The sequence below is a fragment of the Cupressus sempervirens genome, chromosome 11, assembly GCF_028749045.1.
Source record: "Cupressus sempervirens isolate cs-2001-9-10 chromosome 11, ASM2874904v1, whole genome shotgun sequence".
NCBI lineage: Eukaryota > Viridiplantae > Streptophyta > Pinopsida > Cupressales > Cupressaceae > Cupressus > Cupressus sempervirens.
Window position 1 is genome coordinate 128,341,367 of NC_143128.1, and position 72,089 is coordinate 128,413,455.

A 72,089-nucleotide genomic window follows, 5' to 3' on the forward strand; every position below is an offset into this window, starting at 1 on the left:
TAAATTGTGCCAAGCTAGCACACCTGAATAACTGTTCAAGACGTGGAATAGTGAGAGTGTACCGAAGAACCTTTTGAGGCACTTTTTTTATTATTTGATCTGACCGATATCTACTAACATGACAATCAGGGCATTCTGTTGCAAATTCATGTTGTTTATGATATATAATGTGAACATTGGGATATGCATATATTGTCTAATACTTCATTCCAATCTGATCCATAATGTTAGATAATTTTTGGTACGAACGAGGCAAAATTTTTGATGGTGGTAACAAAAACTCACTAATCAACCTACAACAACAAATATGTATTGTTAATGTAATGAATAGTAATTGTATGCTAACATTGAAGATGATAAAAATTACATACCTTAGCATAGATGACATTGCTACATTGGATATACTATTCATAACCTTTAAGTTCACCAACAATAGTATAGCTAATAGTAGAGGTTTTTGGGAGCCTTCATATAAGGGTGCATGTGCCTTATCAAGTAAAGGTATATCAAGACCATCTTCATCATTATTATTATATTTTATAGTACCATCATTGTGAGACTCTTCATCACCTACCCCAATACCATATTCTTCAATCATGTCCTCTGGCACATTATCAACTTCTTCCATGGGAGTGTTATCCTCAACTTGGATATTCACACCTCCATGTTACCCTAGTAGGAAATCCACATTCAGCATTGGACAAAAATATTGGCCCCCTCCAACATGACCATATTTTCTACAATGACTCTGGGCTGTTGTGATTAGAATTCTTCGATTCTTTAAGCCCTTACAATTTTTGCAAGGACAATAACATTTATCAGGTTTTCATTGGAACTGACCCCACAATGCAGCTATTGTCTCATTATTTTGTTCTGAAAATTTATTAAGGCCCATCAAATATCCTCTCTAGTCCTCGCTTAGGAGACTCATTCTTTGATGTAATGCTTTGACATCTTTTGTTGGGGTCTTGGGAGTGCTTGGTTCTTTGTATGCCTTGTAAGTTTCAGCTACTATCTTTTTGTTGACCAGTTTAGGGTTGCAGGTCTAGAGTGGCTTTTTTATTTAGTAGTGGTTTTTCTTTGTGGTGTACCAGATCCCTATCAAAATATGGTTGTATGGGGTTTTGAAGTTCCCTGAAAACCTATTTTTCCTTAATCAAAAACTTTTACAGACTAGGAGAAATCCCATTACAAATTAATTTAATGTACTTATGAAATAATGTCCACTAGTAGATAAACCAAACAATAGGAATTTTTACAAGTAAAAGATAGTGCTTCTTCGATAAAGCAAAGGGAAAATTCAAGAAAGCGCAATAGAAAGCAACAACACTAGTTGGTTGTACTCATAAAGAAGACATTTTTAAGCTCTTAACAATATAAATATTCTATAGGAGATTATTTTATAGTGATATCTATGTCATATTATATATCCTTCTTGATGAATGTTATCCTAAAGTAGAAAAATAAAATAAAATCTACACTAAATGTTAATTGGAGAACCTCTTGGATCTAGGGGACCACAAAATGGCATTAAAGCCATAGCATTTTTAGATAAATTGATTTCAATTGAAATAATATCTAGAAACATATGCCAAGTTCCATTGAATCCACAATGTACTAATTTAGTTATGGGATGCCTTTAAGGTATCTACCTAACTTCATGAGGGAGAACAACTTGTTTAATACAGGACTGAATTGAGGCTACTACTATATTAAAAATAATCACCTATACATGAGTGTAAGAGGCACAAACACGTATATGACTCTGAATACACATTGGATGGTCAGCATTTGGTTTGAAAGATATTTAGCTATGCAATGTCCACTCCTTGTAAGATGTATTGATTAAGTTTTTTGCCTCACTCAAACCTATAAAGGGCTAGTGGCTTAGTTGTTAAGATATGGTATTCGAATCGAATACCTTCATTTAGAAGCTACTTTTACTTTGCAGGCACTAATCTACACAAGACTAGACCAGGAGCATGCATTTATAACTTACCTCCTTTAACATTATCATCAACTAGATGGTCTAAACCATTGATGATTAAGTAAACTTAGCACTGAATTTAGTGGTCATAATGGTAACTACATACTAAGTCAATACGGAATTATCATCTAGTTAACTATAAGTCTAAAACCACAAGAATTCATTGTCAAAAAATTGAATGCACTAAAAATTGAATGAGTCGATCTTTTCTCTACTTTGACTAAAAAAAAGTCAATGATAATTTCACTCAAGCATTGTACAAGTCTTCTATTCTATGAATCTATTTTATAGTTATTCCACAAACAAGATGCCATCAACCTCTCAAACTAAAGAAAGAATGGTGCTCTAGGAAGAGTAATAGATAAGTAAGTAGTTAAGATTGCACCTATAATTAAATAAATATTTTCTTGCAATTTTTATTTATTTTCAGCCAGCTATGAGAAGTGTAATGAGAACAATCCGGTGCATAGTTCTCTCAGTATAATTATTTGAATGCCCTATGAATTAAAGAAACGATAAATAATAGTAGCAATTTTTTTAACCACCTATTCTTAGCCAGATAATAACAACAGAACACAAAGATCTCAAGTGTTGAACTTGGTATGTAAGGCTAATTAATAAAATTGCATCAAAGTTCTTCGATAAGACCTATGGATATATATAAGAGAATGTTTTGATTTTAGTATGCTATATTATGCTGAGTCGAGTCTCCAAAATGATTTGAAACTGAAATGGCCTCAATCCCCTCTAGATACATTGTACCATTTTGAGTTGATATACATTATGTGTAGGATTTGAAATTGGAAAATTATAATTTGATTAAAGAAAGATGACAGATTGATACCACAAGGTTTGTGCCCACGATTCCTGGATCAACAGTGGTCACTAGTAGCTATGCACTTGATAGAAGCTTTCAAGAACATCAACTACAATAAATATTTGAAAATATCATACAACTTGCTAGAGTGTATGAATTGTACTTAGGAATGCTAGATTTTTAATGGTTTCCTTGTAAGTCATTTAATTTTTAACGGACTCATTCTAAATCATCTAGTTCAAAGAAAATCATGACTTTGAAAAATTATTTTGTTGCATTGCAAAGTATAATTTATACAACACATAAACAAAAAAAACTTTGTGTAAAGATTGAGCGTAATAATTTACCTGGGAAAATTTTGTTGAAGCATAAGCCGTTAAGATGCTATAGTTTTTCAATGCCAAATTTGCATTCAAATATTCAAAATCCACAATAGCCTTTTAATCAGCCTATAGTTTAGAAAACTAGAGGAACTAAGTAAACAAAAAATTCACTAAACAATGGAAAAACTATCTAATTTAGATAAATTAGAACAAAGAAATGAATATTCATTGGCATAATGTAGAGCATATTGTCTGCATCTAATTTCTACACAACATCGACTTTGAAGCAAACCTACATAATTCTAAGGGTATACAAAGCTAAGAAGAGCTTCATAATATGAAGGATCTCATTAAAACCATAAACCTAACTACACTGAAATGGGAGCTTTGTAATATGTAGAAACTACCATAATAATGTATGAAAGACAAAGAAGCATAGATGAGGAATGTAAACTCTTTTACATAACACCACATTGAAACTGTCCTACCCTCCATGTTCCAAACATGTACCAATCTTGTTTAATAAGTAAAAATATTATAAAATTATTTCTGAATGCAAAGCTCTACAAACTTGTAGACAAAGTTTATAGTATACTTTGAAATTCCCCCCTTCTCTTGCATCGTGAGACTTCAAGTCTTGCTTCATTTAATGAAGACCAATAATAAACTGTCAAATTTATCCTCAGTTCTTTTGTGAGTACTTTATATCTTTAATATTTCAAGTACATATAAAGAAAACTTAGAGCTAATTTTTGATTGGAAAAGCCAAACAATTTTAGTCAGTTGTTCACTAAATACTAAATAGTTTCCTGCCATGGTGATAACTATATACTATTCATGTCATGACATCAACACTGCATAATCAAATAAGGGTTTAAAAAATAACCATCAACATACAAAAGGTAGTGTTCACCTTGCATACCCACTCATTTTTAAAGATTGCTTCACTACTAATCACAAGAATGTTGTCCAGCTTTGAAATGATAGAAGCAAAGACAACAAGTAGTTTTTCTCACCATGGAAACTTTTGAGGCAAAAATCCAGTACAACTAAAAATTTTCATTATTGCAAAACATCAACAATTTTCCTATACAATAATGAAACTCTCTTACGTCATTTTTTAGTATGTGCATATATAAATAAGACCATTGTAAGAAGTATTATGCATTGCATGAAATCTCGCAAATGATGGACATAAATGCTAAACGCAAACGTGAAAAGAAAGAAAATTCAAAATAATACCTTTGTTTCATTGTTTTTGATCAACTTGCGATACTGATCTCATCCATACTAGTAAACATAGAAACATAGAGGTCAAAATAACAAGAATACTCTCCCACCCATGCGCATGTCAATGATATACAATATGGGCATCAATAAATTGCCGATTTGTAGGTTAAACTAGTGAGAATACTCTCTTGCCCATGCGCGTGTTAAGGATATTCAATACGGGCATCAAGAAATTGCATTTTTACAATGATAATTGGTATTGACAAATTGCCTTTTTACATATTAAGCTCATGTTGGTCAAAATTTTGACCAACACGGGCATGTATTGAAAAGAAAAAAGTGTTTCCTTGCATTTTCCAACCAATTCGACTCTATTTTATTAGATGCTCAAAAATTTTGGTCTAAAAATGTGGTCAAATGTACTAGTGGGGGGATGATTTCTATGCAAATAAAACAGCACAGAGTAGATTTATTAGCTTATGGTAATATCAAGCATATGGTATTTTCAAGAATACCAACCATATAATATTCACCATACTGAAATCTTTTCTTGGTATACACATTGACATCACATAGCATACACCATGTCATATCTCAGTAACCTTAGAGACACATGACATATGCTTTATCATATTGTATGGTATTGTTCAAAGATATCTTGACTTGGAGATGTCCATCATAATGGTATCATCTCATGATATTTACCAAGTACTCAAAGAAACAACATACAAATCTAATTCAAATTGAAGCTTCTTTTTAAAGTGTAAATTAAAATTTTAGGGAGTGAAGATCAAATTCAAAGATGTCCATATTTTGATTTTTAAGCATTTGTGACTTTAACATAGTGTGCATAAGACTTTGCTTCTTTATCTTAACTTTCAATTAAGGTGGCATCTTGAAATTTTTGTTCCTACCTTTCTATCCTCTTCTCTTCTCTCCTTGTAATGACCTGATGACTTAAGAGTAGGTTTTTTCACCTTTTTGTGCTCAAGCATCTACACAATAAAACATGATTTACATCATACTTGCAATGTTTTCAAAGTTCAAGTCTATCTATTTTAGGTGCTATAAGGTTGTGTATATATGTGTTATAACACTATTTATAGGTGTTATAAGAATTTAGTAGTAGAATTTAGATAGAAAAGAGAGTATTCTCCATAGGTGTTGTAGGAAGTTTGGTAGATGTTGTAAGAACTAGAATAGGCATCATAATACTTCCTATAGGTGTTATAAAAACTAATGTAAGCATTTGGAGACTCTATAAATGTGCTCATGTACCTACAATCTTGTTAATTCTGCAACAAAACACTTCAATTTCGTAAACAAATATCAAATTTTGTAAGATTAAGGCTCCAACTCAAATCTCAGCACCATTTTGTGTACTATAAAAAGTATATTCATGAAAATTTAGCTTGGGATACTCACTTTGAAAATAATTAATGATTAGACTTCTTAAATTACACTCTCAAAAATGTTTAATGTTCCTTTAACTAAGAAAACTAAGGCTACTTTCACATTTACAAGAAATCTTAAATCTTAATTCCTATAATGAAATGTAAATCGGAAAAAAATTATGAGAAAACTAATAATAATAAAATTGTCATCATTGTATAATATTTTTTTACTATGTTTTTTTAATTTTTTATTTATTATAAAATTCTTATAATTTTAAAATTTAATTTCATTTATATTTTAAAAATTAATAACTATATTATTCACATTGCTTTATTAGAACTAAAAACATATTTGTTTCCACATTAAATATGTATACTATAATTGATATAAGTATACATAATTTTAACATGTATACTATAACTGATAAAGTATACATAATTATTAAAAAGTAGAATATATTTCTTTTAATAAAGCTATTATTTTCTTAAAATATCAAACAAAATTTGGTACTAGGGTTAATAGTCAAATTTCAGCCTGAGGTCTAGTAAAGATCCCCCAATTTTTCTTTATTGTTGGCAGTGGGAAACATCTAAATAACTGAGTAACTAAAACACTTTCTAGTCCTCTCTATCAATGTAGTGGTCTGTCTAGGCCCATAGATGGTGGGAACCAATCCTAAAATATCCTAATGCAAATTGAAGGCCATAACACCAACTTTGAGATAAATATCTGGGTCAAGAAATAATCACATCTTGTTTGTCTAGAAAGTGTTTAACATAGAAAACCATCCTAAGACTTAACCCCCCAGGTGGGTTAATTGAAGCTGTAATAAGGTACTATCTATAGATGTCAATTCTAACCTACTTGTTCAACTCCTTTGTGGAAGGGAAAAGATGAGACAGAACATTTAATGAGAACTAAAATGGGGGCAAGCAATCAATGTCTATCCTGATGGAGCTCAAAAGTGATGTGGCTTGGGCATAGCAGCAGCAAGCTCTCAAAGAGGTGTCAGATTTGGAAAATGCAATTGAGAAGCAATCTACTGGTGGTTCAACATTCCACAGCTGAAGCTGAAGTTTCAGTAGAGTATAGTATAGACTTCATGGCATGGAGGGACTCGAGGAGGCCCTATATATCGTAGGGGCACTCTGTTGATCCCTTACCCTTACCTTACCCTTACCCATCATAATAGTGGGGGTGGGGGTGGGGCAAAGAAAAGGAGATGGGGATGGATGATGTGGTGCTCCCCTCACAGTTTCGAACTGAAGGGAGACCCGGGATGGGATATATAGATAGTCAGGTGCAAGGTAAGAATATTTGTCCCAGCCATTACTGGAGTCTACAAAGCAACCAAGATGGTGGAGAAACCATATAAGGTAAAAATAGCCCACAACCTAAAGGGATGAGCTCTAAACTCAACCAAAATGATATTGTGGGTTATGGAGCGATGACATCTGATAATCTTCCAAAGGAAGAGAGCTTTAATATGCTCAATGGAGGCCCAATATGAATCCTGCAACGATGGTACCCAAACAATTGAGCCATATAGATTAGTAGGTTTGACCAAAGAGTCTAGGAGGGATAGCTTGGATGGGGTTTCCTAGAAATGGTGTTTGAAGCACTATGTCTCAATCATGGCAAGGGAACCCATCCCTTTACTGATCCTAGGATGAATAGTGGGTCTTAAAGTAAAACAAGGACTGAAGAACTTGACCCTAAGGTAATTGTACAAAGAGGTGATCTCAATCTCGTGGCTCAGAAGTAGAAATGTAAGCATGAGATCTTCAAGCAATTGAAGACCATGTCCCAAGTCTTCCTGAAGTTAACCACAAGCTATCTCGAGTCACAAAAGGAGGCTAAGTTGTCAAGATTTCTCTAGAGGCTCTTGAGTGAGGAGGTAAGAAGAATCACATTATCTACAAAAAGAAGGATGGAGAATAAAACCTAATGTAAGTAACAACCATAACATGGAAGGGATGATTCTTTGATAAATCCCTCAAGCTCATCGATGTAGATGCCATAAAGAGTGGGGGAGAGGGGGCACCCCTACTTCACCCCAATAATGCTCCAAATAGGATCAAAGAGCCTCACTAGAGTCCTGAGTCTTCCCTCGACTCACTCATAGAGTCTCATAATGGCCATCAAAAGAATCTTTGATATTCCAATGTCTCTAAACCTTTGAAAAAAGGGCTACTCTAGGTACAAAATTAAACACCTTATGAAAGTCCACAAAACAATAGTAGATTTTTGCAAAGTGATAATGAGCCTCCTTATTTACTACCCATGAGATCAAGATATGATATAGTATGATAATCTACTCTAAAACCAGATTGACCTCTAGCCCTATAGTTCATCCTATCTAGTTTCCGATGAGAGCAATTTATGTCCCAAATTATGCCATATTTTAACCTTGCTATAAACCTTCATATTCGTTTCAATTTCCATTTTCTATTCTATTTTCTCCTTCTATGTTGCATATGATCTAATATTTATGAGTAATATTTAATATAGTTATTAGATAGAATATGTGAATAAATAGATGAAATTGTATTTATCTAACAAGTTGATAATATGTTATGATTCTTCCTATCACCTTCTATGTAAGAATATTATTAGCATTCCTTATTTCCTCAACAATCTAAAGCATTATTCCAAGAATATTGATCAAGGAATATATTGAGAAAGAACTTGACCAGAATAATTAGCAACTAAAAATAGGGATATATAGTTTTACATTTTCTTTCACAAATAGATACAGATGAATCTCAAAAATTTGAGACATGGGTACTGTCCAAAACATGCCCAATTACGATCCCTCAGGGCAAAATCTTCAGAAAGTGAATGATGGAAAAGTTAGAGGCTATTTTCAAAACATGATTTTTCTAGTTTACTATTACGGGTTCAAATTTCAATTTTCAAAGTTTTTTCTATCTTTTGTTGGTGTTATGACCATATTACTAACTCAACATAGAACTCCTCCAACTTAGCTAAATTCTTACGTGGGTAGCAAAGAATCCAACCAAGTATAAAAGGTTATTTCTACCAAGGAGAAGAGATAGTATAGTCTCATGTGGAAATAAAAATCACTCATCCGTAACAAACTGTTTCAAATCCATATTGTTGCAAATAATTTTAGCTGAAGACAACATTGTTGCTGCCAAGCATTTCCTATTCTTGGCATGGGATATATTTTGTTCTAAGCCACATATTCTACCTATACCTACAACAAATCACATGGCAGCATATGGAAGTAAGCCTGGACCGTAACAAACCACTATCATTGCTTATAATAAAACCATCACCGTGGTTCAAAAAATGTGAATGAAGGAAATACATTTTGTTTGAGCAATGACAACAAATTGGCTATTCTTTGCAAACCATAGATTTTTTTTATAACTCTGTTATGTAATAGCCACTCTTTTTATAGAGTGCCTAACAAAGTAGTTATTAAATTTTTAGAGCTAGATCTATATAAACAACAGGAGATAGAATTAGGCAGACACATATAGTTTCAAAAAGCACACAACATTGTACAAAAATATTGTTATTTTAAATCATAAGTTCTATATTCATGTGCATGGTTAAGAAGATGTAAAAGAAATTTGTCTCTTCATCCCCAGGAAGCTGAGGAGGAGGGCCCACTCTAAAGTAACTTGGTGATTCTTTCTTTTATGGAGTGTGTTTAAGCTTTTTTATATTTGTATTTTGATTAGTGAAAGGATTTATGGTTGGCATCAAACAAATAGTTCATAGGGCACTTGTTCTAGTGCTTTAATCTAAGGATAGGGTGGTGGGGGATGGAAAGGAAAGTCAACTCCCACATGGCTATAGTTAAGAGATCAAACATGGAGGAAGCATGGTTACACTCAAAGAAATAATAGATGAGAGGAGTCGATGCAGGTGGAAACTGAAGAGGTCCCCATCACCCTAGGAAAAGCGAAAGTGGAAATGGCTAGGGCTATGATCCAAAGAAGCCAGGGGGGTGGGGATGTGGGTGAACGTGCGGAGTGGCCTTCCTCATAAAGGAAGGGGGGATTGATGAGAGGGGGGAGAAGTGAAGCGCTAGGCACAAAAGAGAATAGTAGGCAAGCAAGAGATAGGTGATGGTGACGCTACAGATGCAAGAGATGAAAGAAGCATCAATGATAATGTAGTCAACCACACTACAACCCCATAGTGTGGCTAATAGGTAAAAGCCTCAAATCTAGGAAAATAAAGAAGGTCGTTCAAAATAACTAGATTAGAAGACACATAGCTAAAGGAGGTGATGACCATAGATAGATAAAGGTCCATGGTGATCCTCAAAAATATGTTGGAGTCCCAAACTGACATGATCAAGTTCTATAATATAGGTCTAGTCCATGCCTTAGTCATTTATAGGGGTTTTCCATTCCCTAGTCTGTGCATTGAAGTCACCTATGATAATGTTGTTACCCAATGCACTGAATCTAGAAATGCACTCAATTAGATCAATAAGTGGATGATTGTCCTCAGTATTGTGAATGGCATAGGGTAAAGAGACTAGTGGAAAGTAACAAATCATGATGATGGTGTCTGTCATGGCATACTTGAATCCACATAAATCTGGTATGTTTGTCAGAAATAGACCATAGAAGTAGCATTGAAGAGGTTGTCTCTAATTAGGTAGGCAACAACTCCAGACCCCCACACACCACTCAAGGAGTGAACCTCATCCCTAAAGACTGAAAACCATTGATAACCATTGAGACCCAAACTTTCATGGGTCTTAGTGATAGCTAAGATATCTATTGACCCTACAACATCCTAAGAAAGACCTTGAAATGTCATTTTTTTAATAGAATTAGAATTAGTTTGATCTTTAAGATACCACAATTAACCAACATACTAAGTGATGAACCCAAACATAAGAAACCTACCTTCATAATTAAAAATAAATAAATAGAAAGTATAATAAAGAAAAAAGTTATCTTCATAATTAAAAAGAAATAAATGAAAATTTTAAGAAAACAAGTTTAGCAATTCAGAAAATTTAACTACAAAGAGTGGTTGTGCTTTTTAAAGTTATTTAAAATAACTATTTAGAATATCTAAAGTATGATTTAGATAGAATTCAAATATAAATAGAAATGATATATGGTAGTTGAAAAAAAATATAATTGATTTTAATAATTACTACCAAAAATGTTTAACATAGAAAAAAAGATTAAAAAAATTGTGAGATAGATAAAATAATAAACTTTAATTGGGGGAAATTTATAGATATGTGTTTGATTTAAATAAAGTGGAGTTCAATTCTAAGCAACCTAAATTTTAGGAAAATACATAAAAATAAAAATTAGGAAAACACTACGCACAAATTTTAACTTATGCATATGCCATTGTAGAAAAAAGTAAGAAGAGACATTACATAAATGTATTCGTGAGGTGGTTAAGGTTGTCATTAAAATTTAAAATGTTTGAAATGTAATAAACCCAACCATAATCTTAATTATAATCTCTAGGCCTTGATCATTATCATAAACCATAACCCTAATAATAATATAACATTACCTAATACTAATCTTAATCATAAACATAATTTGAATTGAAAAACCTAAACCTTAACCCCAGCGTCAAATGCCTTAATAATTATTGTAATGAAAATATTAAATAAATTAGGGTTATGATTATGTTTTTATTATGCTTAAAACTAGGGTTGGGATTTTATATAGTTATTAGCATTAAGATAGTACATTAAAGTTTAGGGTTAAAGTTACAAGTCAATTGAAGTTAGGTTCATGGTTAATATTGTTTTTATAAAATGCATGTTTTAGCCTTCACCCGAGCTCTGAATCTTTTTAACCATAAATCCTATATACTAAACCCTAATCCTAGTCCTACCATAAAATATATTCCTAGATAGGGAATCTAATAAAAAATGTAAAACTCTAATTTCATTATTTTTTATCCTTTCATAATCCAAACTATATAATTTATCATTATTCTAAGTGCAAAGTATTTTGGCCAAATATCTCATATATCATAATCAAAACTACAGCTTTTGCACAATTTCTAATTAAAATCTAACCCTAATGCAAACAAAAACTCTATTTTGACTCCTCAATTTAATTGTAATCATAATCTAAACTCTATTCCTTATTTCAAAAATATATAATCTAAGCATCATCCCTAACTATAATTTTTAACCTATACCTTAAAGTTATCTTAATAATAGATTTACTCTTGCCCCTTTCTCAAAACCTAACCATAGCATTAACTATAATTACCATTCTAAAACTAACCTTAATCATAAATCATAAATGTAATCATAATGTTAAGCATGCCTTTACTCCCTAAATGATATTAATCATACCTTTAAAATGTATCCCTAACCTTAGTACTAACCATAACCCTAATCCTTACCCTACCCCTAACCCTAACCCTATTCCTTACTCTACATGTAAACTTGACTATCATACTAATCTTTTCTCTAACCACCAACCCTAACCATGATACAAACCTTAATCCTAATCCTTATCCTATGGTTTATCCTAAACATCATACTTCTCCTATTTGTAAACATTGCACCCTAACCCTAACAATTTATCCTTACCTTAGTCCCAACGCACACCCTATTCTTGGTCATAACCCAAAGTATCTTATTAATGCTAGCTCAAACCTTAATCATAACCCTAACTTGAACAATATCTCTTGACCCTAACACTAACCTCTTAACGCTAGTGCTATTTATGCCCCTAAAGCTAATCATGATATTAATGTCAACTAAAAACTCTATAAGCTAATGTAAACCAAAACTCTAATTTCAATCTTAAATTTAATTTTAATTACTCGCAAAAAAAAAACATATACTTTTATCATATATAGAAAGACAAAAAAATCATTATTTTAATAGAACTCTATTTTTCTAAACATATTTGGAAATGAACATCATAAAATATTGTAAAAATATTAAATATTTAAAAATATAATTTATTATATAGATTAAGTATATATTTAACTATAAAAAACATGATTGCTACTAACTTTTGTGTTTGTGTGTGTGTGTGTGTGTGTGTGTACAATCGATAGATATCCCTATCCAAGACACCTCGAAATATATCTCTTGACTTATTTTATATATAATATATATAAACTAATATATGACTAGTAATATATACCTATTTTCGTCATAAAAAAAGATCAATATAGCGATCAAATGCAAGACTTGAACTAGTAATATATGTCTATTTTCATTCACAAACAAACACAAAATGTAGGCGTTACAAGTAAAGTCGATAGTCCATGCATGAGACATTCCATTTTTCAAATGGCAAAGCAAAGTGATCCATGCACCATAATTATAATATAACTATCTTTCACTATTTGAAATGCATACGTTTCAGATTCTCCCCACAAAGCTAGGAGCTCATTTCGTAGAGTTGGGAATGCATGTCGATCGTTCCCTTACGATATCTTTGTCATGGAATTTCGTTGACAGTCCTATGTTGCCGACATTACTTTTACTTCAATGGGCCCTCTCACATCTTATCTGCATGATGTTAACATTTATTTTACCAACATAGAAATGTCATGCCTAAGCCTGAGATGGTAATGGCAGCCCCAGCATGTTGCGTCAGTCATTGTTGAAATCTTATAAATTGGCCTTCACTCAACACTCATTTTCCATCCAAATTTTAGAGGTATTGTGATGTTGTTCTATCTTTGTATTTCTTGAGAAGTTTCTCAATTTCTTGGCAATGGCAAATTCAAATGCAACAGAGCATTAGGATTGTAATTTATTTGGCGTGTTTGGGAAGAAGAAAGAGGAGGAGACACATTAGCAGCATGGTGGTGTTCTAGAGGGACATGTGGCCAGTGTATCTCCTCATGAGCTGGGACACCTAGGTGAAGCTCATCCTATCCCCCTCTCCCACGACCATTTTGGCATAGGCGAGGCTCCCCCTGTGCCAATGTCTCATGGCCAAATGGAGGAGGGGAAATTCCATGGCGAAGGCGAGGAGAAGAAAGAACAAGGGGGAATAATGGGAAAGTTGCATCGCAGCAATAGCTCTTCTTCAAGCTCTGTAAGTTTCTTTTACCCATTAATGCTTTCGTTTCTAAGTTGAATAGATCATATGGAATAACAATAGGATTTGATATAATCTATTTGAATCAATTTTTTAACCCTTCTAAAGTGCTTGTATTACGCAATAGCTGAACTAATTATGGAGCCCCTGTTGTTCAGCGTATCCAAACCCTCAACTATCCTGTTATGGTCTCTTCTTTTTTATATTTTATCTGGCTTTTGGAAGTGCTATTAAAACTTGACCAATAGATCACAATCCCTTTATCTTTTTAGGTTTCCTTATAGATTTGGTTGCATTTTGTTCCACCTTTTGCCTAACTAAATATTTCAATTTTTTACATTATATTGACATTCTTCCTACCTTACTTTCCTTCATTAAATCTTATTTTAGCTTCCTCTATTTTTAGGCTAAGAACCTAGAAGCTGTTGTATGCATTTATCAAGACTTAGATTTGCTTAAATCAAGAGTTACTCTGTACACCACTTTTTTCATAATATATTTCCTTGAAGATCATGATTTTTGGTAAACCCTTCAATTTCATCATTTCTATTACTTGCATTGCTATTCATTCAAGATTACACATTCCCTTCAATCTTCCCCTCAAGTTAGTTTACTTGGGCATGATGAAATGATTACATAGATTGGTCTATGATCTAATGAAAAGGAATGTGTTTACAGTCAAGCAATGAGGAAGAAGATGAGAAGGGAGAGAAGAAGAAGAAAAAGAAGGGTAGATTGAAGGACAAGTTAAAGCTTCATGGACACAAGAAAGAGAAAGAAGAACATGATCATGAAAAGGCTCAAGAAGAAGGGGGTGAGAAGAAAGGTTTGATGGAAAAGATCAAAGAGAAGCTCCCTAGAAACCACAAAGAGCGAGAAAAAGAGCATTGAAACTATGGATTGTATGTATGTTGTGTTTTTCTATATATAATGAAGAGTGTAATGGTGTTGGGTCTAGTTTGTAATTTCAATGTTTCAATGAGGCCTCTATTTCTAATGGAGACGTGTTTAAACAATTTTTGCATAAGAAATTTAGGCCAGCAAGGGCTAAACAATATAATTTGTCTATTTTAAAATGTGAAGTTAAAAAGTTTGATTCTATCATGGTGCTTAAGGAGACAGGGAATGCATTGATAGGTTTCAAAGAAACTCAACTTATTTATGGACAGATTCCTCAATACTTGTGAATAATTTTGTATAAGTACACACACATATAAGGAATTTAGCACTTAGATTCATATGTCAAATAATAACTGAGGAATCTTACTATCAGAGATATCAATAATATCCCTTTATCAGAAGGAAAAATTGACTCTTACTATCATAGATACCAGTACTATAGAAAATCGTATATATACAAGGTTTGGATTGTGGGCAGAAATTTTTTATATTTATAATTAATTCAAAATTATTTCCAACTTATTTGACTATAGAGTCAATATTTGGGTTATTCAGGGAACTAAGGTTCCCATTTGCTTCATTCTAATTGATCACTTCCAATTTTAAGTTTTAAAATTGTTTTATTTTTAAAATATTCTTAACAATCCTTAAGTTTCATTTCCCCAAAATTAGTAGTCTTGGAATTTCTATCATGAGTATTTTTTCATAACTGTTGGATCATGATAATGCCTTTCATTTTACGCTTTATAATAAATATTGATTGTCGTTTTTTAAAACAATTTAATAGTTCTTATAAATTTTAATATTTAAAATTAGTAATATTTACATCTCGTATCTTAAAGTTTTTAAATATATATATTTTATGAAATAATATAAAATTCTACAAATCAATTGTAAATTAGGAATATATGTTAACCTAAGAAAATTTGTAAGCTTATATTTTGCATACTAATATTTCAGTTTTTATTAATCTTTAACACTCTTACAATTTGCATCTAGAAAGAAAAATGGGCCCATAATAGAAATGATTGAAAATAGAGATGATTTAAGTGTAGATGTATAAATCCGATTGATTTAGCTTCATCAGTTAAATAACTTCATCAATTTCATATAAAACAATGAGTAGTCCTTTCATCTTCATCATTTTCATAATGAAAACTCTTATCTATTTTTGCAAAAAATTGTTTTGCAACTCTAGAACATTCTTTATTACATATGTCAATACATACCCCTATCAAATTAGGATGGATGCTCCCACTCGATAAGCCTCTCAGCTTAAAAATATTAGATTTTCAAATAGATCATAATTTACATAGTTTTATTTTTATTTTTATATTTATGTTTTATATTACATTGTTCTATATAAAAGAATCTCATAATTTTCAAATGTCATCAAGATTTAAAAAATAAATAAAATTGGCTTATTAGAATCTCAGTTTGTTCGCCTTTTGATGATAATAGCAAACAATGAATCCACCAATTTAAAAAAATGGCAAATATTCAATGATAATCTAAACCCTCTCTTTGAATATAAAGAAAAGCAATGTGGTGTGGTGTGCTCCCAATAGGGCTTACTTCAGGAGAGTGAAAATTGGTGACTAGTTACTTGGTGGTTTTTCCCATATTGGGTTTCCACATTAAATCTGGTGTCTCTTGTGTTCATTTAGTTAACCTTTACATGCACATTAATAACTTTGAATGCTAAATTATCAGTAACTAGTTAACTTACCTAGTTACAATATTTCTACACTATTTACCAAGTATCTGCAGTAAGTAAGCATTATAGACATCTAAAGAATTTTTGAAATTAGTTTTGTGGTAACTGATTCACCCCTCCCCTCTCAATTACTTCATCTATATTTCCAACAATTGGTATCAGAGCTTTTGGTGCTTTTAGGAAAAGATTTCAAGGATCTAACCTAAAGATCAAAATGTCTTACAAAAGGGAAATTCCAAGACTTAACAAGAACAACTTCTTTGCATGGCAAGGACTGATGAGACTTCATCTAGCATTCATTGGTGATACAAGACTAAAGTACCTTGATGTAAAATATGCAGAACCTTTTGGTACATTATCTGTTAATGATATTGCTGAAACGAGGACTCACAACATTATGATGATAGATATAGAATTTTCTCCGAGTTATGAAGAATTTGATGACATCAAGGATTGAAAAATTGCCTTTGAAATGTGGAATAAGCTAAAAGAAATCTATGGAGGAGATGATAATGTGAGAAGAGCCAAAGCAGAAACTATGAGAGGACAATTTGACCAAATGAAAATGAGAGAGGATGAAAACATTGCCAAATATGTTGAAAGAGTTAAAGCATGTGTCAGTGCAATCAAAACATCTAGAGGAGATATCAGAGAAGAGACAGTTATGAGTAAAGTTCTCATAACATTACTACCAATCTATTCAAATAGAGTCTCTGCAATTCAAGAAAGAAGATGTGAAGAAAATCATAAGATAAATCTAGAAGCCATAGTTGGAAGATTGACTACATTTGAACTAGACAATTATGACAACTATGTTCTAGCTTCCAAAAACATTTAATCAGCATTTGAAGCCAAGCTTTCACTTAAGAAGAAAAGCAAAAAGGAAAAGGAATCGTAGTCAAAAAGTGAAGATGAATTAGACGAAAGTTCACACAGTGATCTTGAGGTGATTGAAGCTCTACTAGCAAGGAAATATTCTAGAGGCAGAGGAAACTATAATGGTAAAGTTCCTCTAATCTATTTTCATGTGAAGAAGTTGGTCATATTGTTGCTAGGTGCCCAAACAAGTAGAAAAAAGATGAGAAGAAAGATTACAAGTACAATGGAAAGAAAGACTTCAAATCCTTCAAGGATAAAGGTAAGAAAACATGTTTTATGGCCATAAATTCTAATGATTCTAATGATGAAGAAGAAGATGAAATTGTCTACATTGCTGTGAAAGATGAGTCTGATAATGATGAGGAAATGGCACTCATTTCTCACTTGAGAAAAAATGATACATTGATCATAGATAGTGGTTGTTCTCATCACATGATTGGTGATAAAATTAAGTTTGAATATTTTGAAGACTATGATGGTGGTAGTGTAAGATTTGGTAACAATGAACCTTGCTGTGTAAAAGGAAGAGGAAAAATATCTCTAACCAAAGAACTTATATGTGATGATGCCTATTGGGTAAAAGGACTAAAGAATAATTTATTGACTGTGGAACAACTACTCAATAATGGATTCAAAGTAGAATTCATGCATGGAGAAGTTAGATTGTTGGATGATAAAAGAAAACTGATTGAATCAGGCACTCAAACAAAAGGTAACTTATTTTATCTTGAACTTGGTGAATGTACATGTTTTATTGCTCAAGTCAAAGAAAGTTGGTTATGGCATAAAAGGTTGTGTCATGTCAATTTTGATAATTTGGTGAAGATAAGAAAATTCAAGAAAGTAAGAGGCATTTCTAACATAAAAAAACTTAAGGTCAGTCTATGCAAGAATTGTCAGATTGGTAAAATGGGAAAGACTAGCTTTAAAAGTAAAAACTATCAGTCTGAAGATATATTAGAAATTGTGCATACTGATTTAAGTGGACCCATTGGAATTGAAAGCTATACTGGAGAAAAGTTCTTCATTCTTTTTTTTGGTGATTACTCAAGAATGATGCCTATCATGTATCTAAGGAACTAATCAGAAGCATTTGAGAAATTCAAATGGTATTTGGCCAGAGTAGAAAAGGAAACAAGGAAAAGATTGAAATGCTTAAGGTTAGACAGAGGTGGAGAATTCATTTCACATGAGTTCAATAACTTTTATTTTGAAAAAGCAATCAAAAGACAAGTGTCAGCCCCTGGAACTCCTGAGAAAAATGGAATAGCTGAAAGAAGGAATAGATCTATCATGGATTGTGCAAGAACCTTAATGATTAAAAAAGGCATTGCTATCAAATACTAGAAGGAAGCCATCAGCACTACAGTTCATGCCTTGAACCAAATACAGCTAAAAAGAGACTCATTCAAAACTCCCTATGAGCTATGGTATGGCTATAGACCTAATGTAAGTTATCTAAAAGTATTTGGAAGTAAATGTTACATTTTGAAAGAATATAGAAAAGGAAACTTTGATGTGAAAAGTGATGAAGGAATATTTCTGGGATACTCTTGCAAAAGTAAAGCATATAGATGTTTGAACTTGTCTACTAACAAAGTCATGGAAAGTGCACATGTGAAAGTTGATCACTTTGCAGAAATGACTGAAGAAGAAAGAAAAAGGGAACAGAAGATTATAGAAGGTTTATTTTCATCGAACCTTATACAGTACCAATCAATTAGGAATCTTCTACTCCTGAGTCATCAGTAACTAAGTTACAAGAAGTTCAAACCGAGCTACAACAACATGAGTTACATTCAAATGCTACTGAGCAAGGGTCTACTGAGTCTGAAGGACCCGAGCCAATATCTACCAAGCCAAAACAGCCAGAACCTGAAGTTGAAATGCAAAAGGATAACAATGAAATTCATTCAAAAGGCAAAGAACCTATATTAGCAAAATATGTCAAGAGACATCATTCAATAGATCAGATCATTGGAGACAAATCTAAATGAATCATTAAAATAAATAAGTTGAAAGGTACTTGTTTACTTGCTAATTTTGAACCTAGAAATATCAAAGATGCATTAGGAAATGATAGTTGGATTGAGGCTATGAATGAAGAGATAGAGTAGATAGAGAAAAATAAAACATTGACTCTTGTACCCAGGCCTAAAGATAAAAGTGTGATTGGAACTAAGTGGATATTCAGAAACAAGATGACTGAAGATGGTAATGTATCGAGAAACAAAGCTAGACTAGTATGCAAAGGATATGCTCAAGAATAAGGAATAGACTATGGAGAAAATTTTGCTCCTATTGCAATATTGGAAGAAGTTGGAACCTTACTTGCATATGCTACTCACAAAGGATTCAAATTTTATCAGATGGATGTCAAGTCAACATTCCTCAATGGTATACTAGATGAAGAGGTTTACATTGAACAACCTAAAGGTTTTGTTAATCCAGATAAAATAAACATGGTCTGCAAATTACACAAGCCACTATATGGTCTGAAACAAGCTCCTAGAGCATGGTATGAAAGATTGCATAACTTTCTTATTCAGATTGGTTTTCAAAGAACTAATGATAATAGTAGCTTGTATATAAAGGAAGGACCAGATGATAAGATTGTCTTGGTAGAAATATTTGTAGATGATACTGTTTTCATAGGGAATGATGATCTTTGCAAAGAATTTTCATAACAAATCAACAAGGAATTTGAAATGTCTATGTTTGGTGAGATAAAATTCTTTGTTGGTCTTCAAATTCAACATAATAGAAATGGTATATACATCACTCAATCAAAACACATCAAGGAGCTATTGAAAAAGTTTGGTATGGAAGATTGTAAACCAGTTGGGACTCCTATGTGTACTGGATTAAAACTTACCAAGGAAGATGAATCAAAAGAAGTAGATCAAACCTTCTATAGATCTATGATTGGAAAGTTACAGTATATAGTTCATACTAGGCTAGATATTGCCCTTGTAGTTGGTATTGTAGCAAGATTTTCAGCAAAACCAAGAGAAAATCACATGATGGCAATCAAAAGAATAATGAGATATTTGAAAGGAACTAAATATTATGGTTTATGGTATAAATTTGGAGGTAATCTAGATTTGAAAGAATTTACTGATGCTAATTCGGTAGGAAACCTTGATGATAGAAAAATTACAAGTGGAGGAGCATTCTTTCTAGGAAAGAGGTTGGTTTCTTTGACAAGCAAATAGTAGAATTGTACATCCCAATCTATAGTAGAGGTAGCATATGTTGTTGCAGTAGTAAACTATTCTAATATTGTTTCATTTAAATAGTTGTTGGAAGGCATGAAGGTGGAAATAAGAGAACTAGTTGTTATGTTCTATGATAATACAAGTGCAATCAACATATCTAAGAATCCAGTGATACATTCCAAAACCAAGAACATTGTAAAAAAATATCATTTTTTGAGAGAATTGGTGCAAGATAAGGAGATCAAATTGGAATATGTCCATACAAAGGACCAAATTTCTGACATATTCACAAAGCCATTACCTAAGGATGCATTCTTGTATCTAAGAGGTAAGTTAGGGGTCACTCCCCTATTTGAAGTTCACTAAAATAAAGTTTTAGTGATGCATCAATGCATACCAAATTGAAGAACTATCAGTTGATGCAGCATAGTGAGGAAACATTGCATATGAATTAGTACTAAAGGTACATTAAAATTCATTTGAGTTGTGTTGTCTTTTGCATGTGTTGTCAAAGAGAAAGAGTTTTACTGTCATATCTTTCTAAAAAAATTTTGAGAGGAAGATTTTTCTATGTAATTCCTTCACAGAGGGAGATTACTGAAAGAGGGAGAGTTTGCTAAAAAAAGTTGTTCTAATAGAAAATACTTGTTAGACTTGTTTTCAAATTTCATTCTGCTATGACATGTTATGTTGCCATCAATGCTAAAGAGGGAGATTGTTGAATACAATTGTTAATAAAGTGTTGTCTTTCATGTTACACAAATGTCATATCAGTCATCAGACAGAGTCTACCAAGCTCACAAGGTCAAAAAAAGAAAGTTAGTATCTACCAAGCTCACTTGGTCATCAAAGGAAATGTGGGAGAAAGTTAGTATCTACCGAGATCACTCAGTCATCAAAGGAAATGTGGTAGAAAGTTAGTGTTTAGTGAGCTCACTCGGCCATCAAAGGAAATGTGATAGAGAGTTAGCTTCTACCGAGCTCACAAGGTCAGCAAAGGAAGGTCAGTGCTAACCGAGTTCACTTGGTCTCGAAAGGACTTTTGCAGGATTTGCTGTGTTTACTGAGCTTCACTTGGTTAACACTAGAAAACCATTCAAGAGCGGTGGTTACCAAGCTGAGTTGGCCAGAGAAGGATTTTTGTTTTGATATTAAGCTCAATTGTTTCATGGAATAAATGTAGCTGACTGATTTTTTTAGTTGTTGTAACTAATATTTGAGCCCAATTGATAAATCTATAAGGTGTATATATAAATGTTCAAGTTGTTGAATAATGTATGAGTGTGGAAATGTGAGTATATGGTTGAAGAAGGAATAAGTCAATAATGAGCGAATTCTGATGAAGAATTAGATATCCTAGAGGAGCTCCAAAGTTATATTCGATTAGTAAGGATCCAGTAAAGTAGAACATAGATCTATACTCAGCAAAAAATAAGTTGCATATCATTCAGGTCATTTCATTGTTGCTTTCTAATCATTGTAACAATGAATTCAGAATCTCTTTATAGAGTTAGTTTAATAGCCATTTTGTAAATCTTCTAACAAGGGGACAATTTAGTTGAATTATTTTAAATATGTCTAACCAAGCCACTCCTAACAGTGTGATTAAATATTTTGACAAGGTCACACCTAATAGTGTGTATTGTAACCTTTAACAGGGTTGGCTCCTAATAGGGCTCACTTCAGAAGAGTGAAAATTGGTGACTAGTTACTTGGTGGTTTTTCTCATATTGGGCTTCCATGTTAAATTTGGTGTCTCTTGTGTCCATTTAGTTAACCTTTGCATGCATATTAATAACTTTGAATGCTAGATGATCAATAAATAGTTAACTTATCGAGTTACAGTATTTTTGCACTATTTACCGAGTATCTACAGTAAGTAAGCATTATAGACATCTAAGGGATTTTTGGAATTGTTTTTGTGGTAACTGATTCACCCCTCCCCTCTCAGTTACTTCATCTATATTTCCAACAACACAAACTTATGGAAGCAAGAGATGAACTGCAACATTCAGTGAGGAGAAGGAAAGAGATGGCTATTGAGAAAAATGAGATTCATTACCAAGAGGAGAAGGAAAGAGATGGCTATTGAGAAAAAAGGACACTCATTACCAAGAGGAAAACACTACTGAATTGTTTGAGAATGGAAACTCAAGTGAATTTGATGCAGCAATTGCAAATCTGATGGAAAAGAATGGTTCCCTAACTGAAGAGGTCAAAAATATTAAGATAGAACAAGAAGTCCAATCAGTATTGCTATGTGAGGTGACCAAGAGGAAAAAGAAATTTAAGAAAGATAAAGTCATGATTGAAGATGACAAAAGAACTCTGACCAACATACTAGAAGAGAAGAGATTAGAGATAAATAAGATATTTCACATGCAACTGGAAATAGTGAATCAAGTGAAGATTGCCAATCATGAATTGAATGGAAAGGACATTGAGATGACAACCCTAAAGCTATAGAATGAACAATTGAGGAATGGACTAACAAAAAAAATAAATTTGCTAAAAGTTTCAAAAAACATAGTGAAGCCATCAAATACTTTAAGAGACTGATGAGATCTCCTATATTTAACAATAATACTACTGGATTGGGATACAATAGTACCAAGGAAGGAGAATCATCTAAGTGGTGAAAAAAGAAACAAAAAAAGGTAACAAATAAAAACCCACTTTTCATAATTGTGGAAAGTTAGGTCATACAATAAATTTTTGTAGGAGCAACAATGCAAATCAGAACCCAAAGCAAAAATTTCAGGGTTACTACCATAAGTGAAAAAAGAAAGAACATTAGGAACATAAATGTAGGTTCAAGAGATTAAGCACATAGAGATTTGAAGAATATTTCTTTTATTTTGAGAAGTATAGACATAAAGCGTATGAATGTAGATCTTAGGCCAATTAAACATCAAACAAGTAGACAATGGTACAACAAAATTGAAAATACTACAATTGGGATTACAATACAAGGTATAGTTCTCAATATTGTCAAGAGTATGGACATGTTCTTGAGAATTGCATTAGAATACATTTTAGAGGCAACTACAATAGATAGTTGAGTGAAACTACATGCTTTAGTTGTTTGAAGACTAGTCATATTAGTAGAAACTATCCTACCAGATCACCAGTGTCAAGTAATTGAAATAATAAAGGACAAGAAAAGGCCAGTGTTGAGAAGGTCAAAGTGTATATGAAAAAATCATGGAAGAAGGAGGAATATTATAGCACATCAAGTTAAGATGAGGTCACTTCATCCAATGGATCAGATGATCACATCACCCCCAACTAAGCAATCAAAAGGTATGTGTGGGACTGATATTTCAAAGTTATTTCAATAATTAGTTCCAAGAATCTAAGTTTTGAAAAGATAAAAATGCATGAATTAAGATGCAATGTATTGATTAGAAATCAGAAGAAATTTATAGTTTTGTTAGGTTTCACAGTTGTTGTCAAGTGATGGAATTGTGTTAGTAGTTGCCAAGCTCGTTGTGGTTGTTGAGCGTAGTGAAAATTATGTATAAGCTGAGTGAGTGGGAAATCCTATGATAGTTGAGCTTATAATTTTATAAGCATTAAGCATTTATTGTTGAATATCAAGGGTTATATAGTCAATTTTTTACTCATTTGTATTCATCAAAGATAGAAGAGTACATGAAGAGCATAAGGTGAACTGAGGAGAAAGATTTAAGTTTTTTGCAAAATGGATTCTATTGCTACTCATTATCATACATCATATTCAAAATGTATTTCACTAGTGCTAAGTTTCATTGTTTGAATTTTTGTGCGCACTAGATACATAAAATGGTGTCTAGCATTTTTGTGAATGTTAGGAAGGAAGGATAAGATGTTTTTAATGTGAAATTAATTAGTAATGAAGTTAGACAACCACCCTTCCAGGCTATTCTTGAGAAAAATACAAGGGCAGTATAGAATAAGAGAGGGATGTCCATAGACACAATTTCAAATCCCCTAATTGACTTTGTAGTGAGAGTAATTGCTCACAAATTCTTTCAATCAAGCAGATTGAACAGTGTATCATGCATGGTTGTGGATTTGGGATACAAGATAGTGAAGAAAGATCACACTTATGACCTTATCTAGTTACCACTTCAACAGTTATCATAAAACTTGGAGGCCATAAGAAAGACAAAGAGTTCACAATATAAATTTGGTTCATTACTTGTCTGCATATTCTTCTATGTGTACGATACTTTTCCAACATTTGGTCAAATAGTTTGGAAGACCAACATGCTAGTGACATTACAAATTTCAAATCTAATTGAGCATCTTGGAGACAATTTTGAAATAGTACTGAAAAGATACTTTGAGGACTTCAAGAAGTCTATGAAACAGAGGCTGAGGATTCCTATATCACTAGTTGAACAATACTACAATGATGTTTTCTTTCTAGTTGACACAAATTACACATATGTGTAGGCAACCATACCTAGGGTTAGATGGATGAAGCCCTTGCCTTATGAATTCAATGTAGATGAAGCATCTACAACTATTACAACTTTACTGGTAGAGGAAGTTGGCAAGAGTATCACCTCATTTTGAATCCATGAGTAAACCAAATCGAGAATCACCATTGATTTGAAGAAATCTACTATGATAAGAAAGAATAACAAGCTTGTGAAGAATCTTAAGGAGAGATTTGGTTTACTCATTTCAAAGGGGTAGATTGTTGATCTCATTTTGGTTTTGACAAGGTAGTGACAAAACACTTAAGTCATTACTTAATAGAACTCAGTATGTGTCGAGCAAGTAGTGTCTGTCGAGCAATATACATAGTTAGTGTCAAACACTAGTATGTGAGTCACTCAAGTGTTGAGCAAATCATATATGTCAAGTGATTTAGATGCTGATTAAAAAAATGGATGTCAAGTCATTCAGGAGTTGAGTTACAACATTAAGAATATAGTGAATGTGGAGCATCAAATCTTTCAAGTCCTTGTCCTCTACCTCTTCCTCTCTAATCTCTGTTTTTTAAATCATGGAAATGATTGGAATTTTTTCCCCTCTAGTTATAAGTGTTACTTCTAGCCTCATCCTTGTTCATTTGATCATCATTACAACCTCCATAAGATCATCTGCCATATCTTCCACCACAACCTCTTCCACAATTATTGTTATCAAACTTCTTGCATAGTTTCTCTTCAACCATTAGGGTAAACTGGTATGGCTCCTGAATATCTTCGAGAATGAATTGTTGCTTCATTTTAACTACCATCTGATCCCATCTAGTGATTTTTTCCTTTCCTCTTTTATTTCGATCCAACAAGATCCCCTTTCACTAGATCTTTGAATGACCCTTTAGTTTGGCCTTCATAAACTTGACCCTATCTGAATCTACAATATCTTCATATTCAAACTACTCTTCCAATTCATTGATGTAGTTGATCAATTCCTTTGGGTTGAGATTTTGCAAAAATGCAAGAACATGAAACTTAGGTCTATTTCCAATATTGGAAATGGCCCTAAAAAGCCTCACCTCCTTTGGGTTAAGAACTTTCTCTACTGCATTTGGGTTAACATTTCCTTCTTCTCTTTCATCCTCACTTTCATCATTTCCTACACCAAGATTCATTCCTCTATGAATCTATTATTGCATTTCTTGAATTTTCCTCTAGAGGGTTCTAAAATCCTTAGGTGTAACACCTTTGACTCTTCCACCATGCTCTCTTCATGGACACATTTGTGTGCTTTCATTGAAACTCTAGTGCCAGCTACCTCATAATTGGTGATTTGTCTACACGCTCAGCCCAAACCATAGTCTTGGTGCGAACTGCCTCATAATGGAAAACAAAAAAATAACAACAAATGTGATAATAAAATATGGACTTCTTATTTGTGCCCAAATGCAGAATTACATAATTCAATATTACAATATGTTAACCTATACGGGCACCTTCAGTACGATAATTTGCAAGACAAGATGTGGACTATCACTTAGAACTGTTCTAGACAATGTTTAGGCCTTTCTTAAATAGTCAATTTTATGTCACCAAGGAAGGTTCTAGACATCGAAACTTAATACCTAGGTTTGAAAAACCCTAACAATACATATAGAGTCAACTAAATACATCTTTGACAATTATTTTAGATATTTTGGCTAACCCAACTTTGAAAGGCCATAACTCATGAACTATTGCTCTGATTGGCTATTATAACAACTTTTTGGAAATACTAGCTCATGATCTACAGGCTTGGAGCAATGCAAGTGCCCTTTGTCAAGTTTTCAAACCTCATCCAGGCATTCTGAGCCCTCCAACAATGAGCCTAGAGATTTTCCTACAAATATTTCTACAGAAAATCCGCAATAATTTCTTTGATACTTAAGCTAGAGCAATGAGATTTTTATGGCGGGCTTATAACTCTAAAATGAACCTTCATGTAGAAAATGAGGATATTTTGAGCTTGTATGAAAAACTTACTAAAAATAGCAAGTTACCATAAATAGTAACAACCTTGTCTACTTGTCCTTTTAAAATAGAAAACACTTTTGGGTGATGCAAGATTGCTCTTACACCCAAGATATGCTTGCATCAAGTAATATGGATACAAAATAGCAAGAGAATATTATTGTAAGGAATAAGAGATTTGATAGCATACAATGTAAGATCCTAGAAGATATTTATAACCAGTTATTGAATAGAAAGATGAGAGTACTAGAAGAAGATGCCAAACTAAGACAGATCATAATTTATAAATTATGTGAAGTGAACACAAAGGAAGATTCAGATAGAATTTTGAAAGACATTGGACCTTTCCTAAGAATTAAAAGAAGAGCTATTCTTCTTATGGGAGAAAATTATGAGGAAGTCAAGAAATAAACAAGCAAAGCTATAATCAAATACATGAATTCCATGCCTAGCATCACAAAGGAGAGTGCAAAACCACATTTAGCAAGCCCAGTCTATGTGGAAGGAAATACACCATCTAATGGTGAGGAAGAAGTTGAAGAGGTGCAACAAACCATGTCACCTCCTAATATAGTTATGGGTATAGAATCCATGCAAGTGGATAGTACACACATAACAGTGGATGCTAAAGAGGATCCATTTTCTCAATATGGAACAAAAATTATTGGTAATATCACTACATATTTGAGTTCAAATGAAGAGGATGAGGAAGAAGAAAGAGAGAAAGAAGAAGAAGAAGAAAATGTTAGAAGAAGAGGAAAGGAAGAAACATGAAGAAGATGAGAAGAGGAATGAAGAGGAAAGGAAGAAACATGAAGAAGATAAGAAAAGGTAAGAAGATGAAAGGAAGAAGAACCAAGATGAAGAGTTAGAAGAAGAGAAGAGAAAGAAAGTAGAAGAATTAAAGAAAGAAGAGGAGAAAAGAAAACAAGTTGAGAAATAAAAAGAAATATTAGAAGAAGAGAGGAAGAAAGATGAGGAAGAAATCAAGAGAGAAGAAGAAAAAGAAAAAAGAAGACTAGAGGAAGAAAAGAAAAGTGCAAAGATAAAAGTAGTTACATTTATTACAATAGCAACTCTAGTAACAATAGTAGAAATGTTCAATAATATCTGATGATTATGATGATAGAAAAGGATTAATGAGTTCTTTGAGAAAATTGCTACAAAAGAACAAATGAGTTAAGTCTTTGGAGAGAACATTGACTGAAGGCTTGGATAGGATGCAGAAGACATGTCCCACAAATGTTACAAATATAGACTTTTAGACTAAGGAAAAATAACTGGTGAAATGTTTTGATAAATAATTCACAACCTTGTCTAAAATATCTTAAGTACAAAGCACAAGACAAGCATGATGCATTAATGTTTGATATAATATGCACAAATGTTAGAAATGATATGAAGACATTAGATGTATGCATCAAGGAATTGAGGAAGACTATTGATGAAGGTAGGAAGTTGTATGGACAATGTATACTTTTGACAATCAAATCAAGGGTCAAATGAGCAAGCTTTGTAAAGTCACCACCAGATTGCAATCACTAGAGGTTGTCATTGAAGATATTGGAACTGAAGTGGAGAAGATTCACAATGCAATTAGAGGCATTTAGATTAATAAAGAAACGATAATGAGAAGGTTCTCTACTCTTAGATAAATTTTGTCACCGAAAATCAACATTTTGCAAAGGAAATTGGAGTAGTGTCTTGTAGTTAAAGCCTCCTATGATAAATTTTCCTATATTGACTTGAGTGTGGTTGAATTGGCATCCTATGCACTTTGCACACTCATTAGTATATCTAGCATAGTCAAGGAGAACTCGAAGAAAGATCTGGAGAGACTAAAACTTGGTTTTGTGGAGTGCTTTTCCAGAATTACAAGTTGATCAAGATAGAGAAAACAATTTTGTAAATAGATTTTTGACACCTTTTTCATTGATGTCAAAGGGGGAGAAGTATATGTAAGGAAAATTGTGTATGCATTAAGGAGAAGTATATATGTATATGTAAGAGGGAGTACACATATGTATTGTTGTAAGGAGTGATAAGGAATTTAACGATCCATCAAAGCATGAAGAAAATATTTTTTGTTTTGAACGCAATTTTTTTTTAGTTTTTATTTTTTATTTATCTTATTTTTGCATGCCATTATTTTGGGACCTAGCCAATTTTTCCAAATGTTTCCATCAATGCCAAAGGGGGATATTTTTGGCAATATGGTTGGATGTCTAAAATGTTATCATTTATGGCAACATGTATTCAATATTTTATTTATGTATTTAGAGTTATAAAATTATGTGCTAGATCATTTGTAGCAGTACAGAGATAGAGGTGATGTGTACGAACAAAATACTTTGAGTTACCTCATGCACAGTTGAGGATAGCTATATGGAAGTGTCGTAATGATGTATGTCAATCCACAAACTTGTACAAATTGAAGATGCAAGTTATAGTTGATTTACCAGTTTAGGTATTTAATAGAGTAGAACAAAGCATATTAGAGATATGAGTTGTATGACTGAAGGAATTATTTTGGTAACAAAATAATAACTTAATCTTGATAAGATGACATCGTAGATTATATTTGGGAAATCATGTAGAAGCATGAAGGCCGATAGAGAATAGTTTTATTATTAGCAAGGTCTATATGGAGATCTTATCTTGCACATATAAAAGCATGTTGTGCAAGAGATAAGTGTTGATGCAAACTATTATGAAGATAGTATATATGGTGTTCAAGTTTTATATGATGCAAGATCTAAAGTGTAATCAGAGAAAGTGCAAGATACAACAGTAAGACAATAATGTATGTATATATATTCTTGTGAAGGAACTTAATTGTATATGTGCATGTTAGGGTAGTGGGCTCTTCTTGCATACATTGTATTTTATCTACCAACTCCTAATAGGATTGAGGCTTTTAACAGGGTCTAGTCCTCTAACAAGGACTTGAGACACTATATTCATTTCACTGACTCCTAATAGGTTCAATATCCTTAACATGATTCTTTTTTTTAATGGATCATCTTGTGGGTATCATCCCCACCAGAGTTTTCCCCTGGCCACGGTTTCCCTAGTTAAAAAATAATAGTATTATGATTTCTCTATGTGTATAGTTATATTTACTATTCAACATTGCTGGTTTACTTTTGTATGCAAGTTATAAAGTAATTAACAATATTCAATTGTGGGAAAAAGTTTGTAGAATACTAATTCAACCCCCCACCTCCCCTCTCAGTGTTATTTATTTCTAACATGAACTCCTCCCAATGCTAAGAAAAAATGAATCTTTCTAGCACAAGGACACTGCTATTTTGAGAAAAATGTACATGCTCTTCCTTGTGATCTTCACCATCATGCTCTAGACTAAGAATGATTAGGGGCAACTTACATTTTTGTAGAGCTAGATGCCTTATATGGTATTTTCTTGATGTCTTTGGGTCTAGCCAACAAAACTTGACCACATTGTTATACTCTACAACCTCCAAATCCTTATGGCCAACAAGGGTTAGCTCTAATCGTGTTATGGCTGATAGTGTGCTCTCATCTTGTTGCAACTAATCCTTCTCTTCATATGGGAAAGATGACTTTTTAGATAGATATGAGGCCTTAAGCTCATAGAAATCAATCTCTCCCATCCACTATGATGTCCCCATGTCACAATAGTCTCTATGATGGCTTAAAGAAGAAAGAAACTCTTCTCCTTGGATTGTCTTCTTTATTGTGATATTCCATGTAGGCTAAGGAGAAGCCTCATGCACACTAATGTGTTCCTCCTCAAGGACATATATGTCCTTCTGACATTCTTCCTCATTAACCTCCTACCACAACACACATTCTTCAATTATTGGCTTCTCTTTTTGTATCTCTAATGTGGGCAAAGATATATCCACTTGTTCATCAACAACAAAGAAGGTAAAATAGTCATTCGAGAGCTTACAACCATTAACATATGGAGGTGTTTGAAGTATAGATTTAGGACTAGGGGAGCTTGGAATGGAAGTCTGAGGATGACTTCTCTGTCTAAAGCTAGAAAATTTTCTTCTTGGAGGCTCTTGTGCTTCAACTTCTTGCATTTGGACAAGCTTGAGCCTTGCCTCCTCCTCATATTTCCTTTGTCTTAATTCTTCCTCCTATTGCAACCAAAGGAGGGCCTAGTGAGCTTCATAAAAAATATCAAAAGCCTGAGACACCATGCAATAAACATAAGGGTCATTCTCCCACATCCACTTTTCATCCTACAAATCCTTAATCCAAGATGTCATAATGAGAATAACATAAGGAAAGTCCCCACAATGTGTATTTGGGAATGGATTTTCAACATGGCTTAAATTTTTTTCAAGGTCAGAAAACTTGAACCCCTCACTATTTGAATGATCCTATAGCTCCAATAGCTTTGTCCTAAGGTCGCTACAAGGATCTATAGGAGATTTAGTAGGTTAGCCATTTGATGTTGCAAGGGAAACCAAACTCAAGGAGGAGTCTACATATAGCCTCGATTGGTTTTTCCTCTCTTGCTACTCTTGGAACTCTTTGCCTATGATGAGCTTAGAGGGGGAATTTTTCACATATTCATGGCCATAAAGGACAATGATGGGTTTGAGTAAAATTAGCCTCTTGGTGATCTAGGTAATCATATTGGTCATAACTAGGGTGTGTCTGAGATAGAGGATGGGAAGGTTGAGGAATAACCTCTTCATGATAAGGGGGAAAGTGGGAGTAGTATTTGTATGAAGGGAATCCATGATAAAGCATTTAAAAAAGAACCTTCATAGAAATCCTAAAGAAACATAAAAAACCAAAAATCATTTATTCATACTAGCACTTGATCTGTTGAAATAGGTAGATGCATATAGCCAGCATGGTGTTTGATTTGAATTCCTCTAAAGGGTGATGTCATTGAGAAAAACACTAATTTCTCAATGAATGGATCTTCAAATTGGCTCACCAATAGAATTATCAACTAAAATCTTGTCGCACCGAGCATGTGAAAAACTATTGACAATAAAGTCTACACCCTTGCTTGAGGTATGACACTTAAGAAACCTCGTGTAACATGGAAAAAACCTCCAATTGTCAAACTTGTGCTCTGAGGTTGAATCTCCAAAGAAATTCAGCTTCCTTACAATCATGATGCACCTACACTACCACTTGAGGAGAATAGAGGAGGATTTCATGGAAGCAAATGCTAAAAGGGAAAGGGGGTGATGCACCAAATTGAACTTGGTTACCATCTCTACCTACAATACACATGACACCAATAAAATATCCAACATATACATTTCCTAATCTTATACCATCCCAAATACATATATGAAGCTTATAATTTAACATATGTTGCAGGAATAACATTCACAAGACAACTACTAGCAGAGTAACACAACATATAAGATAAAGACGAAGACAAGAATCACTCAACATAGGGAAAGAAGAATATGTGAAAGATATTTGAATATAGAAAAAGGTAAAACAAGAGATTTCATTAATGCATGGTAAAATAAGAAATTATAGTTGTAGAGCATAAGTTGCTGCAAAAGAACCAAAGAAGAACCTAGAAAATATTTACAAATTTTCTTTTTAAAGAGCTCAAGCATGACTCATATCTAAACTTGAAGTTCAAACCCCAACAAGGCTGGAGTTGATTTACAGAGAAAGCAATAAATTTCATATCAGAATAAAACTTGATCTTGAAGTGCAACTTGCCATTTCAAATGACAAGAACAACCAAAAATAAACACACCTAGCTGTAAGAGATTAAATCCCAAAATATTTGATCACTATATGCATTAAAGAGGCATGGAGATGCATCGACATCATGTAAAAAAATATCAAGAAGTTTCTTAACATTAAATGAACTATCCTTGTAACATATAATGGCTGCAAGAAGTCTATTCATGTTGTTATGAAAAAAATGTGAGAAGGGATAACATGCAACTTGGAAAAAGAAGAGACCGAGCTACTTAGCCAAAGAATAGACTAAACCAGTACCTAAGCTACTTGGGAGAAGAACAGATAGAGAGACTCAGAAAAAATCACTAAGAATAACATGACTAGTCAATAGCCAACTAATGTTTTACCCTACCAAAGAATCTAGAACATTAAAGATCTCTTAGATTGCTTATATGTGGGGCTGAATGGGGGCAAAAATAGCCAACAATAACTGCAATCATTAAAGGAAAGAAAACTAAAATTTATAATTAAATTTATTTGTTTTTACAAACAAAGTGATAGCTCGAGTAGAAGCTATTGGTACCCACCTTGGATTTGTGGATGATGAAAAATTGCAGTAACCAGTTAGGATTTTCTCACTCCACCAATAATTGTAACTCCAACTGCATCTTTTTAAGGCTCCAACACAAGTTGTTTCAACTAATATACATATTGATCTAATCCCACAAAGTACCCTACCTTATTAGGTGGACATATGGAGTAATCCTTCTCTCAAATTTCATTTATTTTTTTCTTCCATTAGTTTTTTCAAAGTATCCTTGAGATCTTTATTCATAATATTTTGATTCAAGAATAAATTTCAATTCACTTAATGCATCTGAGACAAAGAGCCTTCCATATGTAGACTACTAATCTACAATTTATTTTTTTCCAAGTGCTATGTTCACCATAGAAATATTCTACATGAACTTGTTGATAACTTCTTGCAACATCAAAGCTTTTTTTGCCTCCCCAAATCTCTCAATAATATCTAAGTTTATCCACTATCATGTACCACACTTTTGGCTTGGATACACATCAGGTTCAGAAGTCACACTTATTCCTTTTATGGTGAGTTGATAGTCAATTCATACATTGTATCGATTGTTTGTGAGAATTCATTAACAACTTTTCAACAAAAATTCTAGCAAGTTTGAAATAGACAAGGAAGAGAGAAGTGACATGGTAAAAGGCACATGTGAATAAAAATTTTTAAAATGATTCACACCTAGTTTCCATTTAAGTGGAATTGAAATTCATTTCCCAAAATTCAACCTATTTAGATGGAAGATTAAAATGATGGTTTTGGGGGTGAAGGAGAATTAAAAAATCCCTATAATATTTTTGTGTATTAAAAAAAAACATAGAATATGTTGATTCCCATATTTGACAAGGACAATTCCATCCCAATTCCACCAAAGAAAAATGCCCAAACATAAGGTCAAACCAAAAAAAAAATCTCCAGTTACTTCTTAATGCCCATTTTATTCCTCATTGTGGTGTGGAGGGAGCTTCTATTTGATCTTTTCCACCAAATCTTCCTTCTTGCCCCATTCTTCAAAATTTTCATGAGAATGTTCTTCCTCTTTCTCATGTCTACAAAGCTTTAACTTGTCCTTCAATCCACCCTTCTTTTTATTCTTCTTATCTCCCTTTTTACCCTCTTCCTTATTACTAGACTACCAACACATTCATTTCCTCATATTACATTAAAATAAAATGAACTAGATATTAAATGGATTATACATTCTCTATATGAACAATGAAATGAATCTATGCTTAGTAATAAAAAAATAGGATGCAAAAGTAGGATGTATAGTATTTTGAAAAATTAGGCACACATAACAAATAGTTTTTATGCACCAAAAAAAAATCTAATTAAAATTTGAAACTACAATATATTAGGGAAGTGAGTAGGAAACAATAACTTACAAAGCTAGTGGAATAGTTGTTGTTACGATGCAACTTTACCATGACACCCTCTTTATGTTTCTTCTCCTCACCTTTTCCATGGACTTATCCCTCTTCTACATTTCCATCAAACATGAGAGCAAGTGTGGGGTGAATCTTGTCAATTTGGTTGTACACATGCACAAGGTGAATCTCACCTACAAGGCCATGAGACATGGATATAGGATGAGCCTTGATAATATGGCCATACACATGGTGAGTTTCACTTATGCCAATTTGGTCATAAAACACATGGTTACATTGAGTCTTCCCTACATGTCCCTGCTCATGAGGAGCTACACTCACCATGTGGCACACCATGACATCACCATACTATTGACGTGTGTCATCTTTCTTTTTACCAAACAAGCCAAATAGCCCATGGTCCTAATGATTTTATGTATTTTCCTCTCCCAGTGCAATATAAAGAAACTTGTCATGGAATACAAGCTCAACAAAAGGAAAGAATAGGAATATCAAGAGATGGGAAATATTTTTGAGTGGCTGATTAAGTTAGATTGAGAAATGAATGCTAATTTATAGGATTTCATGAGCAACGCAATTAGAACATGACTTGTTGGTGCCACTGAAAAATATTTGATTGATGCATGACATTCATATGTTGGTAAATTAAATATCAACAATATGTAGATAAGATGTGGGTGGGCCAATGGGAGAAACAATATTATCGATAGTATAGAATGGTGGATGGTTTAAAACTAGACCAATTTTCTTGAAAAAAATATTCTAACAAGACTATTTAAATCCACTTCGAGTCCTACTAAAAATTTAAATATGTTATGAAAAAATGGCCCTCTCATGCAATGAAAACATCATTACGACAAAAAGTGTGGTTTCAAGACAAATTTTGAGATAATTTTCAAGTGAATTGTCTAGACTTGACGAAAAATAAAGTTGCATGTTGTCTTAAATATTGTCTTTAAGTGTATGTCTTAAAATATTATCTTATAAAGACAATAAGGAATGACAATAATATTATCTTTTAGAGATGATTTCAATTATGTCTTTATAGAAATGAATATACCTTTAGTCTCACTTATTGTCTTTCTTAAGATGATTAGAGAGATAGTATAAAATAATAAATAAATAAAAATATTATTAAATATAAACACTAATATATTTAACTAATTCATGTTAGAGCATGATGGACTCAAACCACCATCTTGCTTCTTGTAATAGAAACACTTTTACAATGAGTTAACACCTTTTAAAATAAGAAAAACTAAAAGTTTAAAGTCTTGCAAATATGAGCTACAAGATTGGGACAAGACAAATTAAGTCAATGAGTAGAAACATTGGTGGTGATTTGAGACTTACATGGATAGAGAGTGCTAAGTTTTTGCATGTTCAAATCTTGCACAAAAGGTTGCTAGCTCACCATACAAACATTTGAACAAATTACATGGTACTTAACTTGTTTTACTTACAGACGATAAAACATGATTTTAAATGTTGATAAAAATAAAATTAAAAAGAAATCACAAATCTAAATTCCACCTAATTCCTTTATAAAAGTATACAATCAATATCAAATTAGAGTACGTGCCTATTCATCTTTTATAAGATTTCTTACAAATGTTTTCATACTACTTTATCTATCATAGATGGTTTTTTGATGATTTTTTAATTGTCTAAGTAGTAGATCATTTATAAGAACCACACTAGTATTAAATTAATGTTACTACCAAGTTCAAATTATATTAAACTATCACACTCCATTAAATAACTGCCATGGTTTTATCAACGTATCTGAATAAATTGACATTTAATTGCCCCCTCTTTAAATTACATGAAACAAAGGTTAGGTTTTTTTGATATATCATTGGTTGATTTTTGACAAGGCATGTTAGGATACTAGCAAATAAATGGTTAAATAATACCTCATAGAAATGTTTTCTTATCAAATGTCTCAATTTTAGAATATAAGAAATATATTACTATGAATATAAAGAAGGTAAACTTTAAGAAACCCCCCTCCATAAAAAGATATAAAATATTGGCAAATCTCAATAATAGTAGGAAGTTCATTAATCACCATGGAATATTACAAATCAAAATTGTCATTACATTATATTTTAAATTAATAGGGAAAACTAAATAAATGTGATATATCCATAAAATAACTATTAATTATGATAATTATTGGTGAATTAATTTTAATTTATCCAAGAAAATATAATATTTACGTGAATCAAATCTAATCATGTATCAAATATTGTGGCGAATCTTTGAGTTTACGTTTTTAAATAAAGTAAATTACTAAGAAATTTTGAATATTTTGTAACTAAATTTTATAAAAATGTGCCGATTTATATTGCATCAAATATTAAATTACTAGCCAAATTACTAGGCAAAAAATTCTAAAATTAGCCAATTAGCGAATATTAGCCACAAAAAAATACCTTGAATATGAACATACATATAATTTGTAACATACAAAATTATAGCTTAAGGACAAATCATTGATTCCATTTTAAACAAGTTACATCCAAATCATATAAATAAATAAAAAATTAAGACAATGAAGCACAATAGAGAAATAATAGTGCATAATGAAGCAATTCATTAGAGAAGGTTGGCAAGCAAGGCTCTATTTTCATCTCAAACATGTGTTTGTAGTAATCACAAAGAAAAAGTTTGGAATGGAGAATTGGCTCAACATGTAGAAGGGTTGTTACCTAGACAACTTTCAAAGCTTTCTGAAGGGTGAATTGATGAGTTTGTTGTGGAGCAAAAGAAATGACGATCATACCAAGGAGTATTGCAAATGAGAGTTAGAAAGAATTGGAAAGTAAAAATTAACATTTTCTTTTGTATTTCAAATTTACATGAAACTAAATTCTAAGCCTTAAAAAAGATTATGTAGAGTTTTGTGTGATGCATAGCTTCAACTTTATTAATTAGTAAAAGCTTTGTAAGTGGAGCATAACTTACTAAATGGTGACCATATCGAGGAGTATTCCAAATGTTTGTTAGAAAGGATTGTAAAGTAAAAATTAACATTTTCTTTTGCTTTTCAAATTTACATGAAAGTAGATTCTAAGTCTTAAAAATGATTATATAGAGTTTTGTGTGATGCATAGCTTCAACTTTATTAATCAGAAAAAACTTTGTAATTCAACTTTATTAATTACTAAAAACTTTTCAAGTGGAGCATAACATATAACTTACTCTTGAATTGTTTATTTTTAGAGTCAAACCGTCAAACCTTAAATATCAAAGGGAGAGGAAAATAGTCTATTTTAACACTTATAAATTCAAACAAAACACACACAATTTTGAACTAAATGTATAATACCACCCTTACAATACTACAAAAATGAAAAGCTTATTTTCTTTGGAAAAAATCCTAGAAGAGATTTTAGAAATCAAACCAAACAAAATGGAACACTTGAATCATTTTAAAATTCCAGCATTATTAGTTCCTTGCATATAGTCAATTAATTCGGCCTATCAACAACCAATCATATTAAATTATTTTTCAAACAATGAAGTTTAAACTAAAGTTTATAAATCTATATATGTTTTAAAATTCTTAAAATGATAAATATCCTTTATGCTATTGGCTCTCACGAAAAATGGCAAGGAAAAAATTCAATTTTACAAACAAAAAAAAGCCAAAAATTGCAATGAGCTTCCAAAAAGTTCTGGGAGCAGATCTTTCCAACAATGTTTGTTCGTGAGCATTGACGCCTTCCCCCAGAATTTAGTGCCCTCTCTAATTACTTTCAGATTGTCACTCTCATTGAAAGGGCAAGAGCCCAATGTACGAGTTAAGAATAGAAGTTGCAGCATCTGAACGAGGAGCATTTGAAATCCTTTACGAATCCACTAGGGCACGAAGGGATCTTTTTCATATCTTTAATGTTTGGTATCAGTTTGTCTTGGATCTGATAATGCAGTGAAATTTAACAAAACATTCATTGTGCTATTCTTCAGGTGAACAATAATGTCAGCTTCTTCTTTGAGTCTTTGGCATTTAGAGCGGAACCGAAGTTAGTGTAGACAAGGAGCGAGTTAAAAATAGATTGACCCCTAATGCCTGTGCCAGATGTCATTTCCATACATTACACTACTCAATAATAGACAAAACAACATCTGGTTCCTCTACAAAGTACTCCATTTTGAAAGCCTTTTGTTCCAAGCACGCATGCACAACCTCTTACCCTGATGAATTCCCACCCTCCTCCATTGGGTTTTTAACAACATCAAACATAGACATAAACATTTTGTCAATGTCAGATCATTTGGAACAACTAGCAAAAAATTAAAGGGGTTTCTGGCATTAAACACTCCCGGAGAAAGGGAAGGTTCACTTGAAACACCGAATCAAACATGAAGAAAATCCTGAAGCAAATCCCTTGTAGTAGGTTTCCTAAAGAAGTTAAAGAAACGGCTGAAGCTCCACAAGGAGCTGAGAAAACTTGGGATCATGAAAACTCCTTTAAATGTTTGGAAAGTGGATTATAGATACATTCTAGTGCTAATGCATAATAGTACAAATGCAGCTCCTCACTTCCGTAGGTTGAAAATTGAGCAAAACTCAATGTTATCCACTCCATTAATCTTACTACATAGCTATTGGGGATATATAGATAACCTGCCTTTCCGAGCTATCAGTATCAAAGTGCATTCACTTTATTATGTCTAGGACATCAATGTGCCTAAAACTTTAGTTTCGAAAAATCCAGTAAATTGTAATGAAACATATTCGTATAACTATGTTGTATTCTAGAAAAAGTTGAAGTAAACATGATTTGAGCTCATCAATTAAAAGAAAACAAATACAGATATGATAAATTGCCTTTACTGTCAAATGTTAAGGACCAATTTTGCAATGCATGTCAAATGAGTCATGCAATGACCTGCACAGTCAAAATCAATAGTCAATCAGCTTGAATTTCTATACAACATAGTAAATCTTGACAATATATAGACTATCCTTGTTGCAATTATGTTGTAAACACAACGCATTTCCAGCAGTTGGCTCACATACTTTGCTGAAATCAAACACGGTTAATATAGAAGAACATTTATTAGCAAACCGACATGGTTATCAAAGTGGATGGAAATTGAACTGCAAAAGAAACTTAACAGAAATAATAATGGAGGAGTGTCTTCTTTGGGCTCTTCATTCAAGACAATTGTGACTAGGAAAAGTTATTTCATCTGTTTTGGGCACAATCACCCTTTCTAATTATCATTTTTATTTTTCAAATCAATATGATGATAAAACTCTTATTAAAAAGATTTTTGCATGAAGCTTGATGATTTTTTGCCTAGATGTCTTCTTCAAACTACATTAGAATGTTTTTAACATTAAAATGATCTTAACGTAATAGAAATACGCGTGTTCGGCATGCAAACCTTGCAAGCATTGACCAACACATGTTTGTATCATTCATACAAATCATTGTGTTCAAGCACACTATGGTTACCATTAATTAATTATTAATAATAACAAGAATATAATGGTTTTCACTTGTTAGATGCTCTTCGTCATCTTTGTGCATAGGACAACTCGAGTTAACTTTTTTACTATGCTATGTTGTCCTAGATTTTTGGCTGACATCAACTAAGTCTACTTGATGATAGTTGTCTAGTTAAATTTGATGGCATTGCTCATGTTCTAATTAGCTTGAATTTTTCCTATTTCTTCTTTTTTAGCCTCATCAATCACCATATTCAGATAAACTGTGCTTTTTAATATTACATTTTATTTCTCTTTTACATATTTAGACAATGTGTATTAATGCATGCAATACAATCTAATTAAAATTTTATTTTAAACCTTTTTGTTGGTTTTCAACAATTTTTTTTATGTACTTTCCTAAAATATGGTAGTATTTTCTATAAGCCTTAATGCTAATGACTTATCATGAGAGTATTATTGCCTTGTTTCTATACATTAAGTAAGGCTACTTAAATTAACCTGATTCAAATCAATAAAACATCTAAGCTCATAAGTAAATTTCATGTAGCTTATCTTCACAAATTAAACGCTCTCCATGCCATTTCGCATTGCATTTCATCACCTTCACAAATTAAAATCTCTCCACAACATTTGACATTCTATTTCAAGTTCCCGCCATTAAAGGCAGGAACTTGGCACTTGCGCCCCTTGTTTTTTTATAATGTGGAAGCTCCGCCATTTAGAAATCATTTTTTTCATGTAAGATGCCAAATGAACCCCACTCTTTTATACTTGTATGCCTTTGTAAAAATATTGCACATATGACATGTCAAAAAAAAAAACCAAAGAAAATGCATTCCATGTCTTCCAGGCAGAATTCTGATCTTGCAAACCTTTCTATTTCAAAATTTCAAAATTTGTTTATTATTATTATTAATACTGTTTTCTGTTACTTCATCTCCAGTGATTAAAGGCATCTCCATCTCCGTAATAAATGAGAAAAAAGAAACAAAGAGTGCTCAACAAAACATTGCAATTAGAAAAATGTAACCACCATTACAATCTTATTATATTAATTTATACAAAAACACAGTATACATACACAGCCAATAGTATGCTTCAAACAAGAAAACGAGAAACACACGTAGCCACACTAAACCTTACATAAGGTTCAAAATCAAACCCCATAAAAATGAAAAACCAGTTTCTTCTTCAATGCTCCTTTTCTCTTTGATCTTTTCAATCAAACCTTTCTTCTCTCCCACTTCTTCTTCAGCCTTCACATGATCGTCTTCTTCTTTCTATTTCTTCTCTCCATGTAGCTTCAATCCACCCTTCTTTTTCTTCTTCTTCTCTCCCTTTTCATCCTCTTCCTCATCGCTGGACTGTCAACACATGCATTTCATCAGATCAGATACATTACACTTACATAAACAGTAGACCTAATTATTGGAATGCACTTTCTCCTCATGAAATACAATGAAAGGAATCTATGCGAGCACTTGCAGAAATGAGAATGCAAAAGCAGGATGTATAATACTTTTGAAAATTCGGCATGTACACCAAATATGTTTTATGCACATAAAACGCATTAAAATATGTGTAACTTTGAAATTAAAACATATTATGGAAGAAGTTATGGGCATGCAAAACTTACAGAGCTGGAGGAAGAGCTGTTGCAGCGATGCAACTTTCCCATGAGACCCCTTGTTCTTTCTTCTCCTCACCGTCGCCATGGAGTTTCCCCTCCTCCATGTGGCCGTGAGGCACTGGTGCAGGGTGAATCTTGTCGACGTGGCTCGCCTCCGCTAACGTGGTCATGAGACACAGGGGTAGGGTGAGCCTCGCCTAGGTGGCCTTGCTCATGTGGAGCTACGTCTGCTACGTGTCCCTCCAGAGGACCTCCATGCTGCTGATGTGTCTCCTCCTCTTTCTTCTTCCCAAACAAGCCGAAAAGCCCACGATCCTGATGCTCTGCTGCATTTGAATCCGCCATTGAAAGAGAGAGAGAGAGTTTGTGAAGAAATAGAAACAGCCCCAAATAAAAACACAGAAACCTCAAAAGTTATGAAGTGAGAGAGAGTTGAATGTGTTCAGAATGGGGAGTGAAAGCCCAATTTATAGAGGATTTCACCAACGACGCGGTTACGACGCGGCTTGATGGAGCTGCCAGAGAAAAATTGAATTAAATGTCTAACATCAGGCGCATAAGACGTGGGCGGGCCCACCAGAACAAAGTAGTGTCGGCAATACAGAACGGTTGAAAACTGTAGGAAAATTTCATGACGAAAATAGCACATAACGCGTTTTAGTTGCCTAGCTGTTTGGACGTTGCCCACTCCCGGCAATAAAGAAAAACATGGGGGGTCTTTACTGAACCTTGGGCTGAAATTGGACCGTTACCCCTAGTACCTACTTTCATTTGATATTTTAAGAAGAATTAGAAATGTGATAAGAATACATTTACGAAAGAAATATATTCTATTTAGAATTATACACATTTTAGAATTATACACATTTAAAAAAAAAACTTTTGTATGCATTAATTTTGAAAAAAATTAGAAATTAGAAATTATAAATATAATATTCATATTTTTATTCTATATTTTCTTTTACTATTACTAAATTAGTCTCCCATTCACAAATAACACTATTGTCTCCATACAAAAATCTCTTATTTCCAACTATTAAATCAAGTACCTACTGATTTTGAACTCACTAATTTGTAATGTTTATATATTGATGTTCCAGAAGCATCTATATAAAACCAGACAATTTGATTTTTCTGTGTGCACTACACACTGATAGCTAAGTGGATGTTGATTTTTCACATGGCCAATGTATCGGGGTTCTTTGTCACATGTTTTTGATCAACAAATTCTTTGCTGAGACTCTAATTCAAAATTAGATTTTTCTGTTGCACAAATTTTTCCTTGAGTGGTGAATAGGTGGCACCAAGAAGAATATTGAGTGCTCAAATAAATTATCGTTTGGTTGGTGCCAGTATGATCCAACAAAAAGATTGATTTCAGAATGCTAACCTGGATTTTTCTAACCTTGATTCATGAAAATGGTGTACAGGGGAATGTAGTGAAGATTGTGTGCATTGCAACCATAAGAATTGGCTACTCGTATCAAGAACAACATTTAGCAACATTAGTTCCATGCCTTATAAGGTAGGGACTAATAATTCCATATACTTATATCAATTATTGGAGTACGTGAACACCCTAACTTCAGGCTTATCAAAATCCTATGTGGAAATTTCAAATCACTCACAAATTTTTATAGCATCTTGTTTGGCAAGTCATCTACTTATAACCAAGGCTTTAAGTCTACATCACGCATTATTATGCCACATCAACATGCTTTTTGCCAAGTTGTCAAAAATAAAAAAAATAAAAAGTGAGACCAATGCTCGTACATAAAGGGTACCCATACTTGTACAACTAATGTGACATCACATCATTGGTTATTTTTTATACCTAAGTGTACACTTTATTAAATTTTGGGTAGTCATTATTGTACTAACAACTTTATAGTCACAAGTATTGGTACAATGTTGTCAAAAAAATTGGGCATTAAGTCAATAAGTGTAGGTATCAAGTCAGCGACTCCTATCACAACTATTGGAATGTGTTCAAGTATTGGGTCCTCTCCCCTATTGCAACTATACATGTTAGAAGTGGAAATTAATATATTTAAATTTCTCATAAAGAAATGTGAATAATATAGTTATTAATTTAAAGTATATTATCATGTAGAAACAAAATTAAAATTTAAAATCATAAGAATTTTATAATAAATAAAAAAATAAAAAATATATATGGTAACAAATTATTATATAAGGATAACAATTTCTTTTATCATTTTGTGATAACTTAGCTTTGGTAGCGTCTTATTATAGGAACTGCCACTTAGATTGCTTATAAATATGAAAGCGTCGCCAATCTTTTTAGTTAAAGGAACATGAGACATTTTTTAGAGCTTAATTTGAGAATTTTTTATCATTAACAACTTTCAAAGTGAGTATCTCGAGCTAAAGTTTTATGAATATGCTTTTTATAGTACACAAATTGCTGCTTACAATGGGGTTAAAGCCATAGTCTTACAAAATTTGATCTTTATTCACTAAAATAAAGTATTTTTGTTGTACAAGAAGGTGAGAAAAGCTACTCTAAGCTTATCATACTACTACAAGGAGAGAAGAGAGGAGGATATCAAGGTAGGAACAAAAATTCCAAGATGGTTCTTTAATTGAAAGTTAAAATAAAGAAGCAAAGTCTTATGCACACTATGTCAAAGTCGTGAATGCCTATAAATCAAAACATCCATCTTTGAATTTGATCAAGTAACTCTCTAAAATTTTAATTCAAACTCTAAAAGAAAGCTTCAATTTGAATTGGATTTGATATCCAAATTTTCCACTTTGCCTTTTTGTTATATTAACTTTTGTTGAAGGGAATGCCAAATAGTTAGAGAAAATGCTTAGATAAGTGAAAAATAAAATGACAACAATAAAAAATGTGTGCATCTTTTGCAAGCATCAAATGATGTATTCTTAAATCCTTTTTCATTTTTTTATAGTGTGGCAATTTTTTCAAAAATGTAACCTAAAAAATATAGACAAATAGTATTTTAATTTTATCTTGCCAAAAAAAAATATGAATATTAATACCTCTTAAGACCTCTTATGCCTCCTTGTGACCTTTAATAACCATTAATCTATCTTAGAAGTCATAGGTTACATCAATGTATGCTATTGGGTCCTAATGTGGGGAATCATATGATACACTAATCTATCCTAAGACCCCTAATTGTCACTTAGGATTGCTTGCAAATATGAGAGCATCCTTAGTATTTTTAGTTAAAGGAGCATGAGACATTTTTGAGAGCTTAATTTGAGAGGTTTTATCACTAATTGCTGGTAACATCAATACCTAGCAACTTTAGCTGGTTTTGTTCAATTTCATTAAAAAATGTAGATTCTATTCAATGGTCAAGTGGCATTAACGATAAATTAAACATAGGTTGATTTTGACCAATACAATTTCTTTTGGATCAATCAAAATGGTTTTTCTCTTATTTTTCTAGAAGGGTAACACACATACCTTTACACCATATATTTTTGAAAAATTATTTTCTCTCATTTTCTATTTTTTGTCAAGCTTCAAACAGAGACTTGTGAAATGGCTAAGCAACCAATATTTAATAAAATTACAAATAAAACATGACAATAAACACAATGTATATTAAATGTATAGTCATTGGAAAGCTTATTCAGAGTAGAATAATCTGGTATATTTAGTTTTTAAAATAGACCTATTTAGCCCTTGTTTAAGCCCCCAGAAGGACAAAATTTGATAGAAAATTTAAGAAATTTATATAAAAATATGTATTTTGGGGGCTTCAAATAAAGAGGTGATCTAGTGGATATTTTTAGTGAAAATTGAAGTTTTTTATTTCTCTCCAAAATTTGTACCATCAGAAAAATCTCGGTGTCCTAATTCTAATGCAACTTGAATGGACAAAAACGGAGTTCGGATGAAGAAGTTACGCTCAGTCAAAGTTTTGGTTAATAGGTAGACCAGAGGGCTAGATAAGGGGCAAAATTGGACCATCTTGAAAGTGGTCAAAAATGGTTTTCAAATCAAAGATCCTGTCGAGAGCTTCCCAACGGCGTTGGTTTCATCGAAAATGGACTTCATATGTGAAAGTTATGACAGTTTGAATTTTGGAGGTAAAAGTGTCATTTGAATATTGATGACATCATCATGATGTCATGGGGCAGTTTAAAAACGAAAAAAAAAAAATTTTAAAAAAGGAAAAAACAATTTTAAAGAGGGGTTCTAATGAGGTTTGAACCCATGACCTTTGACTCTCAAAACCAACATGATGGCCATTGCACCATAAATGATATTTAAAACTAATGCGCATGAAATTTTATTTAACCTTAATAGTGACGAAAGTCCACATAAAGGGGGCCAAAATTCCACATAAAGTAGGCCGTCGGCGGGTTTGGAACCCCCGACCAGCAGCCATCCTAAAATAGACCTTGCCGTTGCGCTATTTTAGCAACTAAAAATGTAAAAGCAAGATATGGTATTTAAACCTTAACTGAACTCGCCTAACCTTATCAAATTAAGGTTAATTTGTTAATTTGTTACCCTAAAGTTGTCATGGGTAAAAATGGCTAAATGGTATTTTCGAAATGTAATCAGTTAAAGGCCCCATTTTAATACTTTTTTGTTATAGCCTTATTTAGGCTAATTTTAATGTATAAAACGGGGGTATTAGGCCCTTTGGAAGGGCATTCAGGTGGTCAGAATATAAGAATGTTTAAGAGATTTTTGAAGACTATTCTGCACGTCGAGGGCATGCTATGCTGATGTGTTTAAGGGAATAATCTTTTTGCATTTGTAATTTATTTTGGAGATTAATCGGATCGGTCGTACTCTATTGAGCCAACTCGGAGACGTAGTCACGTTTGTGGCGAACTCCGAAATCAAACTCTATTTGCATCTTCTTATCTTCTCTCTCAATTTTGTTTCTCATCTTAAGTTTTGATTTCATTGATAGTAAATGCATTAAGACTTCTGCTAAGTTGTGATTTATTTAATTTGATTTTATTAAGCATTCATTACTGCAAATAGTCTAGATCCATCAATCAGATCAAGGGGGCTTCATTTGAATCCCCTAGTGGTAGAATGTTTGGCACCAATGGGACTTCTAATTAAGCCCCCTAGGGACTTTATAACAACTTTTGGGCTTTGAACGAAGCATGGGGCTTCATTTGAAGCCCCTAGTACATGGTCTTAATCAATATAATCAGTTCATTCATTTGAAGCCATGATGGACTTGAACTACCATCCTCCTTCTTGTAATGGAGGGACTATTCTATTGAGCCGGTACCTTTTAAAATAAGGAAAACTAAAAGCCTAAGGTTTTGCAAATATGAGCTACAAGAAGGGAGAAAGATTGATTAAGTCAATTAGTAGGAACATTGGTGGTGAGCTAAGACTTACATGGATAGATGGTGCTAAGTTTTGGCACATTTGAATCTCGCATTCAAGGTTGCTAGCTCATCACGCAATGTTTGAATGAATTAGATGAAACTTAAACTTGTTTTAATTATCGACTATGAAAAATGATTTTAAAAGTTGATAAAAATAAAATAAACTGAAATCACAAATCTAAATTCCTTTATAAAAGAAAATTGACAATATTCAATAATAAATCTACAATTATATGTATTTTATAAACTTGAGCATAGATAAAAGAAAGAGTTCATGTTTCACTTACTTATAGCTTAAATATACTAATAAATGTATTGAGTTGCACTGTCCTACATATAACATAATGCATCTATCAAAGTTTATGTACTCTTAGGAACCCTAGAATATTGGAGACAAATTTTTATTTATTAGTCATTATCTTTGACATATGTTTCTAAAACATTGGAATACTATTTAAATGTTTGGCATGTGGCAGAAATTAAATATTCTTTGATTTAAGTATTGCAGGCTTGTTTGTAATAGAAATAATATTATTGTTTTTGAAAGAAATTTTTTTGACCCACTTACTAGCTACATACAAAAACATAGTGTTATGCAATTCAATGAAAACATAGTGTTATTGTTGCATAGTGGTTTCACATATTTGTGCATCATTAATAGTTTAAGGTGTACTATTTTTAAAGTATAATTTATCCTATTTATTTTTACATATGTAATATTAATTTGTAAATGATTAAGTAGATGTCTATTCACTAAAAAAGATTATTGAAAGTATTCAAATATTTTTACTACAATTCTTAGACCATCAATTGTGGAGCCAACCTTTATTATCTTCATAATGAGCTCTCTATGAATGCGTAACATTATTCTCTTACACTCTATTGGAAGGACATCATTGCTATAACCATACACTTAAATCAACAGAAATATTTAAAGGATATTAAAAAATTGATAGACATTAAAGTAATTTTTGTTTAAATAATAAGTTTTTTTGACTTATATTAATGGTTTACCTAAAATTGCATTAATAAATAGATTCTTGGTGCAAGAGCAGCAAGTTGCATATGCAATAAGAACCACTCAAAAAGCTTTCAGATTTCTTTTGTTTCAATTTTTTGTTTGACTAGTGGTGATTTGACATCTATTAAGTTTTCAAAAGCTTGGCTCTAAGTGTTTAGGGTGAAAATGCCAAAAATTTAAATGTTTGAGTCATCACTTTTCTAGATTGTAACTACTGTCTAATGAATGCAATTGGCTAATGAAAAGCCAATCTCCACAGCTACTGTCAACATCGTTTATTACAATATTTTGATGGCTTAAAAAAATGAATTCTAATTAAAAAATCTTTATAGGTATGCTCTCAACATGTGTTGATCTGAGGTTTTGAAACTGAGTATGCACATACAACAACTAAGAAAGAGATTCGACCAATTTGGTGCACCAAATGTGGAAGAAAAAACATGCTTATCAACTATTTTTCATCACCAATTATGCCAAGAATAAAGCCTTTAAAAGTAACTGATATTTTAAATCAATTATAATTGCTACATTCCAATAATACCTTTCAACTCTAGTTCTAAACATGACAATACACATCAAGAAGAAGCTAAATCACATTAACGAATAAGAATGGAAGGAGTTTTATAAAATAATTTAGAAACAAGGCACATCTAGTCTAGTGTTGAAAATTAGGGAGGCTTTTGTGAACAAGAAAGAGAAGAGGGGTTGTGTGAAAATGAAAGAGATATGTGGTCAAAAAGAAAATAGCTAAAAAGGGTGCAGTAAGAGGAATTAAAAATAGAAGAAACAAAAAGAAAAATGAATACGTACCAATATATATATATATATATATATATAAAAGTGAAATCAGAAAGACTCACCAAGGTGAAACAAGAGGCAAGAGAGTCACCTTCCAAGAAGAGAACAAAGAAATTATCTAGTGGTCCAAGGAAAAGGAGGAAAGCATTGCAGATGATTGAGTCAGATACATTTGAAGAAGAGTCAAAGAAATTTGAGGATCGACTAGCTGAGAAGGTTGTGACTAAAACAAAGGCAATTTCTAGTAAGAAGCCCTAGAAACCAAAAGTTGAAAACTTGAATGTCCATATTATTGATAAAAATAATTTTGTATAGTAACATGGATAGAATGTAGTTAGCAAATGCATTATTTAGACATATGATTTTGACAAAGAAGAGATTTGAAGATATTCAAAAATACATACCACAAGACTTGTATAATAGTTTGATTAATAGAAAACAAAGAGTGGTAGATGAGGATAAAGGAATAAGAGAAAATTAGATAAGGAACACTTGTTGAGAAAAAAATAAGAATAATTTTGTTGATGTGTGTTAATTATCAGGAAGTGAATGAGGAGACAAAGAAAGCAATAATTAAATTCATTACCTCCACACCCACTATTGCAAAGAAGAGCAAGGACTTAGGGGGAGCAATCCATATTACAGAGGATAAGAGAATACTAGATGAGGGACACAATGACTAAAGAGAAGGCTACTGAGAATTTACCAGTAGATACATCAATGATAGAGGAGGCCAAAGATACTGTGATGGCTAAATCATCACCATAGATTACAATTGGTACTGATACCATGCAAGTAGACAATACACATATATGAATTGATGATAAGGAGGATCCATTCAAAGATTATGGTGAAGGCATTGTTGAAAATTTTGTCAACTACACCATTTTTGACAATGTAGAGGAAGAGAAAGAAAAGAAGATAGAAGAAGAAGAAAGGTTAGAAGAACAAAAAAAAATGAAAGGTAGAGCAGATGAACAAAGAAGAAAATAAGATGAGGAAAATGTAAGAAAAGGTAAAGAGAGAAGAGGAAGAAAGAATAGAATAGAAGAAGAAGAGAAGAGGAAGATGGAAGAGGAAGAATAGAAAAAGGAAGAAGAAAAGAGGAGGAAAGTTGAGCAAGAGAAGGATGAAAGAATAAAGCACAAATGGAAAGTTGTGATGCAGGAATGAACATTTAAACCTTAGCTCAAACATGTTACAATAGAATATGACACATTTAAGTCCCATCATGAGGCTAATGTTCTATTGGCTACACCTAAGAAAGGAAGATATCCTATCATAACAGTATTATCCATCGCATCAGATGATGATGATGATCAGAAATGACTAATATCATCAATGAAAAAACTATTGGAGAAGAACAAGAAATTCATAAATCTAGAGAAGACTTTGGAAGAAGTTCTTGAGAAATTATAGAAAATAGTCATGACCAAGGTGATAGAGAAAGAATTAAAGTTGAAAGAAAAGGAATTAGTGAAATATTTTGATGTGGAATTCGCTAATCTATCAACATTTCATCAATCCAATCTCAAATCAGACATGATGCACTATTGTTTTCTATAGTGTGCAGTAATGTTAGAAATGATTTGCAGACTCTTGATATTAGCATCAGGGAGTTAAGAAGATGTCTAAAGAAAGGAATGAAGTTTTATCGAAAATGCATCATGTTATAAAAATATCTGAAAGATATAAATGATGAAGTCAGTTTAAAGGTAAATAAACTTCAATCACTGACATTAAAATCATTGAGCTTAGAAAATTATTGAAGAACTTGAGGTAAGAGTATCAGAAGTTCACGATGACATTAAAATCATTGAGCTTAGAAAATAAAGGGTGATAAAATGGTTCTCACTTCTCAAAGAACACAACACAAAAGATCTGTAATGTGTAGAAGAACTTGGATGAATATTTTGTAGCCAAAGCATCTTATGACAAATTTTCATATACAAACTCGAATGGAGTTGAAGTATCCTCTTATGGACTATGTGTGTGTGCATAAAAGTGTCACACTTCTATAAACTATTATTCTTGAGAGAACCCATGTAAGAGGGAGTCTCAAGAGCTGGCTTATACCTGTCTATCTATGATATGCAAAGGCTATGAGATGGTGGCTCTCAAATGAACCAAAATATGCAACCCTTGCAAGGTGCACCATAGAATGAGAGATTCAAAGAGTAGAGGCAAGAGTGCCAATACCCCAAAATCTAGAATAAAATGCAATGCAAATGCAAGCTAAAAAAGAGAACTAAGCTAAAGCATAAATGAAACTAAGTTAAATAGTATGTAATAATGTAAGTAGAATGAGAGCTAAGCTAAAATGCAAAAATGCAAGAATGCTCCAAGTCTCCAAAATCACCAAGAAAACAAGTAGCATAACAATAGCATGAGACTAAGATTTTTTGAATGAGGAGAGAGCCTTCCCTTTAAAGAAAAATAGATGGTAGAGATTAAGAGGTAAGATGAATGTAATCAAGTGTGGAGTTTGAAAGTGGGAGTGATCCATGTGCACAAGCATCTCAACCAATCACAATTAATTGTTGACTTTTGAGAGGGTTTGAAATGTGTGGAGGAGAATTAAAGTTTTTTTAAATGTAGAAGATTCCTCTCACATAGAAAAAATTGAATTCATGTGTACACAAAAGTACCTTTTCTTTTATTTCTAAAATAGGAATAATGATTTATGTGTGTGCACTTAGGATAAGAGATGAGTGGGGAATTTTATTTAATTAAAAGGGGGACATGTTATTTTAATTAAATATGAACTTGGGATAAAGCGGCCATACCAAAGTTTATAGTCAAATAAATAAATTTTTGAGGATTTGATAAAAAATAACCATTATATAAATTATGGAAAATTGCTAGAAAGGGACCTCATAGTTTGGATGACCATTTTTAGTTGATTACATTTGCCCCTCTTTGACTAATGTGTGATCGATTTGAGAACACATGATGTCAAAGAATGAAGAAGTGAAGATGGCAGCGATAGATATAGATATCTGATTCTAAAGAATGACATACAAAGAGAGATAGCACATCTTGAATGTACAGCCTAATAGCGGTAGTACTAAAAATTAGGAAAAATATGATGTTAGAATTCAAGAAGAATTTTAACACCTAGAAAAGTAGATAGACCAAGAGTAAATGAATAGATCAAAAAAATGCTCTTAAGAAATAGATAGTTGTAGTAGGTGATGATAGAATATTTTTGCCCCCTTAGGATCAAAATCAAATGAGATAAGGGGATGCAAAAAAGAGCAAGATATGAGAAAATCAAGATATAGCAATGTCCAAGATGACAAATAGAGGATTAGAACCAAAGAGTGACCACCGAAAAATGAAGATATACCTTAGTTTGACTAACTTTGACCAAGAAAGATAAAGTATAAGAATCAGGTCAAGTGGAAGAGACTAGAAATAATGAAGAAATGATGATTTCCCTTACAAGATTCACAAATTAAAGAAATTTTTGACTAGAAAGATGAAGTTAAATTTTGATTTAAATCCCAAAAATGGATCTAGGATGCCAAGATTAACAAAGATAGGTCAAAAGCATAGATGAGATGGTAAGATAAAAAAGAAGCGAGAAATAGGAAAGAAGAGATAAGATAAGATCTAGAAGATACAAGACAAGGATGAACATAGTTAGCTAACAAGTCCATGAAAGATAAAGAAGAGAGCTCTCTCAACATGAAAAATGCAAAGCTAAGCTAGAATGAACCCTATAAAGCAAGCTAGTATGAAATGGTGTAATTGCAAGGGTTACATAAGTAGGTCCTAGTTTTTATCATCGAGCCTTATTAGGGACATCATGAGATCATACAACCATCACTAGTATAGCTATGAGGATATGAATATGATCTATGTTAGATAGAAATGTGGGAATCCAACCTGAGCATCAAAGATGTATAAGTGAAGATGACTACGCAATTAGATTCCCTATGTTTAGTATAACAAGATTACACCTATATCAAGGCATAAATGCCAAGATAACCCCTAAGTGTGGTCTTGCAAAAAATATTCAAGGATGATCTACATTTGTAAGCCAAAGTGTTAAGTAGGATAAGCATGAACACTCAAAACACTAAAGACTAAAAAAGTATACCCATAAGAAGAAAGCAAATAAAACATGCCCCATGCCCCTAGTATTCTAGTCCATGACATCCTTGAAACACTTATTATAGCAAATAAATCATCATAGACAACACAAAAAGAAGATAAAGTTCATCATAGCTCAGTAGTTTAAGTGTTGAAGTGTGTGTGTGTGTGTAAGTCACTTGGACATATCTTGATGTCAGGTTGGAGGTAGTGTTGAGAAACACTATTTTGTGAGTTTCCACACAAACCCTAATGCACAAGGAGACCTCAAATAGGACAAGTAGTTGTGCTCCAAAGATGAGGACAAGAAACAATTCCAAGCTAGGAAATGTGTTGCAGAGTGTGTGATTGAGACTGATAGACATAGGTGCAATGGTCTCAAGTAGCACCTATTTCCAGGTTTTCACCACTTGGTAAATTTTGTTAGGACTTTTCTCAAATTTTTTTGTTTTCTTGTTTTTTAATTATTTTGGTGATACATCAAAGAGCCTATTGCTAGGTTTTCACTAAGATGATCATTTTTTTAGGACATTTTCTAATTTTTAGGATTTTTTCAGCATCATATATGATTTTTCAAATTTTTTTAGAACGTTTTAGATATTTCAAGTAAGATGACATCATTTTCTCCAATGTTTAGCAATGTATAGGACATGATGGAGTAACAAGATGGTAGATAAAAAAAGACATATAAGAAAGGAGTATGAAGCAAGTGAAAGTGATCATGAAGGACTAACTCCTCAAGAGTAACCAAGCTAGGGAAGGAGGTGAAATAGTCAGATGAAGTATGTTTTGGATAAGAAATTGAAGTAATGAGCAAGAAAACATGTAGAATAAGTAGTAAAGTCAACAAGTGAGATAGCATGATGCATGTAGTCGAAAAGAGTAGCCATGTCAAGACACCTATGAGAACCATGTTTTTCTTTGTTGTGATCAAGACCAAGGCGTCAACTAGATAAGATAGTAATGGGATAGAGAAATAAGAATAAAGCTCAAGATTGGGGCTATGAGTAAATGAGAGAGCACATTAGAAAATCTCATGGATAAGATAGCCAATATGTAAAGGTAGCTCAACATTGTCAAGATCAAAGAGAGAAGAGGGAATAGATGGATGATGGAAGAATTATGAATGATGCATGTTTACTGGGTTTTAGTCATGGTACTTATCCAAGGTGTCAGAAGAAGTATTTTTCACCATAGGATAATTTTTATTTCTCTTCACTTTTGCTACCAAGGTGCCACAAGAAGTGGTTTTCACCAGGCACATTTTCTATTTTTATTTTTTTTGCTTTTTTTCTTTTTCTATTTTTTCTTTTGAATTTTTAGAAAGAGCTAAGAATTAATTGTAAAGGGATTCAAAAGAACTGCTAAACCTCCAGAGGCACCCAAACCTTGCATATGAGAGGCCTTCCATTCTTTCCATCTTGTAATTGTTTTCTCAAAATTGTTTTGGGATAATTTGGTTTCTTGCAATAAAATAATATCTGCCTGCAAAGAATCAATGGCTTGTTTGATTCTTTGTCTCTTGTCAAAGGAATTTAAACCTCTGACATTGCATGAGATGATTTTCATTGGGGACAAGGAGAACACATAGTTCTCCTTGTTGATCTTCTGATAACAGTGAAACTATCATCCAATGTAGTTTGAATACCTGCTACAATTTCTGATTTAATTTTGGAACCTTTTTGTCTACCTCTGGCCTTTGGTGTTTTAGCAAGTAAAGCTGATGTAGAAATGGTTTTCACTATAGATAAAGGCTGAATTTTAAAGCTATCTTGCATTTGAAAATCTTGAGGATGAAACTCTTGAGGAGACAAAGCCGTAGACTTTTGCACTAGTTGATAAATATTGGACTCTAACACCATGGAATCTCCTACCACTGAGCTTACAATTCCTACACCAGAATCTTGAGGAAGACTATTAAGAATTGTCTATTTTTCAAATGACTGACTTGGGATCAATTTATTCCAAAACTAAAATTCTAGAAGCAAGTTGTCAATCACAGGTGACTTATAATCTTTAGCATGCAAACCTTCCTCTTTGGCAATATTAAAAATGATCGAGGCAGTAATTTTAGATAAAATTTGATCACAAATAAAAGTCAATATGATAGGAGAAGGATAAATAGAAAGGCACCAAATGGGCTGCCTTAGTATTGAAGGTGAAAAAATTCTATTATGGAAAGTGATCAAACTTAATGACTTTGAAGATACACAATGGGGAAGGTCTACTAGAGGAGACAAATTTGAGCTCGCATCTATAGAGGAATCCATTTGAAATGGAGGGGCATACTCCAACATAAAAAGTTTACTATTGCAGCATAGACTCTTGAATAAAGAAAAGAGCCAAAAAAATTGTTGAAAAAGGATCATGAATGAGTCTGCCATAAATTGAGCTGCATGCGAATTCTCTTCATATATAAAGCTATCTATTGAATAATCCTGGTCCTCTATCCTGGAGACTATATTGTTGACCTCAGAAGTATTGCAATTCATCATTTTAATTTTCTGAGAACAAACATTAGGATCTAAAGAATGATCTAGACAAACTTGTAAGACATCTTGTTGACCAGTTTGGCACCTATAACTGAAATGACCAAGATTATCTTGGAATTTTAGAATCACAAAAGGATCTTGGAGCTTAACTAATTGTATGCATTTTCCCCATTTGGATATGAGAGCTATAGATTAAGGAAATGATTTATGCATATTACTTAATAAACACACCCTGACTTCCAAATGAGGGCATTCATACGAAATCAAATCATGCTTAAGAAAAATTCCCAACTTGTTAGCTATAATTTCCAATATCTCAAGATTACGATATTTGAAAGGCAAAGAAAGAATTGGATATTTATATCTTCAGGGTTAAAGTTTTGTATGCACAACATGATAAAGAACCCCACACCATGACAAAACCAACCCTTCTTCTTATTTAGAACATCTCTTTCTTCTTTCAAACTAAAGATAACAATAAAGAAATTGGATTTTGAATCATGTTAAAAAATATCTATCAGGCCAGACCAGAAGTTGAAAGCCCAATTCTTGATATCTAAAAAAGATAACGAAGCAGAACAAAACTTACCTATCTGAGCTTTCTACTAAAGAGTAAAGATCAAATTTTGTAACACTTGATTTGAAAAAGTAACATGTAACTGTTGTTGTGAAGAGTTCAGAGGATCTTGCTCCAAATTTTGATCCACATTATTCTGATATTTCTCTTGACTATTATCTAGTAATTATGGACCATGTAATTGTGGACCCTGTGCAAGATGTTGACGACCTTGATCTACCTTACCCTTATCTTTTTTCTTCTAGATTTTTTTGGTATGAAGGGGGCTCTATCAATTGTTGAGACTAACTACTATTGAGCCAGACCTTTTTGGATCTGAATAGATTGCATTTGAATAGAAAAGCCAAAAGGAGCACCTTCACATATATCAAATACTGGTTGTTTTTTTAACACATTTCTGTTGTCACTCCTCTATGCAAAGGTGGATTTGTGTCACACATTCACCTTTATAGGTAGTAATGAATATGAATATGAAATGGTATGCCATTTAAATGAACGAACCATTGAGGGATTATTATGGAAAAGATTGTCCCGCCTAAAGGAATTTGGTAGCTGAGATTGCTGATGATGATGGGATGATTCACCTTTTTCAAAGTAAGGGGAAGTTCTAGGTTTAAAAGGTGGAGGGCGTTTAGATGTCAGCTACGACTGATGATCATGAAAATGAGGATTAAGGAAAAAAGGTTTTACAAGTTGAACAATTGCTTTCCCTTTGAAGATTGACTTGTCAATAGTACTTGAAACCCTTTTGGAATTAATATCTCTGAAAGGGAATCTCTAAAATGAAAAAGGGTTTGATATGGAATCAATTGGTTGTACGACTGGTGTAGCAGAGAAGATCTGGTAGAAATCAACAATTTAATTACAATTAGAGTATAATTTATAATTTAAAATGTTGGTTCCTAACATAAGAATGAGATTTCAAACATACATATTTTACTTACATATGTAAATAATCATTTTATTATTTAATCCAGGTCATGGAAAGTTATATTGATGAAATAGATATGGCTAAGAATCCAAACATCAAAAATCTTCTAGAAGAAGTAGAAATCTCCAAGATTCTAGATGTCAATTCTAAAAATTTAGTCATGAGCCAACATTTGAGTATTGCTTCAAATTATTTTACAGTTATAGAAGTTCAAAATTTGGCAAGTGATGTTCTGAATCAACTCAAGGAACTCATTGATAGTCTTAAATTCATAACATCACATCTACATGCAGTGGAAGATGAAGGTGTTACATTAGTTAAAGAATATGTTAAGCATGTAATTCGATATAGAGATAATAGATTTGGAAAGAATCCAAAGTTTTGTGACTACATGATGAATATGATCATGAGACACCGAGGCCATAGCTCAACAATTGTTTGCATGAAAAGAAGTCTACACAAAATACCAATCACAATTCAAGAGTTGTGTGAGCATATGGACAAAACACCACACACCCATCTAGCAGATAGAATGATGCATTTTGGAACTAGTTTAAGGGGAACACAGTCATTTTGGAAAAAGTATCAAACAATACTAATAGACCTACTTCATCAACTTTGAACACCAACAATATTTTTTACATTAAGTGTAGCAGACTTTTACTGGCCACATTTGTGTGCAATGATGCCTAGAACACAACCAAGTGATCCAAAAGAAGCAAAAATGTGGAGGAGACAAAATATCATTGACTATCCACACATTGTTGCAAAATACATGCATTTATGAAATACAACTTTCAAAAAAGAGATACTTGAGAATGGTAAGAATGTTGAAGACTATTGGTTCGGATATGAATGGCAGCACATAGGATCTAGACCTGTCCACAGTTTTATATGGTCAAAAGGATCACCAAAAATGGAAAGTATTGATTGGAACAATCAAGATCAATTATATTATGTTGCATCATATCTCCATGATTTGGTTCATGCACGTAACCCTTGACGAGATACACACCTCTGGAATATATAGATATGATTATAGAAAGTTATAAAACTAAACATTCTTTATTGTGGTAACTTTAGATAAGAACATATATGATATTAAATATTTAAATTTATGTTTCAAGCATATCAAAATTTCAGTCTACACCCATTTTTGAAAAACATGAGACAATTGGTCAAAAGTGATTTCAACACGAACTACAATGAGATTGTAAATATTGTACAAAGACGCATAATGTGTAAAGAAGGTGCATGTTTGCGCAAAAAGAGAGGGAAATTATTTTGTAGGTAAACACTTCCTACCAAATTTTGTTCATTCGAAATGTTAATATTCTTCTCCTTTAACATATCATTATATTTACCAATAAAAATATGTTAATGAAGTATAGGTATAATGCAGCATAGCCATTGAATTTACAAGGATCTAGACTAAAGAAAGATTTAGAAATTGGTGAGAAAATAGCATCACATCCTTATAATTTTATATTTGGTTTGCTATCTCAAGTTATTTTTGTGATAATTCACCTTGTAAAAATATTAATCTCTTATTCTATGTATTTTTAATATTTCTAGCACAAAATGTAGTCCTAAACATTATTTATTCTAACTCTTACTTTTACAAATTATGGATGATTTTACACTCATAATTTTGAAATACTCATATTTTGTATTTTTAGTTTTTTTGTAGTAAAGAATTAAAATAATGGATTCTTCAAAAAACAAATTATAAATCATTATTGGAAGGCCAAATGGCTCCATAAATTCTAATGCTTATTTTGAATTTGATATTGACAACTGTGTAAGATTGGTTATAGAGTACTACAAAGGTATCGTGAAAACTCTTGAACACATGGCCTTAATGATTGATGATCTCGATGAGCTATAAAAATGACCAAAAAATGACAATTTTTCTGTTTCTCTTCTCTAGAATTTTCTAGGATGTGGTCTAGAAGCTTCTTGAGAAGAACTCAGATGTATTCATATGCATCGAAGGCATTGCTTCAGCTGGTTGAGATTTTAAGAATCAAAGTTAGTCTCAGGGGAACCACCACATTATGTACTATAGATGGTGGCCAAACTATCATCCCAAAGAAAGAGGAGGATTAAATCTAAGATGAACATGCTGAATCTCACCAAAATTGTCTTCTCTCACTTAACACTAGTTGTTTCAGACATTTCATGCTCCCTGATAGTCCATTAAAATAAGCCGCTAGATTTCTTGCTTCTTCCTCCTCATTTCACTTATCCCAAATGTGTTGTCTTTCTCCTCAAATGCCTTTGTCTGTGATTGTATAGAAAGGATTTCCAGTTGTTCATTTATCAATAGATCTAGTTGCTTGATCTTCTATGTTATTATTTTTGGGCCATTAATTTCATGCTCAGTTTTTTGGAGCTCCCTCCAAAGTCATTTTACTAACTGAAAATACATGTGGCCGAGTGGTGGGTGTGGAGCCTTTCTCACCTCCATTCCTTGGCCTGACCATCTCCAAAGTCCCCACTTATTGTGAACCGAACCATTGGACAAACATCGTCGATAATTGACCACCTGTAAGGGGATTGGAAGCATCTATTACTCTCTAGTATCATCCCCTTTCAAAAATTTAATAATGAAAACTCTATGTTTGGTTTCTTGTCACTTTCTTTTTAATTCAAATATTTTTGCACACATTACGGGAAGTCATCATTTATCTTTATGTGATATTCAACACTATCATTCATCTTTTTGGGAGAATGCATTATTTGTTTCCAAAATTAATTTTGTTTTGTGAACTAGTGATTAGCACTTCCACCAATAAAAGGTGCAAGGGATGTGGTCGTATGTATTTAATTGAAATTTTAAATAGATAAAGCTAGGATAAGAAATTTAGTTTCAACACAAATGAAGACAAATCTTTGTTTACTCGGCAAAATAGTAGATGATAATTAGTTTTCTTAATTCTTATTTTACAAGCATGTATAATATTTGAAAGAGCATTGTATGCAACAAAATTAAGTTTCACAAATTTGATTGTACAATGTTGTTGTATGATATAACTTGTTGACTCCCCAACAAGTTTTAGGAGTGCAATTCTTTGGAGTTCTAAACTAAATGTTGTATATGTGGGAATCAAAATGACTTCCTTCCTCTTTATAAAGAGGAGCCTCAAGGTAAAAGATTATATTGTATGCCCACCAGTGAATTATCAATACACTCACACTTGACAAATTAATTTTAGGACCGATTGGAGCTAAGAAATGACAAACAACAAAAATCATTCTTTCAAAAATATAATTAATTTTAGAATATTAATTTGTAAAATGATTTGTATTTATATAAATTAAATTTCCTTGTTTATATAGATATATCTATTAAAAAAAATAGTTCAAAATTCAATGATTAATGATTATACTTATTTATTGAATATTTTTTCTAAATTAGTTCAAAAGTCAATTATTAATTGTTATATTTATTTATTCAATATTTTTTCTTCTTGACTTGCGAAAGAAGAAAAATTTATAAAAATATTTATCTAAAAGTTATCTTTTTAAATGAAGGAATATTAATTTTCTTATATGTCTCATTGTTTTAATTATTATAGAATTAATGAAATAGAATTTAGTTAGCTCTTAAAGATAGTTATAGCATTTCAGAAATGTAATTATTCATTTTAGTTGTCCAAATCATATTTTTCAATTCCTTTTTTAATATATATTTAGATGTTCATCTTTTTCTTTTTTCACAGTAGAGGATATGTTAAATAAAATTAACTATATATAATAATTGAAAAAAATCAAGATTACAATAAAATTTGAGCACATATATCATATAGAGACAAAATTAATAAAGCCTAATGTGATATTCCACACACATATGCTATAGACACCTACCTTCTTGATAACTATTGTTGTCTCACCTAATGTATAAAAATTTCTTATCCAAGTTTATTTTTTATTCCCCATTTTCCATTGGGATCTACTCTTGCATTTAAGAATAATCACTAGTAGAATTCTTTATTGATTTTTCCACATCACCGAAATGATCAGGTAGTCAGTTCTGGAGAGTTAACATCAGCTAGATAATACCTTGGCCAATTTGTAATCAGATGATGGGGTGTCGACTTGGCATATGAATTGTTTGACAAAATATCATTAACAAATGTGACTCCATAGACTAATGACTGCTAGAGTTGCACATTGAATTCGTAAAAAGACTTTAGAAACTTTCAACTATATGTGTTTTAGAAACTTATGAAAGATATGGCTGAACAAATCAAAGGGATTTGATCTCATGAAATACATTGACAACAAGATTTTCCAAAAATGGATTGTTGAACCAAATTTGTAGAAGCCTTTATAAAATGGATTGATTGATATGATTACAAATGTGAAATCCTAAAGAACAAATCAAAATTTTTTAATGGAAGGCTTTAGAATACACGACACACTCCAATTTTTTGACATAATGCCTATAAAGATGTAGCATTGGAAGATACCATGAATAAAAAATATCCTCGTTACAAGTTTATTGAAATAGTTTACCACCTCCAGAGAAATAAAATTGATAGCAGTCAATCCAAAATTCGCAATGGGGTCATTGCGATTAATCCAAATTTCAAACAATACAAAACTGTGGAACCATAGATGATGACGTTGTGAATTTTTTGACGGAATGCCTCAATTAGATGTCGCAACTTCTGCAAAAGTAATGAAATCAATGTGAAAGCTTTGAAGCATAGACATGTTGTTTTATGGAAAGGTCTCCAAATTTTTAAGAAAATGTAATGGCAAAAATAGTGCCAATTTTTTAACATTTTTCATTACCCTGCTACGTTAGAATGAGAGCTTTGGAATGAGATATTAACATATATCAGTGGGTGAAGCTAAATATAAATTAGAAAAAAAATTTAAAAATGAAACCATTTTTCATCCTATTTTGAATTGAAGTATTAAAAAGTTGAGGAAATATTTATACATCAAATAAAAATGCATATCTTACCAAATGGGAACTTAATAGATGTCCACATGGATTTCTATTCATTCAGTACTATATCCAAAAAAGTATGCCTCTTAAAATAAATCAAGACTATGGCACTCGCTAAATCATCATATATTTGCACCTACTAGCAATGCCCATTTCCCATCCTTCCAGACACCAACTATTGAATGGCTCCTCAATCAATCTATACGGGACCACTCTCCACTATCAAAAGATCATTAGAATTTTCTGAAATTATAATAGAAGTTATAAAATGGAGAACTGTACTCAGTACACTTAAACTAGAGATGAGCTATTTATTCAATATGCAGGGATTCTAGCTCTTCCAGAGCTCTTGTTTAGAATTATTTTCCCCCTTTTAGTCAAGGACAAATCAAATGAAATATTTCCTGACTACATTGCTTAGGATTCTCGCTGCTCATGCCACCTCCAAGAGCTTCTTCACAATCGTACCATGGAAACCCCCAAAAGTTCCTTGTGTGAGTTGCATGGAGAAATAGAGGTCCATGGTCCGAGACTACCCCAAGGTCAAATTTGTACATTTTTTCTTAACAAAAAGAAAAAAAAAATAAGTTGGGTTCTATAGTTGTTAATCTCAGGTCAGTGGAAAATGTCACGCACAAATAATTGTTAACTGATAAAATAATATTTAAATATTATTAATTTATATTATATTATATTTTGTAAAACAATTTTTAGAATTTGTAATTATTTTATATTTGTATCGATATTATTTTCTAATTTTTTAGAATATGTATTTTTGTTAATTATTCATTGTTCAAATTGTATTACAAATCCCATTTTAAAAATTCTAATATTACAATGTTACTCTTTAAAATTAAAAATCAAACATAAAAAAGTACATGAAATATTAAATAGAGGGCAATATAAATTTTTAATACTAATACAAGTATATTTGTATTTTCTTTATTATTTTTCTATTAACTTAAGTAAACAAATAAGTGCAAAAAATAACACATTGATTTATAATATGTAAGATGAAGCTCTAATAATAAATAACTACCCCGAATTCCAAACAAAAACATTAAATTAATAAAAGAATACTCGCATAAATATTCTTAGTGTGAAAGAGATTTTTTTGTTTTTTTGTTTTTTTCTATATTTTTCCTAATACTCTATTAATTATATAATTTATTTGCTTATTTAAAAAATTCTTAAGTAAACTTTAACAAGCCATTTTAATACCTTAAAATTAATTTTATAAATATATTATTTAGAATTTTATATATAAATCGACATATTGATAAGGACTCATAAATTATGTTAAAATATTTTAAAGGTTTTATAAAAATTATCTTAAACTTATGTTCACCTCAAGTAGATATAGCTTAGAGAGAGCAACCACTTTATATTTTGGTACTTTTAATTGATATTTTAATTTTTTTAATTTACAAATATAACATATGAGTAGACTAAGTTTAATCAAATGAAGTATAAAGTTTCCTAAGAGTAGATGACAACTAGGCTAGCCTAAGAAATTTAAATTACTTATATATCAATCTATATCCAACAACGTCAAGTACCACCATTCTTATCAAACTAAAATTTGGGACATGATTCACAATAGAACAATCAAAGAAAAAATAGAATTATATTTACAAATTCATATAGAATTTTATACTTTTGATATCTGAAAAATAATATTATCTTTTACATTGTTTTTAATCTTACAAGTACCCTTGCACAAGGCAGGGACTCAAGCTCACACAAAGCTCTTGTTATGAAATAAGTGCACTGCTATAATGCACTCTCAAATATTTTTACATTAAATTCACTTTGCACAGTAGTTAGTTAGATTCTCCTTTTTAAAATAAAAAATCCAAATAAATTTCCACATTGCACCATCCTTTTAATATAATTTATATTGATAATTATAAATAAATCAATTTAATTTATTTTTCATGAAATGCACTCCATTATTATACATTATAACAAAAACATTTTGAAAAAAGTTGGAAGAATGTTTGATAATTTTAACATCTAACTTTGTTGAATCATTTCATTTATGTTTCAAAATTTAAAGGAGATTGGAGTGTATTTAGATATTAAACTTATAAGATTGTGTATTTTGGTTTATACATTTCATTTATATTTCAATTTTTTTGGAGTGTATTTAGATACAAAATTTATCATACTTATCAATTTTATTTTATTTTTAATTCTTACCATATGATTTTACCAACTTTTATATGTCGAAATGGTATTTTTACTTCAATTTCTCAAGGACTCTAGAATATATAGTATAAAATTGTTAAGAATCTTTATGAAAAATAAAATTTATAATCTTGTAAGTTGAAATATCTAACAAAATGAAATTTTATTGAGTATGACCAAATTTATATAGTACAATTTATTTTTTACACTTTGAATAAGATTGCATATAAGTCTAGAATAAAATAAATTACAAATAGGAAAAATTCACATCGACACAACATAAAAATTTTAGAATTCAAATTGAAGCTTATTTAATGTGCATTATGGCACCATTATTATCCACAATTTTAGTCATAGGATGATCAAAGAGATGCGAAGTAAGAGGTATATAAGATGATGAAGCATTTTTGGAAAACATTGGTATAGGTAAAATTGAAAGGTGGGGCCTTACCTTTATAATGGTCTCCATAGTCAAGTCCCTACAATGCCTTCACATTAACCATGCCTTCTCTCTCGAACACTATGTCAAAATGAAAAAGAATTTGTATAACATTATTAGAAAGAAAGAAGAGCCTCTCCAATAGTTTCTCTCACATGGTACTCATGTATTTTATGTCTACCACACAACCACTTTGATAGTTTTATGGTTCATATCATTACTTCATTTACCTTTAGCATATTTCAACTTCTAACACTTTTTAATCTTACATTTTCTATAGGTTCAATCCAGTGATCAAGATGAAGAAAGAAGATGAATTATTGTGTTTCAAACATTTCATTGCTACATTTTTCTTGATTAATCTACTAGCTTAACATTTTATTACAGCACTGTAATTTAAATTCATCATGATTATATAATGCTCTCTAAAATACTACCTTTTGTAGTAAAATTTTAGTGTATAATGACACTTTAATAACTTCATTCAATTTTACAAACCCTCAAATTAACATGTACATTAAATTAAACATAAGTAGGTTTTGTTTTCAATTAGGACAACTTTTTTAGACTACAAATGCATTTCACATTTCATCACCAAAATATTCTTTTTTTGCAACTATATTTCCTCTGCTTCAAGAATTGAGTTGGATATATGCAATATGTCATTCGAAAGATTAATATTAAGGTTTTTTCATCTTTATTGATTTATAGAATTAATTATTTTTGTGTTGTTTTTTGTTTTAGAATGTTAACTTGGGCTATGTAAGATGTATGTTCCTTGCTCCCACAATTTGATTCATTTCATCTCTTTTATGTTCTATATCTCACTTCTATTCTTCATGGATACTAATGGTGGAATGTGTAAAACTAAAATGCACTTAGTTTGTAACTATTCAAACAAAATGAAAATTGAAAATACTATTCTTTCTTTATGCAAGATTCAAGTTAATTTCCATTCGTTGTTGGTCAAAAATTAACTTTTGCTTCCTACTTTCTCTCTTTTGTGCCTCTTATATATGAGTTTAAATATACACCATTTCTAATGTGTTGGAATTCATTGAAATGGAACAAGCAACACTTACAAAATATAATATTTTGGTAAATGCTACTTTCACTTCTATGACCTATCAACATACCCCTTGCACCTTTTCCCAGTGCAAACTTGCTAGTTTATTTATGATTTCTACAATAGGCAAGGATGACTCCTCAAAAATAAATTTTGTTTATTAAAGCATTTCAGTTATAAAAGTATTGATATTTTATGTTTTGGGTCTTCTACATTAAAAATCAACATTTTTCTCATTTCCTTATCATGAAAATAATGTACCAATTGATTTTGCTAGGGCTTGAAAGTTGAATAAACAATTCTATTTTTAGAAAAATATAGTACATTTGCAAAATTGGTTTTAAATTGCAGATTACATTTACATTATCATAGAATCTTTATTTTAATTTTGTGCAATATAATGATAGGGCATCCTTCTACACACACACACACACACACACACACACACACACACACAGAGAGTTAATAATTATACAAATGTTCCATGATAATAATAGTATATGATAGATATCAAATGTTTAAGGTTGATAGGACATTCAAATATTTGATTTCATTGATTGGGAATAATCCAATGGAACCCACAATCATTAACACTCCCTCTTAGCTAGGGACACTAGTATATTTGGGATCTTTTTTTGACCTTTATTGGTCAAAATTTTGACCAAATTTTGACCAAACTCAACCAACCCATTGGTCTCTATTTTTTGGTCAAAATTTGTACCAATCTATTGGTTGAAAACATTTTAGAGCATTTCTGCGAGTCCAACCAAGAATTGGTCAAAATTTTGACCAACAAAGGTAGAAAAAATTTAAGCGTAGGTGAAAATTTCAACCAATGAAGGTGGAAATTTCAACTAGCAAAGGTAGAAAAATAATCAGGCATTGGTGGAAATTTCAACCAACAAAGGTAGAAAAAAATTTAGACATTGGTGGAAATTTTGACCAACAAAGGTAGAAAAAGATATAGGTGTTGGTGGAAATTTTGACCAATGAAGGTGGGAAGAAATTTAGGCATTTGTGTAAATTTCCACCAATGAAGGTAGAAAAAACCCAGGCGTTGGTGCAAATTTCAACCAATGAAGGCAGAAATTTCCACCAACAGCTAGGTGTAAATTTTTTTCAAGAATTGTATAAAATAGTTCACGTGCCCTGTCTATGATATGACATTTTGCATGCATTCTACACTCTCTCATCCAGCTGATGATGGATTACGTAGAGTTATTTGAAACTATGATTCTAGAAAACACACACAATCAAATCCAAAATGAACTTGCACTACAAATAGATTGTCGCAATCTAATATTTTGCATTATGCATGAAATCTAATATCAGATTTCCACAATCCATTTGTAGTGCAAGTTCATTTTGGATTTGATTGTGTGTTTTTTAGCATTATGGTTTCAAATCACTCTACATAATCCATCATCAGCCAAATGAGGGAGAGTGCAGGATGCATCAAAATGTCATATCATAGGCAAGGCATGTGAACTATTTTATAGAATGCCTAAAAAACACTAAAAATAACTAATATGAATAATGTATAATTATTTATATGATTGAGACAAATCATGTACATTGTATGAAGATAGTCCATGGTTGATAGGGCCCACCAAAAGATAAAGCATATGGGGTACACATATAAAATGACTTTTTTAATTTCATAATTCAACTAAGTTTAGTTAATTTCCATAGGGATTGTCCCCATTTAATGGTGAACATTTTTCCACATTTCAAACCTTTTGATTATATAAAGAAATGGATAGCATGAAAAGTTTAAGTAATGTCAAGCCATTTATTTACTTGATATATAATGTGAATAGACCTATTATGTTTCTCAACAACCACCAAATAAAATTATCATCATGTACCCAAATAGGGATGGATGGAATGTTGGAACTGCCCTCCAACTAACTTCTATCACCATCTCTCTATATTATAAGTTATACTCGTGCTCTATATTTGCTCTATTCCATCATACACTTTACCATACTCCATATCGACAAGGTTAGAGACATCAATTTCATTTGATTGGTATGTGGAAGACCTTGATGTTGAGAAGTTGTGTGATTCACATGGAGTGGAAGGTGTTTTGGCGCCTTGGAAGGAAGCTTAATCTATTTTACTAGTTTCTTCATTTTTACTTGGAGAAGCATATTGCTTTGAATTGTCCCCATAGCTCCTTGCAGATTATGCCAAGAGAGTCCTTGCTATTTTCTTCTACCATAAGATAATGTTCACAAAGTATTATAATTGTCTCTAGATGAAAAGAAACTATAGAGGCTTAATTGACATGTGATCTTAGTTAATGTATTATCTGACAATCAACTGGATGATGAGCTTCCTCGGAGCACTGAAGAGGTTTTTGTCAAAATTTTAAACCATTTAAGTTTCAATACAATATATTAAAATCAAGAACAATCTATTGGAAAAAAAAAGAACTTGCCAGAAGAACTATTACTAAGCACAATATAACATAACTTACATTATAGTAAAAGTTGTGTGAAAATTTGCAAGTGATATCATAGCACCCACTTCCAATTACGAAGCCAACACCATACTCACAGCCATGAGTTGGACACCATTTGGTCTACAAGTACATCCAAACAATAGTTTTAAGAAAATTAATTATTTCATACTCTCTACTAACCCCAAAAAATACTTTGGATATGGAATAAAGATAAATCTATTAATAACAATCACAAGACCACAATGCGGAGAAAGTTCTAAATTTATAAGCAATAAAATATAGAACAAAAGGAATAGATACTCTAAATTATGTAAACAACCAAGAACAAAAACTTTGTAAATTTCATCCTTGAGGAAAATCATGAATTTAGATGAAATTTTAGTTGCTTTGCTTGTTTGGCTCTGCCAAGATCTAGGAATAATGGTGTATAATAATCATTTAGTTTATTTGTTATTAACTGTGTCATGGTTAGTCTATAGTACCATGCGGAAATAGGTTAAGGCCAAAATCATATTGTGAATAGTAGAAATGGGACATTATATTTTCCAAGTGAACACATTACAATTGGAATTAACTATTGCTTTTTAATAACCATTGAGGCCTGGAACAAGTCTCCCCGTCTACTTTCTTTTTCTTCCAAAAGTATTCAAAGTGAGCACTTCCTCTTCTAGCATAGCTTTCATTCATCATTTTAGTATAATGTTAAGATTATATATGTCCATGAAATTAGTTTTTTTTGTTGTCATGCCAAGGCTATTGCATGAGAAAATAAAGGGAGTTGGCTTTTTTGAGTGGGGAAGTTGTCTCATGGAATTGTATAGAGGAACAAAGAAGATAGAGAAAATTATAATTGTACTAATCAAAAAATATCTTTGTATGGACACTAAATGTTTTCATATCACCACGAGTGAAGATGATATCATTATGGGCTCCTGTGATAGTTGAATTGGCAAATGGGTGGATGCCATCCAAATTGATGGCATAATGAGGAGGACTCCTTGCCTTTACGAATGGGGACAAAGGTTATATTGGTTAAAAGCAAGGTGATAAAGGTTTTCTTTGTGTGAATACTCTCAAATAAGCTTTAAACATGCCCACACCTAGAAGCTATAGGTTCAGGACAAAATAAGGTTAGTCTCCTTCTTTCACCTACTTGAGGTCTCCCCTAGAATTATCACCATGTCATTTCCTATACTCTATCCTCATTTAGTGGCTAATAATATGGAAAATCTAAGGTGCACATACTTCATATAGTTCAAAGGAAGTATAAAGTATTGCTGATTCGAGATTTTTGTTGGGTCGTTTAAAAAGAACATTGTGGTTTTTGAGGATTTAGAATCTAGAGTACGAAATTGTAGGCAAAGGCAGAGTAGGTGCATTTGAAGTTTTTATAAAGAATGTATAATGGAGAACTTAATGGTGCATCCTGTCATGTCCCTTTTTAAAATAATTTTAAAAAAAAAAATCTTGGCTAAGGCACGCAGGCCTAAGAAAGTGAAGTTTCGGAAAAAGGGGGTTAATCTTTGGAAACCATTGGACTAATAAACGAAAATTATTATCAAAATATGTTTCATTAACTTCTCTTGGATGTGAGTTACGGTTATGCCCTCTTTTAAGGGGTTTTGGAGGCATTTTGGGCTCATTCCAAAACTTGATTTTGCTCATTTGTTTGTTATTCTTCAGAGGCTGCCAAACCCGTGGAGAAGGAGACCCAAGAACGGGAGTTTGCAAGGTTTCCAGGGAGACCCAAGAATCGGAGTTTGTAGGTTTCCAAGAAGGATAAGGATGGGATTTTGAAGCCATTCCATGTGCATGCTCATACAGAGTTTGCCTTTGTGCTGAATAGTGCAGATTTGTGAGTTTTTGGGGTTGTTTTTTGGTATGAGTTTGGTGTTTTTAGTAGAGTATTTCATATACGTTTGGTTTGCTGCTGTATTTCAGAATTTAAGAAGTTAAAATAGAGCTAAATATATTTTTTGGGACGTGATTAAACTTCTGACATAGTTTATTAGTGTTTTGTGGCATTTTCGAGCATTTTTGTGTTAATTTCGGGAGCCCGATGAGCATAGTTTTTGTCCTACATTTGTGAGCTGTTGTGTAAAGGCTATACAGATCTGGAAATTTCATTTTTCAGGCCGTTATGCTGCTGAAATTTCTGTAAAAATTTCCATTTTCAGATTTATTAATAATAGGTGAAGCTATGAAGCTTTTGGCACCATTTCTGGCATACCCGATTTGGGGTTTCTTGAGAAATTTGGAGGATCTTTGTGATATTAGTTGTTTCATCTTAAAGATCTGATTAAAGGTTGGAAATATCATAAAAAATTAGAAAAGGGACATTTCACATCCATACATCAAGTATATATTAAAAATATCAAGTTTAAAAACTCTTATTTTGCAATGAACATTCTCTCAAGTATAACTATGGATCAATTCATATTAAGAGACTTCATACTAATTTATAGAATAAAGGATAGTAAATGATTTGATGTATTAATATCCTCTAATCTATTTTATCATGACATTCTAATACAACTAGGATTTAAAAAGAAAAAATGTATGATAACCTCATGGTTGACACTGACAAGAGGAGCGGCATGAGTTGATGTTCTTTTTCACGTAACAGTAGACCCTGTAGTAATGGAGTCATGTTTCCCTAGCACATGATCCAATTCATCATTCAATGCAAGACCCTAACCAAGAAGATCCTCATTCCATGACATCCATCTTGTTCCATGACATGCACCCTCCCATCAACATATCCGATCCAAATCCTTGTTCCTAAAGAACACAAAGATTGAATAGCAACAGATGAATGCATGAATTCCTGAATATGATTACCTTGGAAATCCCACTGCACAAGCAATCCATTTACATATCCAGTCCAAATCATTTGATTGCTCAATGCTACTAAAAATTTTGTTCTTTTCATATTGTCTTCAATTTGAGATCATCCTGTAGCATGCCTAACAGCATCAACAACCTCAAAAACAACATTTTTGGAGTGTTGGAAAATGCTCAAGGCACCCTCTGTCTTTTCCTTCAGAGAAAATTTAGCATCCTTTATATTAATCTCATATTTAGAAGGAAATGTCCTTGTTAAAGCAATGCCTTTGCTACAAAACTCTGCATTTGTTACAAATATTTTGAGAACATCCCTTGTCTGGGTATCCCTGTCAGATAAAACAATACAACTAAATATTAACATCACCAAAAATAAGTGGAATAATGCTCGAACTAAAACAAATATTTTCAAGCTGAATATGCTAGGCAATGACACTAGTTTGAGTATGGCATTGATCTACTAAAGGAGAGAATCCTAAAACATGTAGGAGGTACACCCCAATTTAGACGAAAACAATTTAGATGTATTCCTTCCTAGGCTACTCTATGTGCTGGAGGTATTAAGGCATCAAGTAGAATTAATAAAAAAAAGGAATGTGGCATTTTTTTGAAGGCTACACACTATGGCAAGTGAAAATATTCTTGCAACAAGGTGCAAGATAGTCATGTGAACATAAGCAATAGTGTAGATCTACTACAAGCTTATGGTAATTTAAACACATGCTAAACCTTGACTAGACAAGACAAATACGAGTCATTTACCTCTTCAGTTGAAGAAGTCCTTTGATGGGATGCCCATTTAACTATTATAACTTTATCATCCAGCTTAAATTTTGAAGACAACATGTTCTTCATTACCTTTTCAGCACATGCTTTATAATAATATTCGACGAAGGCAAAGCGTTGGTTCCTTGTTGAGTCCTTTGGATCCTAATGTTAACACAAAAGATATGTAAGCTAAATACAAATAGGAAAGGAGAAAAGAAGAAGGGAACAAAGATAATTTGAATGTTATAGTGTTACACACATCAAACAAAATAATTAGAGCTCAACATAGTCTTTCAGTTCTCACACCTTTATCAGTAAACTTCTAGTATTTTGAACATCTCTAGTAGTTTGACTAAACATAATTGAAAAAATCTATCCCATCTACACT